This window comes from Chenopodium album, chromosome 16, assembly GCF_948465745.1.
Source record: "Chenopodium album chromosome 16, dcCheAlbu1.1, whole genome shotgun sequence".
NCBI classification, from domain to species: Eukaryota; Viridiplantae; Streptophyta; class Magnoliopsida; order Caryophyllales; family Amaranthaceae; genus Chenopodium; species Chenopodium album.
In genome coordinates, this window is record NC_137849.1 from 7,990,765 (window position 1) to 8,062,853 (window position 72,089).

The following is a 72,089-nucleotide window of genomic DNA, read 5'->3' on the forward strand; positions in this document are numbered from 1 at the left end:
TTTAGCCATCTAAATATTCCTTGATACTTATATTGGTTTCTAGATTCCATCCATTAGAAAAGACTACTACTTCATAATTTCATTGTCTATTTAGAATTAATGCAAACATTACGTAGCATGGAAAACAAGTAGCAATAAACATCATTCAACATCAAATATAACCAAATCATACATTAGGAATCAAAGTCCATGTCAATTAAACTCCCAAATTTTATTATTTTTATTTTAACTACAATAAAGCTTCCAAAATTTGGTACATAAAACTTCAATGATTGCACCCCAAAATAAAATTAGCTAATCTAATTTACTTCCGAACAAAGATTAAGACTTCTTATTACAAATGAGTGGAAGGTGTTAGTGAGATACACGTGGACAAAAAAATTATGAACAAAAACAAAGATTTGGACGGAATTAGGGGGAACAGGTGGCTTGTATTTTGTTTGAAATTTCCTTTTTTCAAAAGTTACGTTTCATATTTTTGATCTTATAAATATGTGTGGTCAAATAAATAACCTTTTATAAATAAAAATAAGATCCACCAAACATGAAAAATAAAATAGTCCATCTAATTTGACAACGGTCTTTGATCTGAAAATTGGCGGCACTTTATTGGTCTTATAATTTATTTTATGATAAACTTGTTAAGATCTAGGAAATCCTAGGAAATTAGATCAATTGCGATCCACACATTTAAACACTAGGGAATTTTAATTATTTGTTAAGATCCTTAGATTTTGATGATGATTAAAAAAATTTGTAGTATTCTTGTAATATCCATTGATGATGTTGTATGTAGTCTTGCTAGGGTATCCATGTCACCATGTGGATTCTAAAACTAGAGATGAGATTTAGGTGTTAAGATAAAAGTTCTAGAAAGAAGTCGTCTATTGTATATTTGAATAGGTGTATGCCCTTTATGGGTGGTTGGTTCTATCAGTGCGTGAGAGGTTGAATTTATATATATATATATATATATATATATATATATATATATATATATATATATATATATATATATATATATAGATGTTAATAAGAGATCATAATTTTACATTCAATAAAAACAAATTTATTTTATGTTCACTCATATTAATTTATCTCATTAATTTCTATTGATCAAAATTTAATAAAGTAAAATATAATTGGGTGAGCCAAGCCGGGTTTAAGGAGAAAAGTTAAGCCCACTATGTCGGGCCTGTTCAGGTCAAAACTATTTTCTCAAATATCCTATAATTGAACAATTGGTATTCTATGCACCATGGTGCACCTAGAAATAGGTGCACCAGGCCCAATATGCGCCCAGCCCAGAAGAATCCGCCCAACATAAAGAAGCCCACCCCCAATAGTAAGAAGCCCAGTCAGTTTTTTTTTTGTTTTTACCATTGAATTTGATATTATCTTTTTTCATTGAAAATCTAAATTTTCATCTTTCCTCTTTTTTTTTTTCTTATTTTATTTTATATTTGGAAATTTGTTTCCCTCATTGACAATTTTGATTCTCCCTTTTTTTTTTACCTCTAAATGACTAGAAGCTCAAAAATTTTCAACAATTGAACTCTACTTTCTCTATCCACTTTAATATAAAGTTTCTTGTATTTTGTAAAATAAAAAATGGATATTTGCTTTTTTTTTTTGAGCTTTTTGACCAATTTTGGTGGATTGTGTAATAAAATTAGCAAATCTGATGTTAATCGTTCCATATCCATTACCTTCATATTTTTGTTAACATAACTCATTTTTTATGTTCATATACGTTGTCTTTATGTCTATATATATATGAAGTAATAATTTCTGAATAAATTTTATCAAGTTTTTTGGTGTGAAATAATAATTATTTTTGGATGTTGTGTATTTCCTTCTTTTGTTGTTTAACATTTAATTATAGACAAACTAATGAACACCTTTAAGAAACTTCTGAACATCCCTTAGAAACTTCTGATAAGACACCAGAAGCAATACAAAAGCCCCCATAAACTTCTGATAAGCCCCTAGAATTTCATGATAAGCCACTAGAAAACACTGAACCAACCTTACAAAACTTTGAACCCCAATTACAAACCACTGAACACCCTTTAAAAACATTTTAACCACCTTCAAAAGCCTCAAAACGCCAACCACAAACCACTGCACACCCTACCAAAATCTTTGAACCCTCTACCAAAAAATTCTGAACTCCAACCATAAACCACTGAACACCCTACAAAAAATTCTGAACCCCAACCACGAACCACTAAACACCCTACAAATACCTCTAAACCCCTTACAAAAACTTCTGAACCCCATTTACAAACCACTCAATACCCTTTAAAAATATTTTAAACACCTTCAAAAACCTTTGAACGCCAACCACAAACCACTGAACACCCTACCAAAATCTTTGAACCCTCTTAAAAAACTTCTGAACCCCAACCATAAACCACTGAACAATCTACAAAAAATTTCTGAACCCCAACCACGAACCATTAAAACACCCTACAAAAACCACTAAACCCCCTACAAAAACTTTTGAACCTCATTTACAAACCACTGAACACTCTACAAAAAATTCTGAACCCCAACCACGAACCATTAAACACCCTACAAAAACCACTAACCCCCCTACAAAAACTTCTGAACACCATTTACAAACCACTGAACACCCTTTAAAAACATTTTAACCACCTTCATAAACCTTTGAACGCCAACCACAAAGCATTGAACACCCTACCAAAATCTTTGAACCCTTTTAAAAAATTTCTGAACCCCAACCACAAACCACTGAACGCCCTATAAAAAATTCTAAACCCTAACCACGAACTACTGAACACCCTACAAAAACCTCTAAACCCCCTACAAAAACTTTTGAACCCCAACCACATACCACTGAACACCCCACAAAAACCTCTGAACCCCTTACAAAAACTTTTGAACCTCAATCATAAACCACTGAACACCCTACAAAAACTTTTGAACCCCAACCACAAATCACTAAACACACTTCAAAAACTTCTACACCTGATGACACTGTCAAAATGCTGTTCAGCCTTCAAACTTTCCTTATAAACAACTCCATGCGTTTTAACTGCAATAAACAAACACAATTCATAATAACCATTACTGGTGTTCAAAAATCAAACAGCAAAGTTCAAATACAGGAAAAAAATGTTCATAATTAATTACGTTTACAATTATAATCTAAAAAGCATATATACAAACTCAAAGAATTATGTAAAACGAAAAGGCTCATTAAAGTATCCTAAATGTTCATAAAATAGAAACATTGTTCATAAAATGATTCTGCTAATAACAATTTTGATAATAAATACAATGGAAAGTCCGTTACTCGAATTATATGAACAAAATGTTCAAATACATGATATAAACAAATTATATTCATAAATTCATAATTAAAGGATCAATTTAACAATTAAATTATAAATGAAACTTGAAATCATAAAAAAAAAAAAAGCAATTAAAATCAAAAATCAAGTTCAACACACTTTCAACAACTTAATTAACATCAAATCTCAAATTAATCAATAATTAACAAATAACAACTAAAATATATGAATATCTTCCAAATTGATAACATAAATTCTGCAGTAAGTAATCATATGAACTGAATGTTCAGAATCATATTAAACGAATTCTAACAAAGTGTTCAATAGTTTAATCAACAATTGATCAAATTCATCACAATTAATAAAAAAATAAAAAAAAATAAACAATGAGAAATTAAAATCTAATTGCAAATTTCAGCAACCGCTTCATTAAAATTTAATCAATCGTTTGATCAATTAATCAATTGAATTACATGAAATTAAAACTAATTAAACCTAAAAATTATCCGCTCAGAATAGTATTAGAATCAATAGCAAAATGAAAAATCAATAACTAGAATCAACAACAAAAAAAACCTAATCAGCAATAATTATCAAATAAATAACGAAATCAACCTGCAGTGTCGAGAACCAAATGTACATAAATTAAATCCATCGCGATGATACCAATGATGAACAAATTAAATAAAAAAAATAGAGGAATCAATAATATAATGGAGATAAGTGCACGCATTCAATGAAAAAGAAGAGAGAAAAATGGAGGAGAGAGAAATGGAGGAGAGAGAAAAGTGGAGGAGAGAGAAAATAGAGGAGAGAGAAATTAGAACACGTGAAATAGGAGAAAAGGGAAGAACATTGAGAATTTGAAAGAAGAAACCTACAGCTGGTAACTACTAACTACGTGGCATCAATTCATTGGTGGTGCACGTAGTTCTGTGTGCACAAGGGTGCATATTATAATTTGCGATAATTGAATCTGGCCTGGCGAAGTAGCGAGCTTTATTTGACCGGGCCTAAAAATTACCTAAAAATCGGCCCACCCAAAACGATAATCATTTTGGACTTGACTTGACTTTGGGATGAACTTCTATATAGTAAACCCGCCCAAAAATCGAGTCGAGCTGGACCAAGCTGATCTTTATCACCACTACTTGAGAGTCAACAATGAGGACAAAGGAAATGTTCAATACTCTAAAATCAACAAAGTGAACAATCTATTAACATTGTTAAAATAATTAAGTATTTCATATAATATATTTTCTTAAATATGAGCACAATAATCAATAATGAGGTAATATACACAATATAGTCTCACTTGATTTTTTTACTCAATCTATCTCTATTTTCTTAAGTCAGAACTCAAAGTAATACGATGTTCGTTACGTCACTACATGACTTCCAAGGCTATACTGTATTTACACAATCTATCTGATATAATATTCTTACATCAGTACATTTATTAATAATACTACTATAAATTATAATTTTATGGTTAAACTTGTTTATAGTCAGACTTGTGTATTAATAAGTATATCAGAAAAATTGGTACTCGTACAACTTAATTTTTAAGAGAGGGAGTATTAATATTTGAAAAATATAACATCAAGAATTCAAGACAAATCCAACTGTAGGTACGAAAAATTTATACATGTGCCACATGCCCACATTGTATACTACCTTCGTTTTTTTTAGTTGACACTTTTCAACTTTAGCACTATTCACACATCTCTCTTTGACCGTGTTTTGTGATTTATACCTAATGAAAAATATAATCATGTGGGATCTTGTTAGATTCGTCGTGGGATATATTTTCTAATATCAACTTTTTATAATTTTTGCTTTTCAATAATTAAAGATATTAACAAATGAACTTGTGCATTGGCAAACGTGACTAAAAAAACATGTCAACTAAAAAGAAGCGGAGGAAGTATTAAATAAGTCAGAAATAAAAAATTTATACATGTGCGTGGATTTTAAAACTAGAGATGATATTTAGTTGTTAAGGTAAAAGTTATAGAAATAAGTCATCCATTGTATAGGTGTCTGGTGGCTCTATGAGTACATGAGAAGTTAGAGTTTATGTATGGTCTGTTCGTCTATTTAACTTTCCCCGTCACATAAATGTATATACGGGATCATAATTTTATTCTCCAAAGAATTATTTTAGACTCTATTTGTATTAATTTCTAATACATTAATCTCATACATAAAAGTTTAACAAAGTGATATATGACTTGAGAGTTGAGAGTCAACAATTGAGGACAAAGGAAATACTTTATACTTCGGAATCAACAAAGTTAACATTTTTATTAACACAAACTATTGGGTGCGGCAGTCAGCAACCAATAGTTCGTGCGGCAACGTTAACCCTAATTGAATGATCTTCAAAGCATTGCCGGAAAAGTACGCCAGGGAACTCCGTATCCATTGCAACGAAGGAGTAATCGTCGATCAAAGATCGAATCAAGAAAACTCATATTCAAGATTATCAGACCATACCTCAAGGATCTCAATGGATTAAACAAAGGCCATGAAGAATCCAGAACTTATCGAATTGTTAGGGTTCTTCAACGTTCACTTCTTCAATAAACAGAGAGTACTTCGTTCTTCAACGGCCGCGAACCGCTGGTGAAGTGCAATTACAGTCGCGACTGTTGTGGACGGTGGTGAGGTGCAATTCATTAGTGAGGTGCAGGTCGCAGGGGAGGTGCAATTACAGTCGTGGCTGTTGTGGACGGTGGTTGTTTTTGGTGGCGGTTCTCTACTGGTAGAGTACGCTGGTTGATGGTGGCTGGCTAGGCGGCAGTTAGGGAGCAGCTAGCGGCGGGGTGGCTGGTTGGGCGGCAGTTGGGGAGCAGCCGGTGGTTTGTTGGTGTTGATGAATTAGGGGAACATGGGAGTTGTGCTTGCGTGAGCGGTGAGGAGAAAATGGAAAAAAAAAATGAGTTGTGAAAAGAAAACTAATTACGCATATCAGCCATTAAATGAACATATTAGCCAGTTGATGCTGATACTCCTACCAGTCAACATTAGGGATATATCAGACATTAATAAAAAATATATAAGCCAATAAAAGGAATATATCGGTTAACAAAAGATAAATATCAGCCAATAAGAAGAATATATTAACCAACAAAAGGTACTTATCAGCCAACAAATGAAGCATATCAGCCAACAAAATGATGAAATCAGCAAACAAAAGCAACAGGTAAGCCAATAAAATAAACAAATTAGTGAACAAAATGAAACATATAAGCTAACAATTAAATATACATATCAGCCAACTAAATAAAAATTTCAGCCAATTAAAGAAACATATCAGCCAACTTATATCTAATAGCAACCAACAAAAAGAACATATCAAAAAAAAAAAAAAAAAAAACACCATATTAGCCAACACAAAAACCATATCAGCCAACAAATGAAATATATCAGCCAACACATAAAACATATCAGCCAACAAGTGAAATATATTAGCCAATCTTACTGCACGCAAATTTTCATGCGACAGTTCGCTATAATACCCCGTATTTTTAATGTATTTTTTTATATTATTTATTTAGTTATAAAATAAATTTTGGGTCAAACTATTTTAATTATGAGATTTAAATAATACAAGGTTTAATTTTTAGATTAATAAGTATTCAATCCAAAAATAGTTTATCTTCATATAAACCCAATCATTGTATTTTTACATTCGGGCTACTTATTCTATTATTTAAGTCCACAATTTTTATAAAGCTCAAACCTATCCTAAATAACCCTACATTATAAATGCTCATTCAATCTCCAAAATTCTGCCACTCATGAATCAAAGGGTAAGTTTTATTTTATTTTTTCTATTATTTTCTTCTTTTCCTTTTCTTTTTCTTTTCCCCCTTTATTTCTCCTTTACTCTTGTTTCACGTAGGAACCCCCAGCTACGAAGGTTCGCTGCCACTGCCTGCTGTCCGGCAGCCGTCCAGCCAAAGCTCCGGCGCCGCTTCCCGGCCGCCGCTGCACTACCAGCCGACACCCACCGTGACACTCTTCTTCTTCTCTCTCCTCCTCTTTGTGTTACATAGTGTATATATATATGTATTTTAGTATGAGTTTGGTTTTATTGGTTTTAAAATGATTCATTTAGTATTAAATCATGTTTTAATTGATTTAAAGAAATAATTTCAGATTTTATACTTGGTGTTAATTTTCAGATTATATAGATTATAAGTTAGAGTTTTCAATTTCATAAAGTTATGATTTTTAGGGTTCTTACACAAATTAATTTGGGGTTTTGAATACCCATTAATTTTGATTATTAACCAAATATAAAGATATGATTTTGATAAGTTTTTAAAAAGAGTTTTTAACAAAGTATTATTGCTGGAATTAAATTTAAAGTAGTAGAATTGTGATTTTAAATAAAAGGGTTTAATTACCCATAGAAAAGAAAGATTAATTAAGGGTTTTACTATAATTTTCAGATTATTATAAGTTGTTTAAAATGAGTTTAAGTTGCTGGAAATTATGTATACAAGGGTAATTAACATAGTATTATTGTCCGTTTATGTAGGAGACTTGATTCGAGAAGTGTTATAATGTAATCGGCTACTTTAAGAGCTTATTTGAGATACATACGCGTACTCGAAAATTTATTAAGCTTGTAAAAACATGCTACGATTTATTTAATTGATTTCAAGTTAGTGCCATGCTAGGAATTGGTTGGAATGATTGATTTGAAATGAGATTGGTGATTTGATTTGGAATTGATTGAATTGAGAATGGTTTTGGCAAAATATTTGTAAAGCAAGATTGGTTGAAATAAATTATTTATTGTAATTGGTGATATTGGTATATTGTCATTGAACCATATTTTTATTATTGGCATGTTGGAAGGTTGTTTAATTAAACTAAATGTTTACTTTGGCTTGGAATATTAAAAGGCAATTTTATTATGGTTCATATAATTTTTATTGATGCTATGAGCATGAGAAAGGAGCTATGTAAGTGTCTATGTACACGAGGAATAAATTATATTTTGGTACCTTAGTGCACTTAAGGTGTTTCTAACACTGAGGGATAGGATTTGCGGCGCATTATGTGTTTAGGTGTCTTTGACACCGAGGTAAATTTAAAAAGGGTTCAACATTAAATGTTATGTGGTCACTAATTATTCAAGAATTAAATTGGAATGTTTAATTGTTTGAATAATTATTATTGATTGAATTATTATGTTTTGAGAGTCATCACCAAGTTTAATAATATGTAAACAACGTAAAGTGAAAGAGATTACTTATCAAAACTCTGCTGTATTTTCCATTTTATTATGCACAGGAATTCCGACACTAACGAGTGGTTCTTTTATACTGGCACGGTTAGCTCCCGTGTTAATACCCCTTTATTGAAGCAGGTTAGGAGGAAACCTGTTCAATGCATAATCAAGCTAAATAAATTGTTTAGTTATTTATTTATAGAGTTTGTTGTATGTTGTATGCTTGTAAACAGGTGCAACAGGGTAAGTTGTGTGATGATAGGATGAAAGCATGTTGGTGTGTTTTGTTTACGCTTATGAACTCAGCATTGCGGATTGGGTGTTTGTGTGTTTTGTTGGCTTTGTCTTTACTTTGGTGCTACGACGACCCATTTCTAATGGCGAGTAGTCTAATGTAACTTTTTTCCTAAATTAAACAATATTTTTCCTAACAATAATTATGCCAAAAATTTATGCATGTATAATAATTAAAGATTCCGTACAATTTTAAAATATTTTTTTATTAACATAGATTTCTAATGAAATTTTATATGAAGATCGAATATTCTCATTTCTATAACCATAAATTTTCATATTTTCGTATTAATGTAATGCTAACATTCAAAATTTAAATAATTACAGTATAAGAATATATGTCTGTAAAAAAAATATATTACATACATGATTGAGTAGTTGATGAGATTTGTCTTTTATTCTTAAAAATCATAATAAATATCTTTTATTCGTATAAAAATTAACCAATATCCATATCTATATATTTGTCTTGTATATTCTATCAGTTGTTGCTTGGTTGTATGGATATTATGTAATTGTTTTGACACAATGTTTTGCTTTAAAAAATGTATATAGTTGTGAGTCATATACTTCGTATAAGGTTATTATTGTGTCTAAAGATTTGGTGAATATGATGGGTAAAGCAATTATTAGATTGTACAGCTGATGAAGTGAATGGTATGGTAATAAAATTTTTGTTTTTATCTACGGGAGATAGGAAATGATTTAGTCTATTTCTCTTATATAATTATGTGGTGTATAATTCATTTATTTTTCAATTAAAATTTTGAAATTATAAAAAAATAAAAGGGAATAAAATAAATCAAATACCAAAGACATAATTAATTTGTTAGTGAAACAGAGCCCTTTATTACTAAATTGAAAATTATGTTAGTTTTTTTCCCTACGTGATTAATAATGTTTTTTCAAAAAATTAATAAGTTGATTTACAAACCGTGCATCACACGGGCACTAAGCTAGTGTACTTACTACTTGTTGATTTTTACTCCACATAAGCTAAATGTTTTAACAAAGATTACTCAAATCTTAGGACTTGTTCTTTTCAACTTGTTTCAGATACTTATTATTTATTCCTTAATAAACTCATATCAGATCAGATTAGACCAGGTTAGAAAGATTCAGATCAATCAGAACTTTTGATTATCATTTAATTATCGTTAAATATCGTTAATGGCGTTAATAGCGTATTAAAAAAATTTACAAAACTTACATATTTAAAAAGTTTATGATTAGATGAATCCAACAAGATCCATTTTGATAATGTTTTTCTTTAAAAATTAGTATTAAAATGCAGTCAAAATTAAGTCAAATTATTAAATCAGATCAAACCAAACCAAAAAGTTGAGGGGTTTAATTTAAGGTTTGATCCCCTAATCTTGTGTAAAAATTATTGTACTTGATCGTTATGCCACAAATTTCATTCTATACTCAACTACTAGGCATCATACTACTTGTAACCTATTAGTTAGGAAAGGTTTGGGGGTCTAGACATCTATTCGCCTCGATTAAGATCCGCATCTACCTTTGTGTAAGATGAATATTGTACTTTCTTTAGACTCCAATTACGTAATGTTGCGCATTGGCATTGAGCCATTGAATATGTTAAATTATAATTAGTGTATAGGTTGAACTTTTTCAATCTATCTATACTATATACTAAAGTAATCACCAGAGTTATCCCTTAATTACACATGTCTCATTCACAACAAAACTTTTCCTGACTAAATATTTTTTAGCTTTTTTATTTATTTATTTTTCCTTAAAAAATAACATGATAAAAAATTTAATGAATAAAAACTTAGGGCATGTTCACATTTACTGAACTAAACTGAACTGATTGGAGCTGAACTGAACTAAACTGAGCTGAAATGAATATTTTATGAGAGAAGGAATTAGGAGCTGAACTGAACTGATTGGAGCATAATTGAACTGAATTGAAATTAAGCTGGAGTGAACAACCCCTTACAATAATTTATAAAATATTTTAAATAATGTATCTAACAAGAGAATTTTAAGGATAGATATGATATGAATTCAAATTCAAAAATAAAAAAATGTTATATATAAGCCATTTTATTTAAACTAACTCCATTTTAATTGACTTTTATTATTTTTAAGTGTTATTATTATAAATCCGTACATTTGCACAGGGATAAAACTACTTTAAATTAAATTAAAAAAGAGATTTAAGGCCCAGCAATACAAAAACTACCATACTAGCATACACAAAAGCGGTAAGCTTCAAGACCTTTGGGTCATAAGAAATTAACAAACAACTATACAGTTGTGTTAGCCCCGGTCCAAGCTCCAACCTTCAAAGAAATTATCACTATTATTAAGCATAGCGCAGCAAATACATTAGCACCGCATCATTTTCATTGTTATGTCAGAGTGCATGAGAAATACTTAGCTGACATAAAGCTCCATCTACTCATAAGCAAGGATGTTTAAAATAGTAAGTGTAATACAATACAAAAATGTATCACAAGTATCTGGTGGGAGAGAAACTTTGTTTTAAGGAACTTTGCCAGAAGAAATTTCACAATGATGCAAGAATTAATTTTCAACTCAAGCAAAAGCACATATAATTAACTTAGCTGCAATAGTGCCATGTAGTAAATTAATACTAACATATACGGAGTATATTCTCACTTCAATGCTGCAACGAGGCGAGACATGGCTCTCCGTGAAGCTCCCTCTAACACCAAATTTATCTGGAATAATACAGAGACAAGTTATACTCTCAAAACCCCGAGATATAATAGTCATGTTGCCAATGTTAAAGTACTGAAACTTCTACTCTCAAAACACAGACAAGTTCTACTCTCAAAACCCCGGAGACAAGTTGAAAGCATGGTAGCAGCAACTCAGCTTATACAATTAATCATATACTACTTGGAAAAGGAACAAAAAAATGCAAGAAAATTTGAAAAGTAATGTCATGCAAATATAAAACATTACAATTTTCTGATAGGAGTTAGCAGCAACTCAGTCAGTCTTGAAGAAACATTTAGGCCAAAAACGCGAGTTAGGCTCCTTGATTGAGTCATATATTAGCCCAAGATTCCTAGACAGACGATGCTCTAAACCTTCAAAAATGCTCTAGCTTAGTCTGGGACATTTGGTAATGAGTGCCTAGGGAACACTTCCTTAAATTTGGCAGAAGTACAAAACTCCCCAGATCGATCCATCTCCCTCCATTGCAGACTGCATTAGCAAGAAGTAAAACAAATTAAATTTGACAAATATTTTTTTCTATGAAAGTCATCAGTGCACAAGCAAGTCTTTAAGCTATGCATTTTACTGCAAACTGCATTACATCTGGAAAGATCATAAGCTCATCCAAGATATAATCGTCATGTTGCCAATGTTGCAGTAATGAAACTTCTACTCTCAAAACGCAGAGACAAGTTCTACTCTCAAAACGCAGAGACAAGTTCTACTCTCAAAACCCCTGAAACCAGTTGGAAGCATGGTAGCATAATCAAGAGTAAGTTGTAAGAGGCTGAATTAATTTGCTTCTTTAATAATACAAAATGTTTTTGAGAGTATATTTGATCCTTACATCTTGCAACATGGATAATGAAAACTAAGAGCCACTTGAGATACAACCAGCAGCAGTCAGCAGGTAGATCATGATGGAAAAAGCAAGCAGTCTACACTATATTTCAGATAACCATAAAATCAAAAATCAGATCCAAGCAACACTAAAATTAAATTCAAATACGGATATATGAAAGGGAACTCAGCAACTAAGCTACATTTGATACAAATGATGGAGCAATGCAATTCTGAAGAATAGACTTTGATTTTTATAAAATAAAGATGACAAAATTATATTACCTTATCACAATGTACATATTTTAGAGTGAAACAAAGTAAGGGATGTGTTTAATATGGGGCCAATCCTCTCCAGTTGAACGTTGGCATCTTTCTTTGAGGCTTGATGAACACCATGTGAGCTGAAGTGCTCTAAGCGAGGTGAGTTTAGACATCCAACTTGGCATACATTTCAGACTTTTACAATCGAAAATTTTAAGGGTTTGGAGGACCTTCAAGTACTGTATCCAATCGGGCAATTCTACCAGAGGGAGATCAAACAATATCAAGGAGCAGAGGGATTGACAAAAGGAATGCACTCTCATTATTTCTTCTGATTGACTCAGATCAGGGCAACGTCTAATTTCTAAATCCTCCAAGGCACAGAGTTGCTCTAATCCTCCACATACAATACTTTTTAAATTGTAGCAATATCCAATACTCAAGGATTGTAGAGAAGACGAGCAACTGTAGAAAACCTCCCTAACTTCACCTAAACTCTCCACCTTCCTGTCCCACCCTATGTTCAGCTTTGCAACACCCCGACAAGAGTCCATGGGCAGTGAATTAAGCCACGCCACATTGTCTGTTCTAATTTCCCTTAGTTTGGGACCAAGGTCATCAGTTGAAGAAGTCGAGGCCCCTGATATTGGTATTATTTCCAATCTCTCATTGAAGTTGACTAAATCTAGGTACTCTAATGCAGGACACTCTAGAATAGCTGTTAGGTTTGGGGAATTGTGCACATACACTATTTTCAACCAAGGAAGCTGTAATTGTCCCAAATGCTGCAATTTCCGACAACGAATAAATCTTATTTCAACAAGATTAAGGAGAAAAGTTGCCAAATTATCTTCCCCTGGCCAGTGTGGCATTCTCACACCATGATATGATTTCACTGTTATCCTCTTGAGACTAGAATTAAGTGGCTGCAACACTTCCATCACTGCTTCATCATACTCCTCCCTTTCCTTTTCCTCACCATAACTGAAATCAAAGAACACATGGTTCAGATGTTCCTTGTTTCCCAAGCACCCTCCCTCCTTTTCACCCTTTATCTTACAAGCTGTTGCAGCAGTCTTCATGAAATGGATGCCGATTTCAAGATAACCTTTTAGATTCTTAAGCGCTTTTAGATCTTCCAGAACATCAAACAATTTGTTCTTCCGTGAATTTCGTTTTCCCCAACACAAACCAATTAAGAGTGTGAAGGCAAGTCAAATCACCCATACCCTTTGGCATATAACTCAGCTCATAACAATTTTGTAAATCTAAGACCCTCAGCTTAACCAGCTTGCTAAAATCTTTCGGCAACTCTTTTAATTTTGTACACCATTTTAAGATTAAAGTCTGAAGATTACATAGTTTTGTGATGGACCCATGGAGAACTTCTAGATCAACATTGTATGAGAGGTCTAAATATCTCAAATGTATCAGATCACCAATTGAGGCCGGCAAACTCTTAATCTCTGAACTACTCAAGCATAATGCCCTTAAAAACTTCCAATTAGCAAGTAATGATTCCACACAAAGCTGATCCATTTTCTTGACATCTCTACACGACTCTCCGAATTGAAGATAAGAACGTACATGGCTCTTACTAGAAACATAATTTGTAGATTTGCTTTGTATAAGAGAGAGATGGCGAACTTTTTTGTCCACATCCCCATTCATGGTTTCCACTCTACAAATCTCCTTTCCCACAACTTCTTGAGCAACATCATGCATCAAATCATGTATTTTACACGACATAACATTATAATTTTCATCTTTCTTAATGTCTTGAAAGAAACATCTTCGCAATAAAACCGAGAAATACTCCTCCGCAAGATCTTCCGGGCTTTGAGGTTCATTTAACGGGATGTAGCCTTGTGCCATCCAAAGCCTAATCAATGTATCCTTCTCCATCTCGAAATTTTTAGGGAACATTGCACAATAGCTGAAACAACTCTTTAATGGGGGTTCAAGTTGATAGTAACTCAACTTCAATGTAGGCATGATGCTGTTTTCTTTTCCATTAACTTTTGCTAATCCCAGCTTCTGAATTGAATGCCACTTATTTTGTTCTTGGCCAAACAGAAGACTTCCCAACACTCTAATTGCAAGGGGAACGTTAGCACATTCCTCAACAATATCTTGGCCAATTTTGACCAAGTCTCTAGGAAGGTTTGAATGATTTGGGCTAAATGCTGCCTTTTTGAACAAACACCATGAATCTTCCTTTGACAGGCCTAGCAGCTCATGTGTTAGACTGCCTCCAATAATTCTCGCGGTCTCCCGTGAACGTGTAGTTACCACAATCCAGCTTCCTTTCTCACCAGCTTCCATAAAAGATTGTGTCAAATGTATGCCATCGCTCATAATTTTCAGTCCATACATCATCCAAAACAAGCAAGAATTTTTTTCCAGCAAGTTTTGCTCGAAGTTGGCTTTGCAACCCATCCATGGTACAACCCTCATATTTCTTATGATTCTTATCATCTGTAGTTGAAGCTAGAATTTTACTAAGAACCCCTTGTACGTCTAGCAACTCCTGATTTTCATCCGCGACACAAGTCCACAACCTCAGAGAAAATGTGGCTATGACCCTTGCATCATTATACACGAGTTGGGCAAGAGCAGTTTTCCCCAACCCAGCAATCCCCACAATAGAAAGGAAAGAAATGTTTATTTGAACATTAGAATTGAGCAATAAATTAACAATTTTCTCCAAATCAAGCTCTCGGCCAATGATATCAGCTTCATCCACATAAGAACTTGTCTCGAGCCTTCGATTCTTAATAGGATTAGGATCGATTTTCAAGTTGAATTGATTACTAAAAACAATAGCATTCAACTTTTCCTCAATCTTTTTAACCCCTTGAGTCATATTGTAAGCAGTACCAAGCTTGGTAAAAAGAGAAAGGACACGAAACTTCTTAGTGCGCTTATTCTGCTCAGCAAGTGTGACAAACTCAACAAAGAGATCATCGGCGTCGTAAACTGCATCTTTGAGATCTTGAATATATAGTTGTTCCTGCTTAGACAGCCCTTGCTTGGCCTCAGCATCTTCGAGCACAGACTCGATTTTAGCGACGGTACCACCAAGCCTCTCAAGTTTGGATTTGTAGCCAATGATGGAGCAGATGTCATTGAGCTGATGAGTATACTGCAGCGGTGTAACCAAAGTTTGAGCAACAGCCATAATTGTTCCAACATCCATTTTTGGTTGCAGAGATTTTTAGCGAGAAAATGAAGAAATGTGTGCGATCAATGGCTACAATAAATATGTAACCATTGTAATTGTTTTCAATCTCAACCATTAAAAATTTAAGAATAAATCTTGTTTATTTATTTGTTTGACTAAAAATTTTGAAAAAAAAAAAAAAAGAGTTAACCGTTTATTTTTAAAATAACTGCTTATTTACTGTTTTGTCGCCACTCGCCAAATACAATCGGATTTACGCTTTCTCTACCAAGCGAAACACTCAAATCTCCATTATTTGTACTATAGAAATTAACATTGTTAACTTTGTATTATCATCAAGAATAGGAATATTAGATATTTTATCCTCCACCATTAAGTATGTATTGCCTTTCTCGCAAAAAAATATGCACCCCTTGACACCAATATTATATGGAATACATCCTATGAAACTCAAAATTCGGAATTCGGAATCAAAGGAATTAAGGTTTGGGAATCAAACTTTAAGATTGTTTAAATCGATCAATTATTCACACTAATTAATTTTTATTTATTGTATACAAATATATCATTTTACTGTATTAATTATTAAGTCAACTCTATAAACGGTTAAAATTTAATATTACATTTAAAGGTCTAGATTTAAAGATTACGATGGCTACAATAATATTGTAGTAGCCATTGCAAAATTGTCCTAAAAGTAATGGTGATCGAAGATTCAAAGATGGATGGTGTTCAATAACATCAATGCTTCATGCAATAATTGATTCAATAATTTGACATTTCAACGCGTCATTGACCAGGCTAGGAAGCTATATTGCTTCGAATTTTCCATGTTTATTTTGGTAGTGATAGCATGATAGGGATAGTGATAAGTACGTGTTCAAATGTTCGACTCGATTAAATTGAGAAAATTTTCCATGATTTTAGTTCAAATGTTGTCTATACCCTTGTTAGATTGTCAAGGATCTAACACAAAGGACTTGAGATAAAATGAAGAGTCCAAATAACATAGGTGATATTAATAAGTGACGACAATTTTACATTTTTACAAGTTGTAATTGCATCAACTTTTGAATTTTTATTGGATTGGAAACAAAATTTAGGCCAAATCCAAATTGGAAAATGAATTGGTTTGAATTATATCTGTCAATCTGGTCGGGTAGTTCCAGGTCAAGGGTCATTTTGAGTCGATTTACTTCGGGTCATGGGTCGAGAAATGTTCAATCCTAACCCAAAGTTCGGGTTCGGGTCAACTTAACGGGTTTAAAACAATTTTTATTTAAATTTTTTTATTTTGCGTTATTTTTAATTTTTAATTTTTTTATTTTTCAAGATTACTTTGCTATTTTTTTTCCAAATTTTTAATCTAAAATTTTCAGTTTTCACCATATTATTTTTAGCAACTACATACTACATCAATTCCTAACTAATAAAAAATGATAATAAATTTAAAAAATAAAACTTTTAATTACATCCTAGAATTTAAGAATAGACCAACATAATTATATGTGTGGAGTATAATATCTCTTGACATAATATTAGTAGGCCCGTCGATCAGTGGTGTGAAGGTAATGTGGGTTATACGGAATTACGGATGCAATTAGCTAGTGTGGGTCGATAATTGGTGTAGGAGGTGATTGGTGTGGATTTGAATAAGAGTTATGAGATAGATAAATGAGAAAGAGATAAAATAAATGTCCGATGGTAAGACAAATAATCAAACTTAATCAATAAACTAATATTGTCTCCGCTTATGAAAGTTCAGTTCACTTACTATTCATGTGGTCAAAATAAAATAAATTTGACTACAGTTATGATTTATAAAATAGATTTAAATTAGCATGAGGGATTTTATTAGATTTCGGCCCCTTATTAAAAAATTTTCAAATATCAACTTTTTATAATTTTCACTTATACATAGCCGAAGATATTCATGCTCATAAATATTCATTGGAAACCGCGCAAATGCAAAGTGAGTCGAACTTTCAGGAACGGAGGGAGTATTAAGTTTCAAATAAATGTATTTATTAAAAATAAACCCATAAAATTCGGTCGGGTTTGACCCACAAATTTACGGATTCAGGTTATCAGATCACGGGTCAAAAATCTTTGTTCAAGATCTAGAAAAACGGGTCGGGTTTGCGAGTCGAGTCGAAAATTGACAGGTCTAGTTTGAATAGATTCATAATCTCACAAGAAAATCCTCAAACTCTTATGGCAGACAAAGAAGTTTTAGATCATCTCACGAGCATCTCACTGTCTCACAGTGCTTGAGCAAGGATACTTGTTGACACATTCAAATCTTCAAATGTCATTCTCAAAGCTTCGAGAGGATATTCATGTCTTGAGGATCGCCGACAACAATCTACTTGAAGAGTTGAATAAGCTCAAGCGTATCATCATGATATTTCTATTTTGATTTTTGAATTTTGATTTTTTATTTTTTGTTATTGTTGTTGTTGATTTCTCGTAATTTACAGCCTGAGAATGAAGATCTACCTAATTTGGTCGCTGTAAAAAATGCTGATAATTTAGCAGTACGATGATATTTATTTGTGAGAAATTCTTATGAACGGTGAATTATAGGTTGGTGTTGGAGCGGAGGCCGGTGAGGGTTCAATGATGCCTTCGACTAATGTATGGTTTAATGGTGAATTAAGTTAAAACTAATTTTACTAAATTTACATAGTATTGGGCTGGCAATTCCTGACCCGACCCGATCCCTACCCAAATTACCGCAAATTCTTAGCTACACACTTATGTAGCTAAGCTAGCTGTACCACTGCATTTATATCTATCTATCTATCTATAATAAACTAAAGAAACAACCTTGACATCATAATGTTCACGTGGCAGCTTTATAGGAAAAATTTTCCCGCCTAATTAAAAATCTAACGTCATTATATTTTCTTTGGTTTCAAATTTCAAATTTAATTTCTCCTCCTCTCAATTTATCTATACTCTTTAATTTATTTATTTTTCTTCTATCACCAACTATTGATATCTAATACATCTTCCCCTTATGTTTCATCGAACAAAATAGTTTGATGTATATATTTTTTCTATTTTCCTTTATATATTACAAGTTTAAAATAATTTTTTATTTGCTTAATTAAAATCGTATATTAAAAATCTAACTTTTATGTATATACTTAAATTTTCATATTCAGTTTGTTCTTCTTCAAAATTAATTTTATAAAATTAGCATTTACAACTAATGGTTATGTCTCAATAATTTTTCTGATACGTAAAAATAAATAAAATATATACTCTATATTTCAAAGAAATCCGTGCATTGCACGGGACTAATCTAGTATGAATATATAGTAATCCAAAAATAAACATACGTTTTATTCCCCTCTGTATATCTTAACTCTCTCTCTTTTTCTTTCTTACCTCTATTAATTTTCTCTCTCCTCTGTTTTCTACTCAATTTGAATTTCTCTCTCTCCCCTTTTTAGTTAATTTTCTTTTTTACCACACTTTCTCTCAATCTTTATACTTCTTTTTCATTTTAATTTGGATATTCTCCAATTCATCGTCACCATTGTAGCATTTTCCATCATCATCATCATCATCATCATCATCTTTGTTTCGGTCGTGAAATTTGACGTAATTTTGAGTTTTTTTTTATTATAAATATATGAATGTTGTAAAATTGTTGATTTTTATCAATTTTGCATTTGTGATTCCTAATCTATTATGTTATACATCAATAATTATTGTCTCTATGATTACCTAAGATTAGATTAAAGGTGGATATTCAAAATTTTAGAGTTAAAATAATTACAATCGAATTTGTGGTTTGTAAATAAAAAAATATGAACATACAGTACTTTAATTAAACATTTTGTACAAAATGAACATTTAGTGCACTAAAAATGAACATTAGTATATAAAAAATGAACATAATTTAACGATATATTTTATCTTTATATTTTTGTTAATTATTATATACAACGATTTTAAACCCATATGAATGTATGAAAATCATGTTCATTTTTAATATACTAAATATTCATAATTTTTTTAAACTAGTTCATTTGTTTACATGTTTATTTTTTTGTTTAAATGTTCATTTTATATAATGTATGCATATATTTTTATGAAATGATCATTTTATTAGGTATGATTCAGCTATTCTATGATTGTATGATAAATGTTCATTTTTACTATATAAATGTTTATATTTTTTTTGACATGTTCATTTTTTATTACTAAATATTCGTTTTTAACGTGTTCATTTTTTTTTATTACTAAATGATCATATATTTTAAGTGTTCAATTTTATTTTTTTTTCACTAAATGTTCATTTTTAAGGCCATGGCCCATCAATTTTATGATTATATAATAATCATGTTTACTTTTAATATACTAAATAATCATTTTTTTTAATATGTTCACTTTTTAATACTAAATGTTCGTTTTATTTTACGTGTTCATTTTTTTTATTACTGAATATTCATTTTTTTACGTGTTCATATTTTTTAACTAAATGTTCATATTATATGGCGTGTTGCAGCTATCCTAGCTGCACTAGAGTGCAGCTAAGACTCATTGCAAAATTACAGAGAGAAACCTGAACCCGACCTAAACACGAACAACCCGAATTCGACCCGATATGACCCAAATTTCATATTTCATAATAATATTAAGTTTTACACTATTTTTGATAGTTTTTAAGCATAATCGGAAATTGACCCGAAATCTGACCCGAACCCGACCCGCTGACTCGAAACCTTTTTTAATATTTGATAATAATAATCATCAAGCAATAAATATATGATTAGTATTTAATTTTTTTTTATGTACCCTATAGTGTAAAACTTTAATCCTTAATATATGTAATTATATTTTTTTTTTATATATTTTAATAATACTTATTAAGACGAATTAAATAAGATCTCGCAAATTACCAAGTAATCATTTTGCTGTTCTATTTTCTTTTCGTTGCGTGCTGGGTTTTTCTCTTTTCTAATTTGTAGCCTGTTTCTTCTGTTTAGGGCTTTGCCCCTCTGTTTCACCAAAATAAATAAAAAAAAAAATTAATACTTATTAAGACGAATTAAATAAGATCTCACAAATTACCAAGTAATCATTGTAAAATAAAATATATTTATATAATATATATACTAAAATAAGTTTGTGTAACCCATCATTATTATAGTTAAAATGTAAATATTATATTACACATAGCTAAATCATATAATTATGTGTAATTGATATATTTTATTACTTAAACTTTGCATATTATTGTTGTCACATTAAATAATTCAATACTAAATGAATTATTATTTTTTCATTTTATAAATATTTTTAAAAATAACTTTTAATTAAAACAAATATAGTCAATTGATCGTGTAGTTTCGAACTTAGATCCACACCTGCTACTAGGCTTGCAATTGGAGCACCTTCAACTAAGGTATAATTTTTACTGCACGAATAAGAATTGATAAGTTAATGATAAGGTTTGAATATCTCGTTTGGTTTATACGTAGTATATGTCAATTGCATGTGGATGTGACTTTATAAAACAAATAAATCATATATGTCGAAATAACCTTTACGTAGCGTGATACTTGGCGAAAAGTTGGAACGTCAAATGTCGTTAACTCGTGGCCTGACTAAAAGTTTAGCTTTATATATTAGTTACTAGTTTTGTGCCCCGTGCGATGCCCGGGTTGTTTATTAAATTTTAAATTAAATTTTTAATCTATATGTCAAATTTTAAAATATATTATTAATACAAAATTAGATAGGAATTGATGTGCTTTTGTTACGATTTGTTATCTAGTAGGCATGTAATGACTGATAATAATATTGGTAGAAATGTTCGATTTAATTTAATACATTAAAAAAATAAATTAATAAAATAAATATTCAAAGCCCGTTGGGTTGACCCGAACCCAAAACTTTGGACATGGGTTGAACATTTCTTGACTCGTAACTTGAAGTGACCCAATTCGAGATGACTCATGACCTGACTCTAATTGACAAGTCTGCATAATAATAAAATTCTATTAGATTGTCCTGTAAAAAAAAAAAAAACTATTAGATTGTGAAGTATATTATTTTAACCAAGTAGTATATATTATAAATGGATGTTTTACGCTTCAAACTACCTCTTTCGCTCAAAAAAATATTATGATATAAAAAATAAATTTATATGATAATTTTTAGAATTATAATCTAATAATTTTTTTGAATAAAATTATAATTCAATTTGTACATCTAAAATATTGATATTTTACCAAAAATAAACTCTAAACTAACGATTTTATCCTAAAAATTCTATCCAAATATAATTCTAAACTAATTTTTTTTTATCTTATGAACTCTATTTAAATCTATCCAATGTGGCGCGACACTTGGCGAAAAGTTGAAACGCCAAGTGTCGCTGTCTCGTGACTTGGCTAAAAGTTTAGCTTTATATATGTTATGATATGATATAACTATATAAGAATGATTTATTCAAATTATGTTCGGGTCAGTCTACTTAATAAAGAGTATTTTTCAAGTTAAAGTGTTTATTTCTAAGTTCCTAACTTTGATTGCTTTCAAGATCTTTACTTCGCTTATACTTCGTATTTGATTTGCCGCGTGTTAGAATTTAAGGACTATCGTTTTATCATCACATGCTTGAAATTTTCACTTTTATGGTAAAAAAAAGGAAAATGCTATACATAATCTTTAGGGCTACATATAAAATTGTATAAAATTAGGAAATCATGACAAAACACACTAACATTAATTCCTAATTTACACATGCTTTTGTCGTGAATTTCTAATTTTACATGATTTTCAAGAGTGTATTATTTAAGATTAATTAGAAAATTTTGACTTTTTTTTTTTAATTTTTATTTTTATTTTGAGGGAATAGAAACTTTTGACTTTTAATACCACTAAAAAAACACCAATTTGGTTTTTAATACCTATTTAAAATTTTATTATATTTTACTACCAAAAAAAAAAAAAAAAAGATTTTGCTACCACTTATACTGGCTAGCCATTAAATTTTTATTCAATTTGCTTGTCAAAAATTGTTGTTTTAGGGATCATGTTTATTTTTAAGGGTCTTAATTATGCTTTGAAATTGGCAAAAAAATACCCGTAACTTAAGTGTCTCGTTTTGAGTGTCAAAAAATATATTGATAAGCGTGTATATTACATCAATGTTCTAATACGTCCTCAAATAAATAAATAAAAAATAAAAAAAGTGATGTTCAAATAAAAATGGCCAAATGGACTATATCCGGATCCGACTCGAGTAGCACACCTGGCTTATGATGGGTGAGTCTCCACACAAGAGCTTCTGCATACGGTGAGGCTCGAACCCGATACCTCTCTTAAACGACATCAAGTTGCTTAAAGAGCCAACTCCCGTTGGTTAGGCCTAGGGGTGCTAAACCTTCGAGCCGAGCCCGAACTGTGGTAGGCTCGGCTCGAGCTCGATTCTCACGATGGGGGCTCGAGCTTGAGCTCGAAGCTCGACGAGCTTCAGAAACTTAGGCTCGGCTCGAGCTCGAGACTCCAAACCCAAGCTCAAAGCTCGGCTCGAGCTCGAAGATTTTGAGTTTATTTATGCTCAAGCTTGATTTCTGATCTGGATTTTAAAAAAAAATTCAACTTTTGGATTGATTTCAACCCTTTACTCCTGCCATAGTTGAGTAGACAACGATGACCAACAATCGAGGATGAACAAGAGACGGTGAGCACTAATCGATGACGGGGAAACGATGATAAGCACTAATCGACGGCGAGTAGATGACGATAAGCACTAATCGACGGTGAGAAAACGATGGTGAGAAACTTATCACTAATAATCGATGGTGAGTAGACGGTGAGCACTAATCATCAGCCATGGAACGATAGAGAAGGTTAAGTCGTGCTTGCTTTAGTGTTGGGCAGGAATGGGATGACTGCTGTGCGTGAGTTAGATGTGGAGTAATGGAGCTTTAGTTAGGGTTAAAAAAGTTATTGAGCTGTACCCCACTAACAATCTTTTTTTTGACAGTAGCACACTAATAATCTAAAAGATATACATATATGTATAAAATAAATTGAATATTAAAACTTAAATGAATGTGACAGTTAAAGCAATTCTTAATTTCGTATAAAATTTATTAATAAAAAATAAATAGTATTTTTAAAATTGTATTTTTTGTAATATATATATTTTAGTCGAGCATGTTCACGAGCTTTTCGAGCCGAGCTTTGACTTGCTCGGCTCGGCTCGTTAAGGTTTCGAGCCGAGCTCGAACTCGAGTCGAGCCTCGTCGAACCGAGCTTTGACCGAACCGAGCTCGAACAGTTCACGAATAGCTTAGTCTCATTATCACCCCTAGTTAGGCCTAATGGAGTTAGAGTATAGGAATATGTAGTTCCCTCCTAGTTGGGTTTAAAGTTAGGGTTTTGGCCGGTATCCTTTCCCTCTCCCCGGCACACACACCATCTGAGAAGGAAAGGCAGCGTTTGAGCTACACAAAGCTGCGAACTTTCAACAGCTAAGTCATTCTCTTTCTTTCTCTTTATTCGATTTAGTTTCAGTGTTAAACACCCATCAAAATACCCAGTTTTTCATTTCAAAAATGTCAGCAAAATGGCGAGCTTTACAGCATCGCCATCGTTTTACCTACAGTGCTGTGAATTTCCCACAATCTTACATGAATTCAATTACCCAATTGCAATCTAATGCTTTGTGTCAAAAATTTTGCACTGAATTAACCCATCTTGGTTCCCTTAATTCCATTTATTCTCAAGTTAATCATGTTAAGAATGTTGCTGTTTCATTCAATGATTTGTTGTTAAGAGCTGCTGATGAGAACTTAGTTTCGATTGCGGCGAAATTGTACTTGGAACTTTTATTTCTTGAGAATTCATTGTCTTTGCATAGGACTATGTTGTCTGTTCTTTCCAAGAATAAGAAGTTCTGGGGTTTGATTGGTGGGTGTTTTAGAGAGCTTTGTGAGGAGTATGGTGTGTTGTGTGGGAAAGGGAAGCGGTTTTGTGTGTCGAGGGTGGCGTTGTCGATGATGAGTACCCCGAAGTTGGGGTATTTAGTGAATGTTGTGGAGGAGTGTTGTGTGCTAGTGGCTTTAGATAGTGTTACTGGATTGAATTATGTGGTTGCTGAGACAAATGGGTTGGCACGACCTTCGCCTCTTGTGATGGAGCAATGCCAGGAGGCTTTGTCTTGTATGTATTATTTGCTTCAGCGGTTTCCTTTGGGAATCGTTAATGCTGGTAGCTCTCAATATGGTATGGTCCCTAATGGTTCTAGTCTTTCAGAAATGATTGTTGCAGTCATTGTAGAAATACTCAAATCGTCTGCTTTCTCAAGGGACTGTTATGTGGCAGCTGGTGTGAGTTTATGTGCTGCATTTCAGATGTTGCTTAATCCTCAGGAGCTTGGATATCTCATTATGGAAGGTGTTTTTGAAAGGAAAATATGTAGTTTGATAGATCATTCAGATACGGAGTTTAAGAATGCTTCAAGTAAAATTCCGTATAATGGAGATTTGTGTTTTGAACTCCGAAAATTTTCCCCATTAAGTAGACTTTGCTTCATACGAGGGGTCCTTACTGCAGTTTCAAGAATAGTGCTCAATTTTCGTTTTGTTGTAAAAACAGAGGGAATTGAAATTGACGGTGCTGATGAAAATGGGGATAGATGTTTACAGAGTATATTGTATGATTGTATATTGCCTGAGCTTTGCAAGTACTGTGAGAACCCTAATGATAGCCATTTTAACTTTCATGCTTTGACGGTGATGCAGATCTGTTTGCAACAGATCAAAACATCTATTATGTCTGATCTTGTTGATCTTGAAACTGAGTTTGAACCGATCCCTAAGGATTTAGGAGCTCGTGTACTCAGAATTATATGGAATAATTTAGAAGACCCCTTAAGCCAAACTGTGAAACAAGTTCATCTTATTTTTGATCTCTTCTTAGACATCAAAGCCACTAGCTACAAGGGTGATAGTCATGCAAATTTTAATACATTCCTAGGGAAGATTGCAGCTGATCTTCTTTGTCTTGGTGCTCGGTGTAAAGGTAGGTATGCTCCTCTAGCTTCTCTCACTAAGAGATTGGGAGCCACAACTCTCCTTGGCATGAGCTCTAATTTGCTATTTGAAGTGGTACAGGCATACATAGACGACGATGTGTGCTCTGCAGCCACATCTTTCTTGAAGTGTTTCCTTGAGTGTTTGCGTGATGAGTGTTGGGGTAGCAATGGTGTTGGAAAAGGGTATGAGATATATCGAGGTCATTGTTTGCCTCCATTTCTCTATGGACTTGCTTCTGGAGTCTCTAAGTTGCGCTCAAATTTGAACACCTATGCTTTGCCAAGTTTACTAGAAGTGGATGTTGATAGTATATTTTTTATGCTCTCCTTCCTCTCAATTGGTGTTGGAGTTGATACTGGCTTGGTATTTGCAGAACTGAGCTGTTTGGGCATTTCATTTGGTATCGAGGAGAAAGTGGCTGTTTTGGTCTCTTTGCTTAAAGTATCTCGTTCACTTGCACTGTTTGATGGGGATATTGAGTTTAGTCATAATCTTGTGTCTGCTGCTGAAGAGTGCAAGCTTGAAGAAGAACATGCTTTAATCTATTTGAAGGGAATTCCTGTTAACATTCCAGCTGAGTGGCTTGCATTGGCATTGACTCATGTGGATGAGTCACTTCGTGTAGATGCGGCTGAGACACTTTTCTTGAGCCCTAAGACGGCCAGTCTACCTTCATCCTTAGAACTCAATCTGATGAGAGTAGCAGTGCCTTTGAACATGAGATGTTGCTCAACAGCTTTCCAGATGAAGTGGGCCAGTATATTTAAGAAGTTCTTTTCTCGGGTTCGTACAACTTTAGAGCGACAAATCAAACAGGGGATGTGGCAACCATCTGACTGGGAGAAGAATGATGTATCCTCCCCGTATAAGAGTGGTGATGCAATCATTGTTAGCCGAGCAGATAACCTATACAACTTTATGAAATGGTTGAGTTGCTTTCTGTATTTCTCATGTTATCCTTCTGCTCCTTATGAGAGAAAAATCATGGCAATGGAGCTAATTATGATAATGGTAAATGTTTGGTCCATAGTACCTCCGCTGGAAGGAAACTCTGATGTTCTATCTACTGAAAATCTATATATTTTTAGTGAAGGACTTACCAGACCAGATTCAACAATGTTATTAGTTGGCTCAATAATTGATAGTTGGGATAGACTGAGAGAGAGTTCTTTCCGCATACTTTTAAGTTTCCCCACACCTCTCCCTGGAATCTCAAGTGAAAACAAGGTGCAAGAAGTTATATTATGGGCAAAAAAGTTGGTTTGCAGTCCACGAGTCAGAGAGAGTGATGCTGGGGCTTTGGCTTTAAGGCTTATATTCCGTAAGTATGTTCTGGATCTTGGTTGGATTATTGGAGCTTCAGGAAATGTTACTTGCCATAAATCAGAGGCTGAATCCCGAAATGAGGAACATCAAAGTTCGGAATCTAAATTCCCACTTATTCTATATATTAATTCACTTATAGATTGGCTGCAAGCTGCTGCAGAGGAAGGAGAGAAAGATCTATTTGAAGCCTGCAAGAATAGCTTTGCTCATGGTGTCTTGCTTGCTTTGAGATATGCCTTTGAGGAATTAGATTGGAACTCTGATGTAGCCATGTCAGGCATTCCTGAGATGAGAGGTGCATTGGGGAAACTCCTGGAGTTGGTGATGCGAATAACAACACTGGCACTTGGGGTGGTTTCTGCTGATGCTTGGCATCTGCCTCAAGACATGGATGACATTGAGGAAGATCTTTTGGAATGTCTAGATGAGATAGTTACACCATCATCTGTACTGGAATGTGAAGCAAAAGATTTGAAGGAAAAAGAAGATGTTAGACCAGCAGAGCAGATTGTTATGGTTGGTTGTTGGCTGGCTATGAAAGAGGTATGTTCTCTTATCATTATGAAGTTTTATAGTTTTAGTGTGATGGGATTATTTCTCTAAGTTGCCTCTTATCAAACATTTATCTTCATTACTCATCGGGATTTAAATAGGGTGTTTGGTTCATGAACTCTTAGTGTGAGATATGGATTTAGAATGGTCAAAGGTTGATAATTTTAAGAATCTTAAATCCATGCCTCAAACCCTCAAGGTATGGTGTTTAGAGACCTATGGGGGGAGGTGGGTTTGGCACTTTGGCTTATAACAACACTTGAGGTATCAAATAAAAGGAAAAAAAATCATTCGAAACTTTGGTACAAAAATCAAGTTACAAACCAAAGCCATCCTATTTTCATTCTAGATATCAACCCTATAATACTCTGCAAACCAAATGTCCCCTAAGGGATTTATATGATTATGATTTGAAAATTTTCAAGATTTTCTGTAAAGTAGGAGATATTATTTTCCTGTTTCCCCCCACTTAGTAAACTTGCACTATCAACTCTTTTACATAACACACACTCACGCACGCGTGCACACACACATACACACAATCACACACATGTATGGGGAGGGCGGAGGGAGAGGTGAGAGGAAAGAGTAAAGCTGGATTTTTCAAGGATATAACGGGAAAAAGGAAAAGGAAAAACATATGCAATATCCTTTGAACAATGGACATCATAATGTGTTACAATTATTTTAGAAAAGGACCTTAAATCTTTTATTTTCAGGTCAGTCTTCTTCTTGGAACCATTATTAGAAAGATCCCGTTGCCAGTTGCTACATCCATTGGTGAAGGATCTGCTGATGCTGCAATGGATCATTTGTTGCCCACTTCTGATGCAGTTCTTGATGTGAGCCAACTAGAGGTTATCGGGAACCACTTTTTGGAAGTGCTCCTTAAAATGAAACATAACGGTGCTATCGATAAAACAAGAGCCGGATTTACTGCACTCTGCAATCGTTTGCTCTGTTCTAATGATCCAAGGTCTGTTGGTTTGCTAACTTCTATAGAGTATATTTGAATGCATAATGTTTACACATTGTTGTTTGAATTTTGATCTGATCATGATTAGATCCAGAATTTTGTAGAAAAGTTATGGTGCCATACTGGTGCCCTGTGTTAGTGTGCTCTGTCTGGTTGTCTCCAAGTCATCGTCTAAATACTTCTTAGGCCCTGTTCTCTTGAATATATATGTATATTCAGTAAAAATCAGTTTTGATTTTATAAAATGAAGATTTAATAAGTCAAAGTTAGTTTCAACCAGTAAAAATCAGTTGTGTTCAGTAAAAAAACAAATTTATCTGTGTGAATCAGTAATTTTATTAGACAACTACGGTATTATATCAGTGAAAATTATTTTACTCTGTATTTCATAAAAATAAGTTTCAAACAGCAAAGATATGTTCTAATCAATCCATAAAATTCAATTTTAATCTGTAAAATAGAATAATTCCTGTACCTTAAAAAATCAGGTGAAGAGAACAAGGCCTTAGTGCCCCTTGGGGAATCAAGAACCACTATGTAGAAAAGATCATTTCTTATTGTGTGTGTGCATACTCTTGGTGTAGACAAAGTTGGGACTGCATAAATTAGGATATATAACTAGTGTGTTGACCCAGGCGTTCTGGGATGTTGATAGTTTTTCTTTTTTTTTTATTATTATTAAGTGTTTTAATTTTTTAGTATTAATAATTTAGAACATAATGTTAAAATATTAAAAGGAATTGAAAGATTATTATGAGTTTCATTTGTTTTTAGTTTGGGTGTTTTTTTTTTTATTCTACATTTATATACATTTATGTGGATTCAATAAATCATAAATTATTGCTAGTTAAGATGGCAAGGCATGTGGTATACATTTCATGAGGTTAGGGGTTCAAACCTCTTTCTATGCATTTTTAGTTAACATGGCCTTGAAATATTAAATCTTGACGTGGCACGATGCCATTGATTATTGAGTGGTGGTGTGACACACGTGGCGTATAAACGTTTTTAGGAATGCTTTTTAATATATAAGTATAGATAATTGCATCTGTTTGGGGCACATGTTTTACCCTTGAACTGGTGTTGCATTTGTTTTATTTATTATAAAAGATATAAGCGAGTCCATTCTAAAGATAGGAACATCATGACACTGCATCTTTTGTCAACTTGGTAATCCTTGTTCCACTTTTGCTAAATCTCAATCTTTTCTCATCTATCTCTGGCTTTGTCTGCTCAAGTTTGATAGTACAAACCCTCTTACTCTTTTCCATGTAGACATTTGATTGTTCGGGAGGTAGAACTATTGATGTTTCACATTGTCTGAAGCTACCTATTTTATTAGAAGATAACGTCTGTCGTATGAAAATTATTGGACATATGTTCATCCAATTCTTGTAAAAATTGGTTTCACGCTATGTATTGCTTAAATGTTGAAATAGTTATCTTAGACGTGTTTGATAACTAATTGTAATATTGTATAATGAATATACTTCTGAACATAATCTTCTTCTGCAGGCTTTGTCAGCTGACAGAATCTTGGATGGAACAGCTTATGGAAAGAACTGTGGCTAAGGGACAAACAGTAGATGACTTGCTCAGAAGAAGTGCAGGTATACCTGCTGCATTCAGTGCGTTCTTTCTCTCAGAGCCACAAGGTTCACCTAAAAAGCTGCTCCCATGGGCACTCCGCTGGTTGATAGAACTGGCTGGTGGGTCATTGCTTGATCAAGCTGAACCAAACATAGTTGATAAATTGCAAAACAAATCAATTGGTGTATCAGATGGAGAAAATGGCTTTATGCAGAGAAATGATATCAATGAAAACTTAACATCTGCAAAGATTCGTGTTAAAGGTGTTATTCCAACTGTGCATGCTTTTAATGTTCTCAAAGCAGCTTTCAATGATGCCAATTTAGCAACTGATACATCAGGCTTCGCTGCGGAAGCTATGATAATCTCCATACGATCTTTCTCTTCTCCACATTGGGAAATTCGTAATAGTGCATGCCTTGCATACACAGCCTTGGTCCGCCGAATGGTTGGGTTTCTTAATGTACATAAACGAGATTCAGCAAGGCGTGCTCTTACTAGTCTGGAATTTTTTCACAGGTAAAAGAATCAAATTCCTTACCAGCTTTACTATTCAATTTTGCATAATAATATATGCTTTCTTTTTAGATCTTGTGGTTGATTTGCTCATGTGTATTTTTCTGATTGCTGCCTTCTTTCCTCCCCTCCGTATCCAACCTTTGTTTTTTTGTTGTCTACTTGTGTGACTGCAATGATACTTTCTGCCCCTCTGGTCCCTCTCGTTTGCTTTGTGTTGCTCTAGTATTAAAGTTTCATCATCTTACTTGTACAATTGTGTTGTGTTGTCATTTGAGATTTCTTAGGCCATTTGCTCCTTTGGTTTCTTCCCTGCTGCTTCTTATTTCTGCCAACCCCATTTTTCTTTGCTCATTGTGTACGTGTGTGATTCCATTTAATGCAGGTGCTGCATCTGCATTCCCTTTTTCTCTGTGTTGCATTAGCGCTTTACTTTCATTATGGAGTATCTTACTTCTACAATTGCTACTCTTCTGTTCCTCTCATCATCCTCAAAGCAACTTTCAATGATGCCGAAGTACCTTTTTTTTGTTAATTAAAATTGTTTATTATATGAAAGTCATATGACATCTAGAGTAGAAATCAAAACCTAGTACATATAAATTGGATAAAATAAACTATAATTGTTGTAGATGAAATCTGAATGAATAGTCTACTTCATATTGCTATTTTATAAAATTATCCTCCAGGGGGTCCATCAAAGTGTATATGTAGACAAAAAATTGACATTTGCTTGAATCTTAGATTTCTGCCAGCGAACCAATTTGTAGCCGAATATAAAAAATAATAACCCAGTACCATCACAAGCAGTCCTCCACTTTTGCCATCATTGTTTTTACAAGTAGATGCACTTTGTCTGTGTACATTCATTGTTGTTTTCTAGCTAGCAACTAATTAAATCTTTCTTTTATTCAGGTATCCATTATTGCATTCATTTGTATCTAACGAACTGAAAGTCGCCACTGAGTTTTTACTAGGTGGACAATCAAATTCTAACCTGGCTAGCATTGTTCACCCTAGTTTATGCCCTGTGTTGATCTTGTTATCAAGGCTTAAGCCTTCACCCATTGCAAGTGAAGCAGGAGATTGCTTGGATCCTTTCCTATTCATGCCATATATACAAAGGTGTTCAACTCAAAAAAATATGCGTATTCGTGTGCTTGCATCGAGAGCACTAGCAGGTCTGGTTTCTAATGAGAAATTGCATTTGGTCTTGCTTGATATCGCCTCTGGGTTGCCAAATTCTGTTAATCAAACAGAAGCAACACATAATCACTGTGCACGCTCTTCTGTTCAGTTTAACGCCATCCATGGGATACTCTTACAGTTAAGTGCTCTTTTAGATGCCAATTGTAGAAACCTTGCTGACTTTTCGATGAAAGATATGATTCTCTATGACTTAATCAAGACACTTAACAAGTGTTCATGGATTGGAAATCCCACATTATGTTCATGTCCTATTCTCAATGTGTCTTTCCTGAAGGTACTTGATCATATGCTCAGTATTGCTGGAACACGCCAGGCAAGCAAAAATTATGATGTCATTTGCAGCTTACTGTCAAAATTATCTTCAGAGTGCTTGGTTGTAGAATCTGAGTCATCATTTCACGATCCAACTGCTGCGGAACTTCGCAAACAAGCTGCGATTTCTTATTTTCACTCTATCTATCTATATGAAGATCATGCTGTGGAAGGAATCTCAATGCCAAAGAAGTCTTCTCCTGCTATCATGCTGAAAGCAAATTCTTCAGTTGATAATGGTTCTGGTGGTGTTGAGGGAAGACTAACCTGTTACATGTCAGATGCTTCATATGAAGTGCGTCTTGCAACATTAAAGTGGCTTATCCAGTTTGTTAAGACTACTGCGATAGAGTTAGGTGATGTTGAAAATGGCAGTGACGTTGCAGCAATTGCACATTGGGCAAAGGGTAATTTACAAACAACTTTGATTAGACTCTTGTCATCAGAAACTAATCATAAGTGTCGCTATTATATTCTTAGGATTATCTTTGCTTGGAACCTGTTGCATTTTCAAAAATCGAGTGGTAAATGTTCAGGAGACAATGTCTATATTGGAGAGATGGATTTTGATTCGGTTGTGCTGTTTTGGAATAAATTGGTTTCTATTCATGATTCTGTGAGACATACAAAAACTCTAGAAGCGCTCATATGCTGCTTTGGATTATGCATAAAGCGCTTTTCAAGTTTTCTTTGCAGCATTCTTCCCAATGTTAGCAATGGGAAACCAGAAGAGGTGAACAGATGCACCCTTATATGTGGATGGATCAAACATTTTGTTTGCCTTATCAAGCAATATAGTGATGCATCTCAGCAAGTAAATTTGCGCAAGGCTGCTGCAGAATCAGTAGTGGCATCTGGGTTGTTGGAACAGGCTGAATATATCAGTTCATTTGTCACCAATGGCAGCATTCCTTCTGAAAACTGTGAACTGCAGTTTGAGCCACCGAATTCTGCTAACATGTTGGGTTATCTGATATTAGATATCTGGTTCACATGCATTAAGTTACTGGAAGATGAGGATGTTTTCATCAGAAAGGAGCTTGCGTTGGAGGTACAAAAATGTTTCCCTCCAAAGTTTAGGGGCCAAACTCTTGCAGTTGTGGTTCCTGCTCAGGTGGAAAGAGTGCTTGAACTTTGCTTTGAGTTCCTTTCGTTGAACTTTGGCCATTGGGACATGTACTTTGATTATCTTCTGAGGTGGATATCAGATTCTGTGAGCTACGTCGTGCCCAAGGGTGATCTTGTCCGACGGGTTTTTGACAAGGAAATTGATAACTATCATGAAGAGAAATTGCTTATTTGTCAAATTTGCTGTTCTAATTTGGAAAATCTCAAGCTTTCAACAACTCAAGGACCCAAGCTACTTACTTATTTGAGGAAATGGAGGGGTCACTTCTTCCGTCAGTTGTCGGTTGCTTGCGAGCATATAAGGAAGCTTGAAGGAGATGATTGGATCGGTGGTGTGGGGAACCACAGGGATGCGTTTCTACCTTTATATGGAAATCTTCTTGGCTTTTATATCCTTTTGAAGTGCATTTTACAAGCAGGAACTGAAGATAGCATGTGTCTTCTTTCGGATGTTGTTGAACTAGACAAGTCCATCAGACCATTCCTCACTAACCCTTTGATCTGCAACTTGTACATCATAGTTGTTAGACTACATGAGGAAATGGTTGGAGCTTCGGCTAACCATTTGATCCCAGACTTGCTGAAAGATATTCAGATTTGGGATAGTTTCAATCCTTATTTTCTACTCAGGTGACAGCTTTATTTGCTGAATAGTATACATACTCTATTATTTTCTCATTGTTTCCCAGATGAAGTAGTTGTAGTCATTTCCTGATCATACAGCGATGTACAATATAGTCCAGTTTTGAAATTTTGAATATAAAGCTACGCCCTCATTGTTTTAATCCGAGGCTGCAAATTTGCTTAATTTTGGTGCAAATACTGCTGTAAATGCGTAGCCCTTTTGCTCGGGTTATTGAGTTTCAGGCTATAGAGGATTTATCCCAATAATTACATGTGACATAGTAGAGCTAATACGAAATTATGTTCAAATTTATGGTTACTTTTTTTTTTTTTTTTTTTGAAACAAAAGTTTATGGTTATTATTGTTGTCTCTTATATGTGCAAAATGTAATGGTGGCCTAAATTGTTTTAGAGGGTAAAATGAAAAGCGCTAGGAAGCTGTCTCTTAATATATTTGGAGGTGAGATCACTGTCTCATCATACCATCATTGCATGACCCATTTTGTATCCTATAGAGCAAGTACTTGTATACTACTATTACAGTATATAACATAGTTTGTTAATTGTTACATCATTAGTTCAAAAAAAAGGAGGGAACACTTATATTATTGTGGTCTACATTTTGCCACATAGGATACCTTAAACCAGCTCACCCATTAAAATGTGTGAAACTACATTACTCTATCCACCAATATATATTTACCAAGCTGTAAGTGGAGTATGTCGTGGATGATCAACTAGTTTAGTTGCTTAAAGTCTTGAAAAGTGATATTCAAGACTTGAGATCAAATTCCGTCTATATCACTTGTCATTGGGGCTCTAAAAACAAGTGGAGTATGTCAACACTAGCTTGCTTGTAGTTATTATCACGTGATGGGCAGAAGATCATTGATTTTTTTTTTTTTTTTTTTTTTTTTTTTTTTTTTTTTTTTTTGATGTAAAAGCCTATGGGCTTGATCTACTACAATAAATTTATGCTACCCGGGTCAATTCAAGCCCGTTTAGGCTTAGTAGTTCATTTAGCTTTGTTAGTAAATTCATAATTTCATACTCATTCACTCATAAAAAACTTAGCCTTCTAATTTTATTTTGGTCATGCGTTGACTTGAAAAGCCAAACAAAAGCATGCGTTTTCAATCTTTCTTAAGAGACTATACAATATTCTACAATCACTCCATCTTTGATTTTCCCCCCTTAAAAAAAAAAAAAACATAAATCTAAAAATATAAAAAGGTTCATATTCCATTGACCTTGAGATCAGTTTTTCTGTTACTCCATTGTTCTACACTTCTACTATTCTCTACTTCCATAACTAAAATCTCGAACCACCTTCCTTACTCTTCTCCCTGCTTTTTTTCTCAGGTATTAATTTCAACATTTCTCAATTTACTATTTTTTTCGACTATAATATTTATTTTAATCTTACGAATCTGTTATATGAAATTTCTATTAAAAAACCTATAAATTGTACCCTTAATTTTAGATTGTTTCATTTTTATATTAATTCATTCAATTGGTAAATTCTGTCGTTTTCATTTGATTTTACGGAGTATTATTTTATAAAATATGCTGAATGATTGTCAATTATTGAATTTATTGATAAATTTAGCTACTATATAAGCATAATGCTAGTTTCTGTGATTTATTTATTTATGTTATCTATATTATTATTATGAGTTGTTTTGTTGCTCTTCGATTTTCTGTTAAAATTTGTGATTGTTGTTTGATTTTTAATTGTGTAGGGTTTTAACTATCAATGGCTTGTATTTCATCAATGAATAATGTATGTTTTAGTAATATAAGTTCACATATTTCGCTATCGAACCGAGTTGAACACCGGCAATTGTGGCTGGGAAGACGTATTAGTAGTAGGAAGAAGAGATTTGGAGCATGTAGGATTGTGGCCGAGAATTCGGATATTGATTTTAATGATCCTGATTGGAAAACTAAGTATCAGAAGGCTTTTGAGTCTAAGTTTAATTTGCCACATTTGAAAGATATATTGGATGTGAAGCCGAGGCCAAGTACTTTTTCCCTTATGAAGAGGTGATTATTCGTTCTGATTTACTTCGATTATGATTGACACATTCTCGAATTTCATGCATAAGAATGCAATAGATTTGAACTTTGGCTAGTGTACTTTGGTTTATTTTAAGTTGTCTTCTTGATGCATTTTTTGGTGGTGATAGGGAAGGTGCACGTTGGGCGGGAAAGGAATACATCACTGATAATGCTGAAAAACCAAAGGATCGGAAAAATGATTACGTTGACAATGATGATAGGACGCTGCTAAAGGTATTTTTTTTCCCCTCTTTTTAGTGAATTTTTATATTTGGAAGCCATTACATTAAAATTCTGCTAATTACCTACATCATGAGTGATAAAATTTCAAAAACTGGCTTTCGAGGGGTCTTAAATGGTTTAGGAACCCCATCCATCTTTGGGGATGTTATTTGCTTGGTTTGTTTTGTTTAATCTATATCATTATTCAAAAGTAGTGTGGTTAGAGTTGAGCAAATGCTCATTGTATAAATCTCGTTATTTTTTTTAATTTGAAATGCAACGATGATTTGCTAATATCTTTAATAACTTCAAAGCTTACTATTATACTGGTAATATGAAATCTTTTTCGCGTTTTTACCATCGCTACTCAGGAAATTTAATTATTACTTGACTTTTTTGTAAGGTTATCAAATATGCCTCACCAACTTCTGCTGGAGCTGAGTGCATTGATCCTAATTGCACATGGGTGGAGCAATGGTAAAAATTATGATTGTGCAATTTATGTTTTGTTTTTATCTTTCCTTCTTTTAATTATCTGTTGCCTGCTTTGAATATATTACTCATGTAATAAAAAGTATGAATTTGATTATGTATACATAATTCCATATTCTTGCAATCTGCTAGGTTACTAGATTTCATGAGCTCCATGGTCCGATCTTGAAATTTTCTTAGTTAAATCTTACCATGCTGCTGAGTGCTAACAAATTATTTACTGGGAAACGTGAAGTGCGAAATATATGCCAAAGCCCCTTTGTGGATGTGATAGAGCTATGTATTTTCTTGTCTAATATTTGTGTTTGTGTGTATCTACATGTAGGTCTCATTCATCATGCTATACTAGGCTTTTGATAAAAGATGTGCATTGTGTGTTTAATATGAAACAAAATTACTAATGATGGTCACGCTCAAAGGAGAATAATACAGGATAGCTATAAATTCTCTAATACTATGTGATTTCTCCTGAACATTAAAAAAAAAAAAAATACTATGTGATTTGGCTTAGGCTACAGAAGTTTCATGTTTGCAAGGTGGAAGCTAAAGAAATGAAGATGTTATGGACTTATGGTGCATTTGTAGTCCATACAATTACAGTTAAAATCAACAAGGGTTGTAAGAGAAAGAATTGGCTTTTAAACTGCATAAATCAGTGAGACATACATTAAATGGTTTAGACTTTTTAAAAGTTTTCTTCTACTGCCCTATGAAGATATGTGAAGGCTGGTGTGGATTTTAGATATTTGAGGCTAAAAAATAAATTGAAGGAAGAATCGAAACATGACCCCATTAACTCATTAAGGCCCCGTTTGGTTTAATGTAAAACATTTTCAATGGAAAATTAGTTTTTATGGAAAACATATTTTCAAGGAAAAGCACAATTGCAAATTAATTTTCCTTTGTTTGGTTGCATATAAGAAAAGTTCAAGAAAAATAAAATATAGGAGTGGAAATGTAAGGATGAATGAGAGGGAAGTAAAAAAGGAGGTAAGGAGGAGAGAGGAAAATGTGGCTTTCCTTGTTTTGTGAAGGAAAATGTTTTCCATCATTAAGGATGAAATTTTCCACCCTTGGAAAAATTGTTTTCCAGCCCTTAACAAACCAAACGAAGGAAAATGGGAAAAAAAAAAATGGAAAAATCACTTTCCATGAAAACATTTTACATCAAACCATACGGGGCCTAAGTGAGGTTTCAGAGGATGATCGTTCTTTCTCCATCCGTCTCATGGGATCTTAAAAACTTACACATCTCATTAGAATCATCTATTGACTAGTCAGCATCATTAGGCAGGGATATGAATATTCTCCTCCAAACAATTGCAATTTTTATGTCTTTCATTTATATTCCCAAATACTAAGATTTTCTATATTCCTTAATTTAACTAAATATATGTGCTATAAATCTCCATTACATCTCCTTTTGTTTAATGAGTTTTAAAAATATACTAGATTTGAGGAATTCTGCATTCAATATTCATTCTGCTCTGAAAATTTTGTAATGGGGTTGCTCTGAAAATATACTTGTACTTGTGGTCACTCCAAAGTGTTTGACTCTAATAGTCAGCCAAGTTTGAGCAATCAAAGACCTATCCTTACCTGATCAAAATCGTTCACATGGCATAAATTTTGAAGGAATCGAACTTTGTTCACCTCAATGCTATCAACTTTGCATTGAGCGCACAAGCTGCTTTGCTTGCTTCATTGGTTAGCCATAGACTCAACCAAGGCATCAAGGCATTACTGACCCTCAAAGGTCATCAAAGGATTTCTCACCTTTGATCTGGACTTTTTGTGCAAGGATAACATATATCTGGCCACAAGAATATCGTTCTCGGCACCCATTTACCTCTATGCGCAGTCCTTAATCAAGGCAATGGCAGCACTTGGCCATGCTCCATGGCTTATTCATGGTTTTGCTACACCAAACCCTTCTCAAGGGTGATCCGCGATGTCCGGCATTAGAGTCATTCCCTCTATGCCCTAGACTTCTAGTCTAGCATGGGTACAACGCCTTGGTTGCTAGGATGCTCGACGCCATCCCCCTCTAAACCAAGAGTTTCCCATAGTTCAACTAAGAACTTTGACATTCGGATCATGGCCCTGGATGACCATGCGCCAAACCGCTTGAGACTTACGTTGCTTTCCTTAGCTTGCTTACCTCTCCAAGTTAAGCTTGCAAAGTTAGAACAACTTCGTTGATGGGTTGCATTGGGAAGGGTCTTGCCTTATTACACGCACTGTTCCTTCGACATCCCACCCATCACTTTAAGAATCGGGGGTAACCCCAGACCAACTGCCAACCTTAGTAGGGTGTCTCTCATTCCGGCCGGAATTCTCAAAGTTCTAGATGTGATTCGCAAGGGACCTTGTTGCTTTTAAGGACTTATTATCCACATCCCGCACTATTCACTTGCATAGTTTCAAGTCAGTTATTATAGAGTGGAGTTGCACCCGGTGGACACATCCGGCTTAATAGATTAAGCTAGTGAGTTATCTCATAATACAACATGACCATGAAAACAAGCAATGTAATAAACCGAAAGCATTCTTTTCATTAATATGATAATTTACATAGTGCATATTTACATATGAAGTAAACATAAACTAAACAGAAATGAAAAGACCACACTATAAGCAACATCTAATGTAAATAGATAGAAACCCTCACAAAGGATATTCTTCGGCCTTAAGGACCAAAGGGACCAAACTCCGGTTTGAGTCGAGCGTACTACAGGGTCGTTGGGTTGTACTCGAGCGACCCACAAGTAGGGTTGTACTCTGGTTATGGTATCACCATGTTCCCCTGATCGTCGCTAAAGCAGTACCCCTTCTAACTAGGTGAGCCCTCGGATTTGGCTGCAGCATCATCCACTCCCTCATTCTCGGAGTCACGGAGTTTGATCGCTTCCGCTTCCTTGTTTGCTACCTTGATGAGGTTGGATTCTTGTGCCTGTTTCTTGGACCTCTCCTTCGGGACAACACTCCCCTTGTCTACCTCCACTGTTGGATCCTCGATCCAACCTCATGCATTGGAAACAATAGCATTACAAGGCACAAAATTAGTAACGGGTGCCACTTTCAGCTTCGGGGGAGGAATGTGTGAGATGAAGTTGCTACTAACATCCCACACCCGGCTGCACCACTTCTCTATGACTTCCGCTTGGCGGTCATCCATGGATAACATCTCCCCGGCCTTCACCTGGTCCTACCACGAGGACCAAGCCTTCACCTGGTCCCACCATGAGGACCAAGGATCCTGAAGGTTGAACCAGAGCCTTTTACGATTCCCATTCACAAGGGACTTCAGTTGGTTAAGGAACAACCACGGGTCACTAGAGTACAACACCTCACCCACTAAGTCTCCCAGGTAAGTCATTACCCTAGCATACAAGGGATCCTCATCAAGGAGGTCTTCTAACTTCCTTGTAGGCTGAGAGGTGCTTGTCCTCGGTGACTTCGAGGATGAGGGAGTGGATGATGCTGCAGCCAAATCCGAGGGCTCACCTAGTTGGAAGGGGTACTGCTTTAGCAACGATGACGGGAATATGGTGATACCATCACCATAGTACAACCTTACTTGTGCGTCGCCCGAGTACAACCTACCGACCCTGGAGTACGCTCAACTCAAGCCGGAGTTTGGTCCCTTTGGTCCTTAAGGCCGAAGAATATCCTTTGTGAGGGTTTCTATCTATTTACATTAGATGTTGCTTATAGTGTTGTCTTTTCATTTCTGTTTGGTTGATGTTTACTTCAAATGTATATATGCGCTATGTAAATTACCATACTAATAAACATAATGCTTTCGGTTTATTACATTGCTTGTTTTCAGGGTCATGGTGTGTTATGAGATAACTCATTAGCTTAATCGATTAAGCCGGATTTGTGCACCGGGTGCCACTCCACTCTATAAAAATTGTCTTGAAACTACGCAAGTGTAATAGTGCGGGATGTGGGTAATAAGTCTTTAAAAGCAACAAAGTCCATTGCGAATCACATCTAGAACTTTGAGAATTCAGACCAAAATGGGGGACACCCTACTAAGGTTGGCCGTTAGTCTAGGGTTACGCCCGATTCTTGAAGTGATGGGTGGGATGTCGAAGGAACGGTGCGGGTGATAAGGCAAGACCCTTCCCAATGCAACCCATCAGCGAAGTTGTTTAACTTTGGAGAGGTAGGCAAGCTAAGGAAAACAACGTAAGTCCTAAGTGGTTGGCGCATGGTCGTTGAGGATCATGAAAATCCGAATGTCATAGGTTTTGGTTGAAGCGTGGGAACCTCTTAGTTTAGAGGGGATTGCGTCAAGCATCTAAGCAACTGGGGTGTTGCACCCATGCTAGACTTGAGGTCTAGGGCAAAGTGAGAATGATTCTCACGCTTAAGGACGACCCTATAGCAAGTCCATGGATAGACCATGGAGCATGGCCAAGGTGTCCTTGCTTTGCTAAGGGCTGTGCATAGAGATGATTGCGTACCAAGAGTGATGTTCTTGTTGTCTGCACGAAAAGAAGGTCCGAATCAAAGGTGGGAAATCCTTTGATGACCTAAGAAGGTCAGGGTTACCTTGGTTGCTAGCCAAGGAAGCAAGCAAAGCAGCTTGTGTGCTCAGTGCAAGGTTGGTAGCTTGTGTGTTCAAATGTATGCCATGTGAATGATCTTTGATAAAGTAAATATGAGTCTTTGATTACTCAAACTTTGCTGATTATTGGAGTCGAACAATTGTGGAGTGTCACAAACGTTGCTGCGAGCAACACCATCGTTGATACTATGCAAATCACCTTGGAATTATACTCCATGTGTGTGTGATTTGGGATGTCAAGAGAGTGGTCTTGACTACGATCACCTAATACTTGGATGCTAATCAAGGAACGTTGCTATGAACAGATGGAAATATAGTTTATGAAAGTTTGAAAAATTAAAAGAATTCTTATGTCCATGGGCATTACTATGACTAAAGGGGTCAAGCGTGAAGGATAACCTAGAACATGTTCACGAAATGAGTGGTGTAAGGTGGGACTTTATTGCCATCGCTTCTTAGAGAAAGATGAGAGTTGTTGAGTGAATTCAACAAAGAAGAGATACCATGGTAAAGGAATTGCTCAGATAATGAGCAGGTCTATGGACCAACAATCAATGTGATTGATGTGATTGATTGTGAGGCGGTTGACGATTGCTGCCAACGAAGCCGAGGTTAGCCAAAAGCTAATGAAAGTCTTGGTGATAGGGCTTGCATGTGAATCCCCGGGCACATGAGCACTTCCAAGCAAGTGAATGACAAGGTTGTGCCATCACTTTCAACCCAAAGTTATGTTAACCCGAGCGATGGGTGACCTTTGGAAGAGATGTGAACCATCTCATAAGAAGCTCCATGTGGGAGCAACCCTATAAGATTGTCTTTGTAGAAGACGAAAGCAAGTCCAAGGAGTCCCGTGCCGACTTTGAAAGGGAATATTGGACAAAAGGGTTTATCAAAAGGGACTTATGATGTCGCTTAGTACACGGTGCTACGAGGTAGTCCAACTTGGTGTACTGTTAATGAGGCAAGTCGTGAGAGGCACGATAAATCTAAGCAAGGGAAAATCATAGTCCAAAGATGATACTAGGGAGTATCATTGAGGTTAATTTGGTGGCTAGCAACCTCCTATCAATGAGAATGGGGTAAAGCCCGGATTAAGTGAAAGGGTTGTGCTTGGAGAGCATAGATCGAGTGGCGATTTTCCTTCTTAATCTTTGACAAGGACGTCAAACTCATTTTGGTGGGGGAGGTTTGTCACAGTCACTTTTGGTCGAGCTAGGCTAGGCCGTCGACCACCCCGCATAGGTACGTAAGGCCTTCGGGATCTAACTTGTCTAGGCGAGCAAGTGCACGCTAGGTTCGAAAAGGACGAGTCATGTGAGGCTAGAATAGCTCACTACTATGTCTAAGGCTTGTGAGGTTATCGGGGATAACCCCCAAGTGCTTAGGCCACGGTGCTAGTAGAGACTTGATTAGCTAGGCCTTGGGCCTTGGCCTAGGGCTAGCACGCGCGCGCGCGCACCAAAAGAACCTCGGAGTGTTTGGATGAGCAAAACTCCATACCAACCTTTGATATTTATTGAGGGGACTTATTAGGATCCTAATAAATCATACATGGCTATAGGGCCAAGGTTGGGTTCAAGGATCGGGATTGAAAGCCCATTATTGTGTTACTGTCAGTTGGGTGTTCACTAGTATTTCCAGGCCAAAACAAAATAAAGCTCTATAGGGGGCGAGTGCTCATTTAAGGGGTCTGACCTAAGGGTGGCCCTATGGCTAAGAGCCTTTGGCATAGTCTTGGACATAGGATGGCCTATGGGGACTCTAGCACACTTGAATAGCTATGGTGGACACTCGATAGGACAAACCGACTCGGTAGTCCAAACTAGGGTGGATGTGGGGTGACTAACAAGGGCCTATGGCTTATTACTATGCATGCTAGCTAAGTGGTACTGTAGATGGAAATGGGAGTCAAGGAATGACAAATATAAGAGATGAATGGTAATATGCTTTAGAATTTCTGAGTTCTATGATTGCAATTTGCTTCAAACAGATAAGAATGACATAGGAGTTGTGAATTGCTCCCTACTTGAGAATATGTAATTACTTGAAAATAAAAATGAATGGAAGTATTGACCAGAAAAGAGAGCTTGTCCCACATTTTCAGGTGGTACCATGGTAGCATGATGCTTCATAAAGATTATGATCTATGACATAAAAGGTGAATAAGCATTAAACAGTAACTTTTTATTTATTGGACATAAAATGGGAAGCAACTATGTTGGTTTCTGAAGGCTAGATTCCCTTCTGGCAACATATGCTAAGGACTTAATTAATCCGGAGATGTATGCATTTCATCAGCTACACTCTTATCAAACTTGTTTATGTATACAAAAAAAAGTGCCCTTTTCAGCTTACTTGAACAGCACCTGTTTGTTTAATTCATGCTGATCATGTTTCAAAATTGTAGACTTCATCTTGTTATCAAATCTTATGGAATTTGTGGTATGGATGCTATCTCAATGCCTTGTACCATTCGACTGCTTAACATTATTTTCTCTTTCTCATTATTGGATTAGTTTCAATTTTTTCAAATCAATCTTGCTGGCTGAAGGTGACCCATCATATGGACTTGTTAGGGTAAATCATGCTCAGTCATAGTTTTAACGAGTAGTAGTTTTAACAGAATCTTGATTCTTTTCAAAGAGTTAAGGTTTTTTCTTTTGTTTTACCTACTACTTGAATTTTGGCAAACACCTTTTACCATCTTATCCCCTTTACCCTTATTTTTACACCATTCAACTTTCTCTAACTTTCCATTTTCTTTAACTCACCCACTTTAACTTACCCTTATTTTTTTTTTTTTTTTTAATTGTTACTTATTTATTTATTTATTTTTTACTTTCTTACTCATCCGCTCTCTTTTTTAAACTTACTTAGTAACAAGAGTCGATAGTTTTTATTACTCCCTTCGATCCTATTGATCTTCTCGTTTCCCTATTTGGAAGGTTCAAAATGTTCATCTCATTTAGAATCTTTCCACATATGGTAAAGAATTCCCATCAAATTTCCTCTATAAATTTGGTGAATATGCCAAAATTTATACCTTTATCTCTTTTCTGTACAATTTTCTAAGCAACTTTCACTAATTGAATTTTTTCATACATGATTCCAATTATTAATCATCGTTTTCGGTTCTCTCTTATGAATCATCACATTAATTACCTTGTCCCTTTTTTCCTTTCATTTTTTTTTTGTTTTGAAAAGTTGGACGATATAATGTGAAATTTGGAATCTCTATTATTTTAAATTGATACTCTATTATCTTAGTCCCCGATTCCAAATGGGAAGAACAAAAAAGATCAAAGGGAGTAAATGAATAGTTCTTATAATGTAAATAACACGATTAAGAAAAACAATTGCCAACGTCAACATTACTCCAATGCCTCAAATGCCTTTCGTTTTCTGGGAAAGGGAGATTAAAATCATCAAATCTACACAACACCTCCCTCCATGAAAAAGGCTATTTCCAATTGATCATTGACTTAATGTGCAACTAAGATTTTTTGCTTCTTAATTTAATAAACCATTTGTTTAGGGGGCTGCCCAGGTTTATCAATTTGATAAACAATTGAAGTTTATCAAGGGGTAAAAGCGTCATTTTCAGTTGATAATGAAGGGTGTTTATGTAATTTGATAATCACAGTTAACTAGCTGCTGTTATTGTTCCCATCTTCATCTTCTTCGTATACTTCCAGCCATTGCACAACAATGGAGACTTTATCTCTTCCCCACCCACTTCATCTTCTTTGCCTCTTTCTTCAAGTTGTTGATATGGAGATTTCGCCAACCTCAACTACCACCATTTTCGGCGGCTTCGCCACCGAATTAAACGAAAACCCTAAGATAAAAGGGAGAAATTAAGGGTATGGTTAACCCTAAAGGGTATTTATTTATCAATTGCTTGTGAGCTTTTCTTCCCCCATTGAAATCTCCATTGAAGTTGGTCTAACCTTCTTCCTGAACAAGTGGATGTTTGTGAGTTTCACTTCCGTCAAATAATGCCGTGAAGAGTAGTATTTTGACAGTTGTACATAAGTACTACACTGAGTTTTTTATTATATAAGCTCAAATTTCAAGACCAAATATTTACATAATTGCCATTTGATAAACATGTCTTGTTTATCAAATTGATAAACTTGTATTTCCTCTTTGTTTAGTCCATTATTATCAAAAAGCCAATTAATATTAAATCATTGGTTGATTCCAGTGAAAGTGGACCTGGAAAGAAACAAAACATAATTTTAATTATAATCTACTACACTAACTTGGGAAACCCAAGAAAGTAACATTAATGAATAAAGTTGCAGATGGAAAAGGTCTGCAATAGTGCTGCTTACAACAGAAATGGTTATTAGGAAAATGTAGTTTAGAAAGATAACATGGCTCACTAGATTATGATTTTAGGCTTGGGTTTCCATGGCACATGAGACATGAATGTGAATATCTTTCATCTATTTACCCTCTTTAGCACTGAGTTTCATATTTAAACAAGAAGAATTAGCCAATTATGAGACTCAAGTCCACCCAAACTTACATACTAGATTGCAGAATAAGTTTTGTAATTCTTAGAAACAAGGACTTCGTTCCAGTGTTAGTTTTGTAATTTGGAAGTTACTTATTCCTTCAAGTTCTTTGATGCTAAATTCTTTTTGTTATTTTCTTTTTTGGGGTTCCTTAAGACTAGAAAATTAAAGTTTCTATTGAGTTTGATAGTTCACTCCAATTAGTGAATTGTCGATCATTCATTTTGGTGTCTTTAGCATATCTTTTTTCTCTATCATATATCCAACACTCACTCTACAATGTATTTCTAAGTTTTTGGTGTTTTTGCTTGCATGAGTTGAACTTGTTGTCTGGAATTGTATGTTATTTTAATTATGTATTTGTTTTTGGCTTAATTAGTTGTTGCTTCCCGATAATTGGGGTAATTTCTGCATAGATAGTCAATTGTTGTTGCTTGGGTACTAAATTTTATCATTTCTCTAGGGTACACCGTGCAGGTCCACGTAAGGATATATACTTTGAGCCTACGAAGGTGAAAGCAGCAATTGTAACCTGTGGAGGCCTTTGTCCCGGTCTTAATGATGTCATAAGACAGGTTATTGACTCTGTTACTTTCACTGATATATAGTCACATGCTAGTGTTTGTAAGTTTACAAAATGTGTCCGGACATGTTAAATACTTTAATCTACCCTGTTATTAAGTTTTTCTTACATGACGTCTTAATTTACTTATTATGTGGTCCTCTCATCAACTAGTCAAATTTTCTCTTGGTAACATTCGGTGCCCAAAAAAATAAAAATAATCAATCGAATGGACTCCTATCTACTTCGTCTTTCTTTGCAGCACTTGTGACAAAAAAAATTCAGTGTATGTTTCATCAAGTATGATGCAAGTAAGAAAGAGAAGCTTTCTCTAATCCAGATCTAAAGGCATATGCAACTGCATGAATTTAATTCCTCCATCCCTATTTTATTTTTAGATTGGATAGTATATTTTTTTCAAACAAGGCCCTCCTTGCTTGTTTAACCTTGAATTCATTGATGCCATGAAACAATTCTATGACCCTGCATATTGAGGCTTTGTTCAAAGTTTTGATTTTTTTTTCCCCCCTTTATCCTTGTAATTAGTTGCAGACCTTCTGAGTCCAATTGATTAAAATTGGCATGATCTTTGCCTATGTTGACTTATGGATTTATATTATTTTAGGTTAGTTTTGATGTTTAAGCCATCGTTAAGTTCTGCCCTTCAATCAGCGTGTCAACAAGTTTTGGTCTTTTTTTTCCTTTTTCTTTGTCAATTAATTGCATACCTTCTGAGTTCAATTGATTAAATTGGCCTGATCTTTGCCATGTTGGCTTATGGAATTATCTTAAATTAGGCTGGTTTTGATATTTAAGCCATTATTAAGATCTGTCCTTTTAGCTGCTTGCCAAATTCAAGGTTTCTTTTTTTTTTTTTTTATCCGCTGCTTTTGCTTTGGGCTCTGTCTTCCTTGGTGGTGCCATTCTTGATGGTTGCCAATCGACTGATATTTTTTTTATTTTTTTCTTTTTTAATCTTTTTGCCAAGCTTCCTTATGAAGCTTTGTTGTTTAGTTATTTTGTTTGTTTTTCCTTGTTACTGCTTCTTTTTTCTTTTGTTGTATTTTATTTTCTAAGGTTTTAGTTGTTTGGTCATCCCCTGAAATAGGGAACCATCAAGTTTAATACTTAAAAAAAAAAAATCATAAACCTTATTCTATTTATCTTTAAACATCATTAAAATCCTAATAACATGTTCAATCTTGTTGTATCAATCTCAGACTGCACTGCATTATGCAGATTGAGAGATGAATAGTAAGAGGCTTGCATGCATGAGTTTTTCCCTTCTTAAACCCAAAATTCAAATCTGCAAACAGCTGGCAACCTAATTGTTACCAACAAAATAGAAAAAATTGAATATAAGACATGGTTGGTGCAAAGCAACATTGATCACGGAAACTGAAGTTTAACCTGACCAAAATGCCTAGTTTTTTAATAACCAAAAATTGTACTATTTTCAACATTGTCATCCTTAGCTTGTAGTTTTGGTCCTCATTTAAGTTCACTTTATACGCTGTCATGTTCTTGAATAATCAATTAATCAAGTGTAAACATACACCCATGCCTACAACGCGTGGAAGATGGAAGGGCAGTATGTAGTGTAAAACTATTACCTTGTCTGGGAAAATGTGAAGCAGGAACTTAGTGTTCTCAATTGGGAGTTCTTGTCTATTAGTCTTCTCCAGGCTTTGCTTTTGAAGTTAATGTTGACTGTAAGATCTCAGATATGATGAATCTTTCACTGTGCTTTGAATATGTGTAGCAGTGATGCAAAAGTAATGATGAATGGGATCACATATCATTCATTACTGGGCTCTTTCTACAATTAGTAGCTGTAGGACCTTTATAGTCTACTTTTACTGAAAATCTTTATTCTGTGACTGAACGTGTATGTCTTACCTTCATGTATGATGCAATAAAAATTTCATAGGTAATGTCAAGTTAGCGTAAAGGAGCTTATTATTATAGGAGATGAAGGATGCAGATGAAAATGAATAATACTTTCGGGTAAAAGCTTTCAGTTGGTTGATGATGTGGAAAATGAGCTTTCCTCTGCCATTTTCTATCTAAGGAAAATGGCCCATAATCAACAAGTAACAAAACTTAACCTGGGAACTATTTATGATGGACCATGCTCTTTTGCTGTTTTTGTTTTACTTTGAGAAAACTTTGCCTCAGCATTGTATAATGCCTTTCCTAATCGTATTCATTCTTCCGACATTTATGATTGCTGCACTTTTGTATTACAATATGCAATAGGGCGCTCATTTGTTTTGTACTTATGCAGATATTTTTAACTCTGGAAAGATATGGTGTTCAAAAGATATTTGGCGTTAGATATGGCTTCCGTGGATTTTTTGATCCTGAACTACCTATGAAGAAGGTTAGACTAATTTTCTGGGTCGGTTCTTCTTATTCCATCAATAGTCTTATAGTAATATTTCAGAAAATCCTCAGCTTTCTCGTGAGCACGTCCAAGACATCAATCTTGAAGGTGGAAGCCTTTTAGGAGTATCTCGTGGAGGTGCCAGTATGAGCGATATTGTAGATAGTATAGAGGTATTCTAATTTTTAACCCAATTATGCTCTCCTTTTTAAATCTCCAGGCTTTTTTATATTAAGTGTTGGATTTGTAGTGTAGCTCAAAGATAAAATAGTAAATATAGTAATTTTTATCATTTTCAGGCAAAGGAGATTGACATGGTTTTCATTCTTGGTGGCAATGGTACACATGCAGGAGCAAATGCTATACATAATGAGGTATATTTGATAAGGATACTTTTTTTAAATATTCAAATTAAGATAGCCATTAAATTTAGATAAGTAACGTATGGGTGTGATTTTCATAGTGCTTCCTCTCTATGTACAATTACAGAAAGAACTTCTTAGCTTCAGCAGTACAAGTAATTTTGTATATTGCAGTGACTCGTGTCTTTTTAAAACTAAGTATAGATCTTATGTTTTTTAGTTGACATCATTTGACTTTTACACTATTCACACAACACTCTTTGACTCGCTTTTTTGGTTTATAGATATGATAAAACATATTCATGTGGGATCTTGTTTGAATCATTGTATATTTATTAATATCCACTTTTTATAATTTTACAATGTTGATAATTAGAGATATTAATCGTTAAAAACATGTGTTGATAAGCGTGATAATAAAATGGTGTCAACTAACAAAAAAAAAAAAACAGAGGAAGTATATGAGTACTAAACAGTGCCTGTGTAAAAGCCTTTGGAGCACATTATTAGATACCTTTGCTATGAGCACAGGTTTAATTTAAATGGAACAAGCAGAGCAGTGTCTCAGTAAAATATGCTGTAGTTTCCATACAACAAAAACAACAATATCTCAATCTTAATTCTAACACAAGATCAATTACATGAACCAAGATGTCATCTTTATAAGTCACACCTGCGAATTCTTCTCTTCTCTCACTTTTGCTCAATGCAATATGATCCTGAAGATCCAACCTTATGATTTCTTATTTAACCACTTCCATCGGTCATCTTGTGTACCCAGACTTCTTTTAGTGTCTCCATCCTTCCAACTCCCCATTCCGAAATTGATGGTTCCTAATTTTGGCATTGGATATTTCCAAATTAATGAAATGAATTCTTGTTCATCTGATCCTCATATCTGTCACTCCTGCCCAATTGTGAATCTCTTTGCTGCAGATTACATCTCTTCTCGAATTTTCACTCACCCTTCTTATTTGCATATATCCACTACATTTATCTTCCAAATTAATTTTTGGAAATTTTGCAAAAAACCACCTTTTATAAGCAGTTTTTTGCAATAAACCACCTTATAAATTTTTTTTTTTTACTAAAACACACCTTAATCAAATTTTTTTTGCAAAACCATACCTTTATGCCGGAAAATGGAGTCAAAACCCTATTTTCTGGCGTTGACTACCCCAACCCCACCCACGAAACCTCCCCCTCCCCAGCCCAATTCACGAAATAACCCCCTTTATCGCTCCACCCACGAAACCGCCTCCCCCCTTCATCCCCACCAACGAAATCAAACTCCCTTCTTTCCACCACATCGCGAAATCTGGAATTAGGGTGGTTCGAGTGTTAATTTAGGGTTGGGGGAGTGCGGCTAGGGGTGTCGGCACTGACAGTGGAGGGGAGAAGGGTGGCTAGGGCTATAGAGGAGGGTTTAGGGTGGTCAACGTTGTTAAAGGGGTGTGTTTAGGGTGGTCAACGCCGTTAAAGGGGTGTGTTTAGGGTGGTCAATGTCGTGAAAGGGTGGTTTTGTGGGTGAAGTTGGGGAGAGAGGTGGTTTCGTGGGTGGGGCTGGGGAGAGAGGTGGTTTCGAGGGTGGATTGGGGTAGTCAACGCCGGAAAATGGGGTCAAACCTCATTTTCCGGCATAAAGGTATTGATTTGCAAAAAAAATTTTGATTAAGGTGTGTCATTGCAAAAAAAAATTTATAAAGTGGTTTCTAGCAAAAAATTGCTTATAAAAGGTGATTTTTTGCAAAATTTCCTTAATTTTTCTTGAAAGCTCATTATCTCAATCCATTAGAACAACAATTTTATGTAACTCTCCCTTCTTCCGTAAAGGCATTTTGTTATCATATGCTCCTATTATTAACAGCTATCTAGCCTAGATCTTTTAGAAAATCATTGCAGTTTGGTGCCTCTATGTCTCTACTACATTAGGCTTCATTGTCCTTTGAAGTTGTATAAATAATGGACACTCTCCTGGTGATTCAAGAAGTACTATAAGTTATGATGGTGTACCCTAGAAATATCACTAGTTAAATATAGTATATTGTTGGTAGTGGCAATCTATGGCAGCATCACGTATGCCATTGTAGATGCAACTGCTGGATACTAGTGGGGGGTTTTTTTTTTATTATTAATTAATTAATTAATTAATTAATTTTTTATTATTATTATTATTATTATTATTATTTGTTTAATTTCATGCAGTGCCGCAAGAGAAAGCTGAAGGTCTCAGTTATATGCGTGCCAAAAACTATTGATAATGACATACTTTTGATGGACAAAACCTTTGGATTTGATACTGCAGTGGAAGAAGCGCAGAGAGCAATCAATTCTGCATATATTGAGGTCAGTTGGCATGATTACCAAACTGTCCTCTATAAATAACCTAGTATCTTTTTTGTGATATGCTGCTTGGTGTTTTCTTTCATGTTATGTGTTTGAAATTTAAGTACCATTTTGATTATGTAGGCACATAGTGCATATCACGGTATTGGCCTCGTGAAACTGATGGGAAGAAGTAGTGGTTTCATAGCCATGCATGCATCACTTGCTAGTGGCCAAGTTGACGTGTGTCTAATTCCTGAGGTGAGTTTCATGGATTTATTTTTTGTCTGACCTTTGCTGTCTCTCCCTGCAGGCTTGTTAATTACAAGCATTATTTCTTTTTCTCACACTTGTGGGGTCTGGCTGAATGGTATTTTTATGTTTTTGCAGGTCCCTTTTACTTTAGATGGACCGAATGGTGTCCTCCTGCACTTGGAACATCTTATACGAACAAAAGGGGCAGCCGTAGTTTGTGTGGCTGAAGGTGCAGGACAAGTATGTTTTTCAAATTGGTCATGTCATTTGTCAGTGAATCTGTCATTATATCAGTCTTCATTGAATTTCAGGTCATAGTAGAGAATCAATTTTTTCTTATTTTTTTATTAAATGTGTTATGATGCTTGTTTTGGATCTTTTGGACGGATGGAGTTCCAAAATGGATAAACATCAATCTAGTGATTGAGTTGTTAAGACAAGTGCATGTTTCATAAAATGTTTTTCACCCCTCACCACTTTTAAATCCCAACATGCAATCCTGATTTCTGTTTATTCACTAATTTTCTAGGAAGTATCGTGTGCAACCCTTTTTTGCCAAATTTTAGTCATTTTACCATATTAGTACAAATTAGCTGGTAACTAAACCTAGTTATTGGGCGGGTCAGGGTTGGTGCAGGTTGGGTCAGAGGGTCACATTTTTTAGGGCCAAGTCAATGTGGGTTGCGGGTCAATAGCAGGTCAATAATGGGCGGGCCAACAAAGTATCAATTAAAATAAATATTGAACAAAGCCATTATTAAGTATATAAGAATACGAAAATCTCTATTTAATTTTTTTTTACATTTATCTGTTTTTATATCTATTAAATTGGACAAATATTTTGGTACTATATTGACCCTACCCAATAACGACCCTGTTCATTAAAGGCCCTATTTATTAAGAGTCCTTTAGGCTTGGTCCTGCCCCTATTATCATTGGGCTACCCTGCCCAATAACCAAGTCTACTGGTATTGTGGTAACACCTTTGCTTTACAAGCAAGAGGTTGTGGGCTCAACCGCTCAAGTTCAAGTCCTCAAAGAATCATTTTCCCAATGAGAAATTCTTCATGCTTTCTATTTACCTTACCTTTAATATAAAAAATAAAAAAATAAAAAAAAAAAAGAAAATGAAAAAGAAAAGAATAAAGTGGTTTCTATTGTTTGTATATTGAAAAATTTTACGGTAACCTTTCCTGGTGCAAAACAAAGGGCAAAACAGGTGTATCAATAGCTAATAGCTAATCTTAAATCTTAATGGGACTATTTACATGTGAAATGTCACTGTCCACTGCTACCAGTCTTATCAATGGAAAAAAAGATTTATTTGATCAGTAATTTAATTTATCACAGTAGAAAACCAGCTAGTTGAGTTTCTCCAGCCAGAATTTCCTTCAGTTTGTAGAGTAAACAAAAATAATTAGTGTCACTGTAACTTAATCTATATTAATGGCTCTATTCATTTACAGGAACTGTTGGCTGCACCAGATCTTAAAGACGCATCTGGAAATGCTGTTCTTGGAGATATTGGAGTACATTTTAAAAACCAGGTAATCTAAGTATATAATTTCTCTGCGCTTGTTTTTTTTTTTTTTCTTTAATGTTCTTCATATCCCTTTTTTGGGTAAAACCTTCCTACTCTCTTTTTGCTCTTGCCCATGAGACCATGACAATGTAACTACGAATACCCTGACATGAGAAATTGTGAACATTTCCACAGATAAAGAATTATTTCAACGAGAAGGGTCTTCATTCTGATGTCAAATACATTGATCCTACGTACATGGTCCGATCAGTACGTGCAAATGCTTCTGATGCCATATTGTGCACTGTTCTTGGCCAAAATGCTGTAAGTTTTCTATATTTGGTTCTATATATTTATATACATGTCCGGTTTTAGTTATATGAAGAAAGTAGGCTTTAAGGAAAAGATTTGTTTTATGACTTGCACCACAAACAAAAAAGGCTTAAAAGCTTCTTACATACATACTCCCAGGCGTTCACACACACACTTGCGCATAAAACTTCAAAAAGGGCGTTCACCTTCAGTTAGTATTATATGCTGTGCAGCTCATGTTCTCTGAAACTTAGATAGTCGCTAATCAGCTGTTGGATTACAAGCTCCCGTAAACTGATTCTCCAATAAATCCTGGTTTATTCAATTTTGGATGTATTCTTTGAAAGAAGAAAAACAAAAGGAAGAGTATGGCCAGTCAAGTTAGATTTTTCTAATGAGCCCTAACAATTTATAAATAGTTCAAGTGGTATAGTATGTATCTGCTTCGGTATTTCTGAAGGTAGTTATTTTCCCATAATAATTCCGGTTTTACTTTTTACTTCCGTATAGATCTTTTTTTTAAAAAAGCATGTCTAGCACAGGACAAGTTTATGTTAAGACTTGGATTTTTTATTATGAGTTATAGGGTGACTTTTGTTCTAACTGATTTGAGATAAATTAATGTGAGATATTGGGTTACTCAGTATCTGTCATATAAAAGAATTTGCATTTCAAGGGATCTTTGACTGCATGGATATGTGGTTTGTATCTAAACTATCTGCACCCTTATAATAGAAGAAAATCGTTAAACTCAACCTTGAAAACAACCTCTATTGTACCATTACTCCATATAAGATAACATTATAATGAAGTTAAAATCCTGTTTGCAGGTTCATGGTGCCTTTGCAGGGTTTAGCGGAATTACGATGGGAATTTGTAACACTCATTATGTGTACCTTCCAATCACAGAAGTGATTCATGCTCCTAGAACTGTTAATCCTAATAGTAGAATGTGGCATAGATGTCTCACTTCCACTGGTCAACCAGACTTCTCGCCCAGGAGTTGCTGATCGTTCATTCATTTGTCGATACAAATCATACTATAGTTGATTTTGATGAATTATAATTCATTCACGCCTACAGGAATATCAATCTGTGCGGAAATATCAGTTGAGTGATGCAATGAGTAGGTGTATTGATTTTTTTGTGGTTATTCTTCAAGGTTTGAAGAATAATCTCACTTGATTAGAACTGCAGTTACTGCAATGCGATGTAGTCAATCTTTGAACAATGGTAACAAATTATACGATTAATAAATGCCATGAAATTATGTTTTCAAATAAAACAAATACTAGTTTCTCTTCAAAAAACCCTAAAATTTACTCTTCTCTCTCTTCAAACCTAGTCACCATATTAAAAACTAGAGGCTGTCATCGATTTTTATCCATGGTAAGCTCCAAATTCTTCTTTAATTTAATGTTTTTATCCAATAAACATCACTATCAATATGGTAATAATAGTTAGTCCCTCTATGTAGAATTTTGTCAGTCTTTTCATGTAGGGTTTAGTATTGTTTGTTTGTTTATTTTTAGTGAGTGTAGAGATACAAAATTGAAAGATCCGTTTTGCAAATTTGTGGAATTACAAGTCTGTTGGTATAGCGGTTCAGATCTAGAAGATTCGTCTTGCAAATTCGCAAATCTTACCACCAATCGAGTTTTATCACTTCTACGACTATACATCAATGGAGCTCTGTCAATAACGATGCAAAGACATCTAAAATTATCCAAGAGCAGTTCAGAAGCGATATCATTAGTTTAGGGATGTTTAATTTTTTTATTGAGAATTTAGATCTGTTAAGGGATGATGGTAAGTGCCGAATGACTATTATTATTTAATGAAATCACCCCTCCCTATTCCATTCAAGAAAAAAAAAATAATAAATAATAAATTATGTTTTCAAATGACTTTCTCCATCCGTGTTCATTTGGATGGCCATGTGTAAAATCAGCAACGCACAAATCGTTATAAAAATAGTTTGTCAAAAAAAAATATGTAGTACGAGCAACAAAAATGGTTATACCACAAATAATTGTTCAACTTTTGTTGTGAAAAAAAGTCACTAAATAGAATTATATCAACCTCTAGTGTTACTAAAAATTATGGTTTTCTTGTCCACCAAATAAAATTTGTGAATCTTGGAGGCTCTTAGTAAAATTTTCCCTATAAGATATCAACCTAAATAGGTAAATTTTAAAAAATTAAGGACAAATTAAGGGGTCGTTTAGTTCGTACGGGGTAAACGGAATGGAATGAAGAAAGGGAATGGAAAAGAATTGAATGAAAATACATTATATTCTCTATGTTGTTTGTTTTAAAAACAAAGGGAAACATTCCCACCACTCTCACCACCACACCACCACCACACAACCACCTAATTCATTCACTTTCCACATTTTCCAGCCACCGTCCATCAACCAAACCACTCGCTGCCCTTTGCCGGCCCTTCCTCGCCCGTCGCTGGCCCCCCGCAGCTCTCCCCTCCCCCCGAAAAACATCCCTCAGCCCCGAAAAACCCTAGAAACTAGTCTCACTCCCCATTAAACCCATCGCCCGACCCTCCCCCACCTGCGAAACCCTAGCGCCTAGGGCTTCGACAGCGGGGGAGCGTTTACAGTAAGGGAAAAGGGTTTTAATAGGTTTTTACGAGGATGGGGATAGGGTTTCGGGAGTGCGTGGATGGCTGGTGAGGGGAAGGTAGGTGCGGTGAGGGGTGGGGGAGAGGCGGCGAGTGGTGACATGGCTGGCTCTGGTGCGGGTTCCCGGTGGTTTCGGTAGGTAGGAGGGTGGTGGTATATATGGTGGTGTAGTAGTGGTGGTTGGGGAATGAGAATGGAATCTAGGGGGTGGGGAATCAACTTAAAAGGATTTGGGGGAGTGAAGAAGGTAAAGTGAATGGGAAAAAAAGACCTAACAAACAAAAACAAAGGAAATCAAGACAGTTAATTCTCATTTCCTATAATGAATACCCCCAATCAAATGGCCTCTAAATGTATTAATATAACTTAATAGCCTTACCCTATTACTTTAGCTATATTCATTACTCAATTACGATAAGTATGAAGACAGACAAGACCAATCAAGTGTGAAAATTGACGGTACTTATAAATTCAACATTTTAATATTTTATCATAGATTAGGGCGACTAACGCGCGTGATACGTGTGCTTAGCTATGTTTAGAGAGCCCTATCCATTTTGGAAACATTAATGAGTGAAAATATATAAACAAATATGTTTAGGGTTATGAATGTCTACGCATTGTTCATAATAGTTAAAAAAAAAAAAAAAAAAAAAAAAAAAAAAAAAAAAATTAACAATGACAAATAAGTAGATAAATATTTTAAAGTATATAATTGTGCAAAAACTATTCATTAGAGTGAAATCATAAAATTACAAAAGGTTAAAAACAATTAACATCATATCAATAGGGACATATAGGGAAACTAACATTTTTAGGGATATAATGTCCTTACACGCACTATTCATAAGTGTTTTATTATACTTTTTAAAGGTGGGGAAACACGTTTTGGTTTCATCGAGTTTTGTTGATTAAATAAATTTAAAAAATTATCCATTTGATACCATTGTACTTTAGACTTTTCTATTTAGTATCCAATTTTTAATTTGAATCCACCTGGTACATACCATTGTAATTTTGAATGATTCTCTACCATCTTGTTAAATAAAACATTAGTTAAGGGTATTTGTGGTAATTTTCCAAAACTTTAACCGGAGATTTTTTTTGTGTGAAATAATTTTAAATACGCAAATTGAGACATTTTTCTAGCACATTAACCGAGGCATTTTCATTTTTTTTTTCTTTTTATAATTTCAACCTCAAATTTGAACCTTAAGGGCTTAAACATCCCCTTAAAACAATAAACAAGCAATTTTATGGCATCAAAATCAAAGAATACAAAACAAATTTGAGAGAATGTTATGACAAATAATAAATTAAAGGCAAAATTGGCCTCAACACTATGAACTATGGCTTGGGTCGTGCATCCATCACCCTGTACTTTGCTTAGTGGGAAAACACCACAAACTAATGACTTGGGTGCAAACGCACCTTTAGTGATTTTCCGTCCACCATTCTCGTCGGAGCCAGTGAATTAAATTTTTATTTTTCGATTTGCGTGCTGAAAAAGTCACGTAAAGGTTTCGTGGGACATTTTGAACTTTAAAGGGCCTAAATTGAGCTCGAAACAAGCAAAAAAATAACGTATATGATACGTTTAGCATGTTATAAAATATCTCGACTTGTGTGTCATTATTTTTTAAGTCGAATTGAGTCATTTATGCTATTTTTTTTCTTGTTTCGAGCTCAATTTGGATCTTTAAGGATCAAAATGACCCCCGAAACCTTTACGGAACATTTTTTGGAACACAAATAGAAAAAATTCACCAAATTCGGCTAGAATGGTGGCCAGAAAAATTACTAAAGGTGCGCTTTGCACCCAAGTCATTAGTATGTGGTGTTTTGACTACTAAGCGAAGTACAGGATGTTGGGTGCACCCAAGCCATAATTCAGATGAGTATTGAGGCCAATTTTGCCTAAATTAAAAACATAGTGGTATCATAATGTGGAATCCAAAAAAACATTTGTGTACCAAATGAAAAAGTCCAAAGTACAACGATACTATACCAAATGGAAAATTCATTTTTAAAATGTGAATGTATATTTTACTTACTTTCTATCATACATAAGAGTATTTAATTGAATATTTTAAATTTTTAAATGGATTATTTATATATCTTATGGAAGTGTACATACTTTTGTGATGGGAAACGTTTTGCATAAGATCGGACTCACCTTGAGTCCAATATATCTGACATTAATAATCTAATATATGACATTTATAATCTAATATTTGACATTAATAGAGTTTAGGGGGCTGGCAGATTAGGTTAAAATAGAGTTTAGGGTTTCTCTATTTTTTTCTGTCGGAAATTTAAATTTACGAGGGAATAAATCCATCGGAAATTTCTGACGAAATGTTTGAGTTTTTCTAATGTAATCTAATGTTTGCGTCGGAAATTTCGGTTTTTCTGACGAAATTACATGTTTGTCGGAACCTGTCCGTCAAAAATTAGTTGTTTTCTTGTAGTGGGAGTAGCTTTTGTGAAAAGTTAACATTATTAGCTTTTATGAAAAGCTAGGTAGCTATTGGAAATGTTCTTCTACTCCCTCTTTTTCATAATAATCGCAACACTTTCCTTTTTCATCCGTGTCATAATAAATGCAACATTTTCTTAATTGGTAAGGACTCACTGATAATTTACTAATTCTCTCTCTTACCAATTCACCCCACTTAAGCTACTTTTTTTTTTAATTATTTTCCTTTTCTATTTACAATTAAACATATCCCACTAACTATACTTTATATAATAAAATTCCCTTTTTGGATCCTACCTTATGATTTTCCTAATCCATCCTATTATTGCGATTATTATGAAACGAACAAAGTATATTTTTAGAAATTTACAACTAATAGCTAGTCAACAACTACTTTACCAAACTCTTATACTTAATTAATTATTTTCACAGCTAAAAAAGGCGAATTAAATATCTTTGACAACTCCCTTGAGAAAGAGGGCGAACTTCCTTGCGAGAGAGGGTGCGCTACCACTGAATTCGTGGTTGATCTCCGGCAATATGGCTGAAGAATTGATTAAAAAATAGTGAGGTGGAAAGGGGGGTTGGAGGTATCACAAATAGCAACGTTTTTCCCACTTTTAATATTGGAATGGGGCATACTACTTATCACCCCTCAAAGAAGTTTAAAAAGAAAGCAAAATCCTCTATTTCTAATGTGGTTGTGGGGAACACTATGATTATTGATGACAAAGGGGGGCAGAAAAGGAAAGGGTGGGGGATATGATGGATAAGGAGCTAGAGTGTGAGGTTGGGGAGGTTAAGAAACTGAAATTTATGAGGGACTCGGGGGATGTTAGTTTTGAAAAAGAAGTAGCGGAGGTTGGCAATGACCAACTCCGCGAACAACAATAAAAATCTTAGCTTGGAACTGTTATGCGCTTGGCAACCCATCAACAGTCAAGGCTCTCCAGGATTGGTGTTGGAGAGATAGGCCAAATGTGGTGTTTGTTTCGGAAACTAAAATTGATTCTCAAATACTAGAGTTGATTAGAAATAGATGCGACTTTACTAATGGCTTATGTATTAGTAGTTCTGGAAGATCGGGAGGAATTGGTTTATGGTGGAATAATTTAGCAGTGAATATTAGTAGTTTTTTCGGCTCATCATATCTATGGAGAGGTTTGCAATAATGAAAATGAGTCGATGTGGAGATTGGTTGGTATCTACGGATGGCTGGAAGCGGTTAATAAGCATTTGACATGGGATTTGATGAGGTCCATTTATGCCTCTTCCTTTCTCCCGATTTTGATGTTTGGAGATTTTAATAAAATTATGGGAATGCATGAAAAAGATGGTGGTGCTACTCGCGGGGAAAGACAGATTGATGCTTTTAGGGAGGCCTTGGACGATTGTGATGTAGGATTTTAGATACTATAAGCGGAATTGCATGAATCATATTCATATGCATCTAAACACCAAGATCAATGCATAACACATAAAGAACAATTAATAATACCTTTGAAGCATGAATCCACTAGCAATCGAGCAAGAACAAACGAGAGACAAAGAACCCCAAACGTGATTCCTCTACTTGGTCCACGGGCACATATTAAACCTCCACTAATGCTAGTTAGTCGCAATTGAATCCTTTCAATCGACCTTCTATAGAGAGGAGAGGAACAAACCAACAAGATCCACCACCCACAAAACACCACGCGCCGCCTTAGGGTGGCCGGCTGTACGGAGGGGTGAGAGAGGGGAGAGGGCCGTGTGAGAGTGAGAGAGAGAGAGCTTAGGGTTTTTGGGATTAGGTTGCTTGATTCACATTTACTAACTTGTAAATTATGACTTAATCAACTTGTTGTCATGGACTTTATTTATAGATCATATCTAAAATAAGAGTCCTTGTCAAGCCCAAAATCCTAACTCTAATCTAACTACTCTAGCCCAACTTCAATCATGATCTATTATATCCTCATAAGGCCCATTAATGGGCCTCTAACTTATTTGACCCAATACCCTTGTTGTGTAACCTTATAGGATCTATTCAATTGGGCTTTAGACTATTTGGCTAGCCCAAAAATCATTTATCATATCTAGCAACAGACAATGACGACCCAGAAAAATGAACTTATTATCTCCATAATAGTGATCCTTAATATCTAGTAATTGCACTTATCGAAGACATAATTCCTTAATGTTTACTTGGTAGAGAGGTACTTCGATGGAGATCGTGGTTAGGGAACGTCTTGATAGATACATTGTAAGTAGTGGGTGGTGTTTGTTATTCCCTTCCTATGAGGTGATTCATCTTCCTATTTGTCATTCTGATCATGCACCGATTTTGTTGGAGTTTGGTGAAGCCGAGGTGGAGAAAAAAATGAAAAAAATTTCAGATTTGAAGCACTTTGGCTTTCAAAGTAGGAATGTGGGCAGCACATGTCTGATGCATGGATTGCTGGAGTGTGTGGTCCGATTCATGAGAGAATTGCTAGGGTGGCAGAGGGATTGTCGTCGTGGGCTGCTACTACTTTTGATGTGATAAAAAAGAAAATCAAAAAGGCTGAATCTCGGCTAAAAGAAGTGCAAGGACAACAGTTATATTCCCGTCATTTGGAGCAGTGTATCGAGCTTGCTCAAGAACATAAATCAGTGACCTTCGGAGACTCGAAGAATCATATTGGCACGCAAGATCAACAGCAAACGAGTTGCGTGATGGTGATAAAAACACAAAATATTTCCATCATAAAGCAAGTCAGAGAAAAAGAAAAATACAATAGCAGGCTTATATGATGAGCATGGTTTGTGGAAGGTGTCGAAGAAGGATATGGACAGTGTCATAGCAAACTATTTTGGTGATCTCTTCACTTCGAGTAGCCCGAGTAATTTAAATGAGGCCTTTTCCGGGATTGAGAATAATGTGACTGATGATATGAGTGATATTCTTGATACGGAGCTGACGACAAAGGAAGTTAAAGAAGCCCTTTTTCCAGATGCACTCGAATAAAGCTCACGGACCGAATGGAATGCACGCCCTTTTCTTCCAAAAATTCTGGAGTATTATTGGTGATGATGTGGTCAGATTTTTAAAGTCTTGGTGGAAGGGTGGAATTGATCTTTCGGAGGTAAATCGTACTTGTATTTGTAGACACCTAATTGTGTCTCCCCAAAAACCAAACCAAGTGATGAATATCTTTCACATCATTGATTATCGAACGAGGTGAAATGTGAAAGAGTCTCATGATGCACTTGTTTATAATAAAAATACTTCTTTCTGTTTTCCAAAATATTTCTTTTCGTACCCTGTTTATGAAAATGTCCAGTCTAGTTTAGTTTGGTCCATAATATGGGTCTAATAATAGTGTAGTTGGATGGGGCTCGAAAAGAGTTTTCCAAAGATATATTATAAGTACAATTCTGATGAATAATGAGGAATTATGGCTAAAATACTAAACTGGGTCCAAAATCAATTTTATATACGGTCCAATGATCAAGTGGAGGGCCCATTAATTGTTATTCCTAAAGTCATTAGGATTGACTTTAATCTTCTAGAATAATCTAGAAGGTTCTTTTAAGTTCTAAAGAGATTAGGATTAATAATTATATTTTATTTGATTTTGAAAAGATAAAGGATTTTATTTGGAATGAAACAAGTGTTTTAAGGATTAAATTTGATTTAATAAAAGATAAGTACGGACGGACTCTACTTAGCCAAATTCAATTAGAAGAAGGACCATGTACGAATTTTATCGTACAACATCTATCGCGTCGCGATAAGGACCATCGCAATGAATTCTGACGCGTTGCGATGGCGCTGTTGCGTCGCGATGAAGTCTGTCGCGTCGCGACAGAACCAGTTTTACTCCGAGTCGAATTATGACTCTTTTTTATCGTTTACGGTCGATTTTCTCTATAAATAGGGTTGTATTTCCCCATTTTCAATTCACCAACAAGCATCAACAATCATCAATTCTATTCTTTCTCTCCCAAAGCTAGAAGCTTATTCGTTCTCCCTCTTTCTAGCCTTCCCTTTTCAAACACCATTCGTCCATCACGAGATTTAGACACATATAGCCAAGTACGAAGTTGCCTTTGCCCTAAACGTGAAAGGTTGATAATTTCTGAGGGTTTGGTCTCAAATCCCTATTTCAATTATTTAAATTAATTGTTTGATTTAATATTTTTATTGAAGTTACTAACGTGTGTATTGTTTTGATAGAAAGAGATACGAAGCAACAAAGTAAGTAGTTTTATTGTTGTAGAAATCAAGTTTAAATTATTTTAATTCCTAGTGTCATGTTAGGATGTTATTTATTGCTTTCTAGTATCATGTTTAGGTTGCTTCCTATTTCTTCTATCATGCTAGTATCATGTTAGCGCTAAAGCTTTGATTTTTATTGTTTAGTGAAATACTAGGATTTGTTATTAATCTTGTTAGTATCATGCCTAGGGTCTTGCTAATATTATTATGCTTTGAGAATATGATTATTATGATGATGATTTATTATGTTGCTTGATATTATTGTTATTGCTTGATCACGCCCTCTCTTGCAGGTTTAAAGGGAATTTGTACTTGAAATCACGCTTAATAAGATAATTAATAATTTTATTTAGGCTAATATGATTTTAATTTAAGTGATTGCCAATAATAGATTTGTTTGTGCATTAATATTCAACCAACACAGATTAAACAGGTTTAGGATTAATATAATGATTGTATGTTAGTCAGAAAGCGCACATGAATATGAGAAGAATAAAGTAGAGGCCTATTTAGGGCAGGTTCAATCTCTTTTAGGTTGATTTGTACCTTCATCCCCGAATATCCACTCATGGTTCAGGACTACTATGGAGTAAGCGATCTCATGGATCGTGAAGATCGTGAAGGGGTGTAACCTTCACCCTATGAACGGTTTACAAGTTCCTAAAACTTGTTGGCGACTCTTTTTCTCTAGCTTCCTTCCCTTTGGATGCCACCATGCTTAAGTGTATGATCACAGTGGGGCTCAAGTGTGGGATGCTTGAAATATTCCCTATAGTATTGTGTTAATTCTGAAATGTGAGGAACCTAAACAAATGTCTGAATTAAGGCCTATTAGTTTATGCAATGTGTTATACAAAATCATCTCGAAAACACTTGCTAACAAAATAAAGCCTATGCTTGGTTCTCTTATTTCGGAAAATCAGAGTGCTTTTGTCCCGAAGCGGTTAATTACTAATAATGCTCTTATTGCCTTTGAAATTTTTCATTCCATAAAAAGAAGGGGGAAGGTAGGGACGACAATGTTGCCCTGAAGCTTGATATAAGCAAGGCCTATGACAGGGTGGAATGGGTCTTCATTGAGAAAGTAATGCTACAGATGGGGTTTCAAATAGCATGGATTAACCGGATAATGCAGTGCCTTTTGAGTGTTTAATTTCGTTTTCTTTCAAATACAATGGCTCTATCTCGGGGGAACTAACTCCATCTCGAGGTCTCCGACGGGGGGACCCAATGTCGCCGTACTTGTTTCTGATATGTGTGGAGGCTTTTATTCGATGATATCAAAGGCGGCGTCGGAGAATGTGATACATGGGGTGAAGGTTTGGAGGGATACACCAAGGGTCTCCCATCTGTTCTTTGCGGATGATAGTAATTTATTTGCGAAGACTAATTTGCAAGAATGCTCTAAAATTGCTGATATAATCAGTAGCTACGAAAGAGCTTCCAGTCAGAAAGTCAATCTAAGCAAAACTGAAGTAGCCTTTAGCAAATGTGTGGATGCGGAGAGAAGGAAGTTGATTGTTGAGACTCTCGGTGTTAGGGAAGTGGATAGACATGAGAAGTATTTGGGATTGCCGACTATTATTGGAAAATCGAAGAAAGCAGGTTTTACTTAATTGTCTCAAGGAACGTATTTGGAAGAAAATCCAAGGATGGAAGGAGAAGTTGTTATCTCACCCAGGGAAAGAGATTTTAATCAAGGTGGTGGCACAAGCAATTCCAACTTACATGATGAGTATTTTCAGAATTCCAGATTGTCTCATTGATGAAATTAATTCAATTCTAACTCGGTTTTGGTGGGGTTCGGATGGTACGACTAAGAAGATCCATTGGCATAGATGGGAGGATCTTTGTCTTCCAAAATCTTTAGGTGGTATGGGTTTTAGGGATCTTAAATGTTTTAACCTCGTTCTTCTCGCGAAACAAGGGTGGCGGTTGTGTGTCGATAACAATACATTGGTGCAAAAAATCCTCAAGGCCAAGTACTTTAAGTATACTGATTTTTGTGGTGCTTCAAGAGGATTTAATCCTAGTTACTCGTGGAGGAGTATTAGGGGGGCAAAATCTTTGCTCCTTGAGGGGCTAAAGTAGAGAGTGGGAAATGGCTCTTCTATTAAGGTTTGGGAGGATGCTTGGCTTGGTGGTGATAGTACTCATTCTACCCCTACCCCTCAATTGAATTGTGACATTGATATGCGGGTTTGCGAGCTTATTGATTTTGAAAACAGTTGCTGGAATTCTGAGATGGTGGCTACTACATTCGAGGAAACGAATGGACTTGCTGTGCTTGATGTCCCTCTGTTGAATGTGTGGGTTGAAGATAGAAGATTCTGGTGGCCTACCAAATCGGGTTTATTCTCTGTAAAATCTGCTTATTGGCTAGGACGACTGGGCAAGGTACGATCGTGGGAATTGCTTCATGGAGATAGTGAGCATGAGCTATGGAAAGAGGTCTTAGATATAAAAGGTCCTCCAAAACTATGCCATTTCGTTTGGAGGGCTTGTAAAGGGTCTCTTGGTGTGATGGAAATGTTGTACTTCCGTCACATTAGGCCCTCAGCCATATGTTCGATTTGCGGTGCTGCAAGTGAGTCCATAATTCATGCCCTCTTCTACTATAAACACGCTACAAGTATTTGGAAGCATAGCCATTTTCTTGATTTGCTAAATGATGCTCCGATGTCCTCCTTTCAAGATTTATTTTGCTAGGTTTGAGTAACTTGACAAAGCAAAACTACGACATTTTTTACGTCTGGGGTGGGCTAGTTGGTGATGTAGAAATAAGGAGATATTTGGCAAAGCAAATGAGATCAATGGCATAATGGTGGTTGCGAGTTTTGTCAGATTATGTGATGATTATTGTATCTACAATGCTAGAGTTGGTGGGGGTAGTCCTGCTCCTATTACATTTTCTAAAGCTAGCTAGGTACTACCTCCTCGTCACTTTGTCAAGGTAAATGGCGATGCCTATGTGCCTAGAACTGGAGGGGTTTGTTTGGGAGTGGTTGTTTGTGATGAATGGGGCAAGCTACTGCTTGTGGCAGCAAAGAGAACTTCCTGAAGGTGGGCAGCCGAGATTGTAGAAGCTGCTGCTGCACACTTTGGAGTCCAAATTGCATGCAGGTTTGGCTATGGAAATGTGGTGCTTGAAGGTGACACTATGAATGTAGTTCGTGCTATTAGAGACAAGCAAGAGGGTGCGGCTCCAATCTTCCATTTCCTTGAAGATATTGGTAGAATGTGTAATGATTTCGTCAATTTTAGTTGTGTGCATGTTCGACAGGCGGGGAATACAGTTGCTCACTTAGCGGCTAGGTGGGATACGGGTGCTAGCAATGAATATATTTGTACGGATTCAATCCCCCAAAGTTTTCAATCTTTGGCGAATCTTTGACTTAATAAATTAATTCCCCATGTTTGTCTTAAAAAAAAATTATTTTCACATCTAACATCTAGTTGACAGCTAACAATTACACATAAATCTAACAGCTACTATAACAGTTAATAGCTACCTCTACAACTATATTTTGCTAAACACTCCCTTACTATAGTATATATTTGATTTCCTTTTAGAGTCTTTATAATAATGTAGATTCTAAGAGGTAATAAAAGTTTAGAAGGTAATGTGAATTAGGCTTGTATTTTTTTTTTTATTCTATTAAGGCTTTGTAGGGATGTGGGGAGTTTAAAAGTCGGACACCAACTTTTCACTCCCCTCCCGATCTCCCCCTTGGCTTATACTTCGTATAATACAGTAATGATTAATATATTTAATTATATTTCAGACTTCTAAGTACAAAATTATTGAAAGTTTGTCAATCTCAAAGATCAACTCAAAGGTCAATCTCAAATATATAACTGAACATATCTGAACTTATTTTTCCTGAACTGAACTTATCAGAACTTATTTTAACTTAATTGTTCTGATAAGACCTGAATTAAGTGAAAATAAGGTGAATAGACTAGATTCTTAGAGACCCTATTCTCTTCCCCTTATTTTTACTGAAATAAAATTATTTACTAATTAAAAATTAATTTTATTTTAATTAAAACTATTTTTATTGAGCTAAACTTAATTTTGTAAAATTGAAATACTGTAATTTTTACTAAACTTAGCTATTCAAGAGCAATGATTATAGATCTATCCTATATATTGCCATTTGAGCATCACCTTAATAAACTGCATGCTGAAACAAAGAGAACGATTGCTATCTTTTGGCCAAAAATCATGCAGCATATATGCAAGAAATTTATTACTCCTTCCGTTTCATAATGTTAGTCCTATATATAATCAATCACATAAAATAAAAAAATAAATATATTTGGAATCTAACATTAAAGTACAACTAATTCATAATTAGTTTACCTTATTTAAATTTTTTGATTTTTTATTAGGAAAACACAAGTCATAATTGCATAATTTAAGGTAAATATTTCTTTACTTAGAGTCATGTCATTAAGAATTAATAAATTGACTCCCGTTTTCTTCAAATAAAAAAAAAAAAAAAAAAAAAGTCATACCATCAATCCACAACCAATTAATTTTAAAAAAATCAAGTTATAAATGAAATATATTCAATATGGGTAGATCTTTTTAAAACGCCCAAAATAATATATGGGACTAACATTATGAAACGAAGGGAGTAACAGAAACTAACAATCAGTTACTCAAGATGAATGTAAATAAAAGTTAAGAAAAGAAAATCGCAAATTTATCGTCTACAATTGATACTGATTAACTGATGATTGGGTAGATTCGCCCCTGAATTTTGTCAATCAACTTTTAATGAGGTTTTTACTAGATTTAAGTCTGATCATTCTTACTCTTGTAGTGTACACTGTTTGTATTTAAATAAGTACTCTCTTCGTGTTTTAATAAGTGTTACACTTATCAAATTCAGTCGTATTTTAATAAATGTTACACTTCCTTTTTTGGCAAAAAAATTATCTTTAAATATTATATCTCTCTCATTTCATGGTCCCCACCCAAACCCACTACTACTTTTTTATTATATACTTCCTCTCACATTCATTATTTTTCAATAAACTATTAACCCCACTATCTTTTATTTACAATTTTTTAATACTTCAATTACCCCACTTACCTCTTATTTTTATTTAAGTCAATTAAATTGCCTAAAACTATATACCGGTCAAACTGTAACACTTATCAAAACATGGAGGGAGTAAAACATTTACAAAAATCTTCTCTCCTTCATCCCCTACAATCAAATACTTCATCCTTATGTAAATTCATTTGCTTCATATCCTTCATAACTCTTTCCAATCACATCACTTTCGGTCTCCTTCTATTTCGTTTAAGCACTCCATGATTATCATTAAATAAAAAACATTATAACAATTAAATATAAGAGAAGGTATTGGGTGCAGACTGCCGCATACGAATGGCTGATATGTATCATTTGTTGCCTTATTTGTTTTTTGTGTTGGTTGACATCAGTTGACTAATATGTTTATGTTTCTTTAGTTGGCTGATATCTTTATTTTGTTTGCTGAAATGTACTTCCTCCGTTTTTTAATAGATGCAACACACACTTTTTCACGGTATTTAAGAAATGTGGGGTTCACATGATATAATACACTTTAAAATGGGATGAGTGGTTGTTAGAAGTGTAATTTAGTGGGCCATGTGCTTTAAATAAAGGAAATAATATAGTTTTTCCTTAAAATAACTTTCCATTTATAGTGTGTTGTAAGTATTGTGAGTTTGTGACATATCCATTTTAGGAAAGTGTTGCAAGTATTAAAAAACGGAGGAAGTATATTTTAATTGTTGGCTTATATGTTCCATTTTATTTGTTGGTTGATGTGTTTACTTTGTTGGCCTACTTGTTGCTTTTGTTTGCTGATTTTATCTTTTTTTGTTGATAAGCTTCATTTGTTGGTTGATATGTTCCTTCTGTTGGCTAATATGTATCTTTTATGGGACGATATGTTCATTTTGTTAGCTGATATGTTTTATTTGTAGGCTGATATGTTCCTTGTGGATACGTTTTTATTAATGTCTCATATGTCCTTAATGTTGATTGATATCATACATCAATTGGCTAATATGTTCATTTTAATGGCTAATATGATTAACAATATATAAATATATTTTCATTTCCTCTTCTTTCCTCTTTTCCCCTCTTCCTCTCTTTCGTTCTCTCTGTTTCAAATGAGTGTGGGGTTTCCCAATTATCTCCATATTCCCAAATGAAGTATGTGGAATTCCCCAAACTGCTGCCCAATAGCGCACCATCACACCACCACCGCTGCTCCCCAATAGCCGTCCAACCCACCACCATCAGCGTTCATAAAATCGTAGCCCAAAATCGTACCACCTCCAACCAAAATCGCAGCTCAAACACCGCCTCCAACCAAAATCGCACCACCTACAACCAAAATCGCAGCTCAAACACCACCTCCAACCAAAAATCGCACCACCTCCAGCCACCGTCCAGCGCAAATCGCACTTCGTCATCTTCGTTTTGAGGGGTTTTTGATTCAATAAGAAAATGCATCATTTTCTTCGATTTGGTTGGCTGATTCAAGCATAATTATCTTTGTTTTGTAAATGGTGAGCCCTAAAATCCCAATTTTCTTTGAGAATTGAAATGAATGGGTAATGTGTTTGAAGGGAAAAGGGTTGCCGCACGAATTAGTGGGTGTGGACTGCCGCACTCAATAGTTTGTGTAAATATAATTAACTATTCATTAAAACAATTTCAATAAGTATTCACAAAACTATATTTATTTTTATATATAAATCACAAACATTAATCAAAGTGAATTAGATAAATAGTGCAAAAAGTTAAAATGTTTCAATTATTTAAATACGAAAGGAATAATATTTTTATCCCATAGATAGAACAATGTATTGCTTGAGATGATAGTTTAGCCTCAACACAACCATTTTAGATGAAGAAACTAAACAAGTCTTCTTTGTAGTACAAAGCTCCGCGTACAGGCGACTTTGGCCCCATATTTATTTCAGCATCATTGATTCATTGTATTACTAGAATAGAAATTTGTAAAGTGATTAGAGGTTTTTTTGTTTATTCTTCGTAAAATTGGTATAAAAACTACAACTTAATTGTACAATTCACATTGATACAAAAAGGTTGATAATTCAAATAGGGAATATTAGTTTCGTTGTTCGTCCTATTAGTGTTTGCACTACTCTCTCTGTGTTCAAATATAAATATCTCAATTTGTTTAAAACATTTGTCAATGCTAAATTTTGACCAATAATATCTTTCATTATCAATAAATACAAATTATAAGAAGTTAAAATTTGAAAATTTATGCATTGAGACGATTCTAATAATCATCCATTTATATGGATATATTTAATCTTATGTATAAATCACAAATAGAGTTACGTGAATAGTACAAAAGTAAAAATGGGACATTTTTTTGGAATCAGAAGAGTACAATATACAAGGCAATTGCTAAACATGTGTTAAATACTCGTAGAATTAATTTAAGCCTCTCATAAAAAATATTTATGTCTGTATTGTTATGAAATATATAGAAATTAGAGGATTAAGAGAAGAAGGTAATAAGAGAAGTATTACTACTTTTATGTATTACTCTTGGTAATATTTTTGTGTATCATACAAGTGAAATTACATGGCTATTTATAGTAGTAAGAACCACTATTACATTGTGGGCTATAACCTTAGAGGGTGGCAATTAGAGTTGGCTACTACATTAAATGCAATGAAGAAATTGGAGTGTGGACATTCACACCTTGACTAAATTAATTAACTCTTAACACTCCCCCTTGAATGTCCATACAGAATAGGGTATATGTTGCCTCGTTAAAACCTTGCTAGGTAAAACCCTTTAGGATAAAAGCCATAGTTAAGGGAAAAGAGTACAACAATATATTACTATATGCTTTAGTGTACTGCCTCATTAAAAACCTTGTCAGGAAAAACCCATTGGGATAAAAACCTGATCGAAGGGAAAAAGAGTGCAGTGCATATAATGCTCCCCCTGATTTTAACATAGTTTATGAAGACGACGCATCCCAATCTTGTGGACCAACCGCTCAACACTCTTCGAAGGTAGGGACTTAGTAAACAAGTCTGCAAGATTATCAGATGATTGGATCTGTTGGACATTTATCTTCTCTTCCTTCTGCAAATCGTGTGTAAAGAACAGTTTTGGGGATATATGTTTAGTCCTATCACCTTTAATATATCCTTCAGTTACTTGTGCGATACATGCAGTATTGTCTTCGTAAATGATGGTTGGACTTTTAGTTACTTCTTTCATCCCACATTCTTCTTGGATATTGCCGATCATTGACCTTAGCCATACACACTCACGTCCTGCTTCATAAAGGGCAATCAACTCAGCATGATTTGATGATGTCGCAGTTAAGGTTTGCTTTGTTGATTTCCAAGAAATTGCAGTTCCACCATAGGTGAACAGATATCCAGTTTGTGACTTGGCGTTTTGTGGGTCTGATAGATATCCAGCATCTGCATATCCGATGAGGGTGGCATCTTGCCTTGATTGATAAAACAAACCAAGATCTTTTGTTCCTCGTAGATATCGTAGTAAGTGTCTTACTCCTTTCCAGTGTCTCTTCGTTGGTGCGTTGCTAAACCTGGCTAACAAATTCACAGAAAAAGCTATGTCTGGTCTAGTATTGTTAGCTAGATACATTAGAGCCCCAATTGCACTTAGATATGGTACTTCAGGACCAAGGACATCCTCGTTTTCCTCTCGAGGTCTAAATGGATCATATTTCATAGTCAAAGACCGAACAATCATCGGGGTGTTTGTTGGGGTCGCTTTGTCCATGAAAAAACGTTTTAACACTCTTTCGGTGTAGTTAGACTGATGGACGAAAATACCATTATTTAAGTGCTCAATTTGCAATCCAAGGCAAAATTTAGTTTGTCCAAGGTCTTTCATCTCAAATTCTTTCATCAAG

General features: G+C 34.8%; 4 protein-coding genes across 4 annotated transcripts; 2 read left to right on the plus strand and 2 right to left on the minus strand.

Annotated features, from left to right (window-relative positions):
- Positions 1–11,975: 11,975 nt before the first annotated feature.
- Positions 11,976–13,912, minus strand: LOC145584829 (uncharacterized). Its single transcript, XM_081641619.1, has 2 exons — positions 12,709–13,912; positions 11,976–12,072 (listed from the first exon to the last, which is right to left on the minus strand). Exon 1 carries the CDS (start codon positions 13,767–13,769, stop codon positions 12,729–12,731), a length of 1,041 nt encoding a protein of 346 aa, XP_081497745.1. The 5' UTR covers positions 13,770–13,912; the 3' UTR covers positions 11,976–12,072; positions 12,709–12,728.
- LOC145583852 (putative disease resistance protein RGA1) lies at positions 13,834–15,886 on the minus strand. Its single transcript, XM_081640814.1, has 2 exons — positions 15,139–15,886; positions 13,834–15,005 (listed from the first exon to the last, which is right to left on the minus strand). The coding sequence occupies exons 1-2, from the start codon at positions 15,884–15,886 to the stop codon at positions 13,834–13,836; spliced, it is 1,920 nt and encodes a 639-aa protein (XP_081496940.1).
- An 8,408-nt stretch (positions 15,887–24,294) lies between these two features.
- On the plus strand, positions 24,295–34,483 carry LOC145586206 (uncharacterized). Its single transcript, XM_081642979.1, has 4 exons — positions 24,295–27,810; positions 28,539–28,795; positions 30,311–30,904; positions 31,817–34,483. Exons 1-4 carry the CDS (start codon positions 24,460–24,462, stop codon positions 34,182–34,184), a joined length of 6,570 nt encoding a protein of 2,189 aa, XP_081499105.1. The 5' UTR covers positions 24,295–24,459; the 3' UTR covers positions 34,185–34,483.
- Positions 34,484–35,370: 887 nt separating this feature from the next.
- LOC145584830 (ATP-dependent 6-phosphofructokinase 5, chloroplastic-like) lies at positions 35,371–55,049 on the plus strand. Its single transcript, XM_081641621.1, has 14 exons — positions 35,371–35,536; positions 35,917–36,220; positions 36,364–36,469; positions 36,861–36,934; positions 46,515–46,626; positions 48,901–48,996; positions 49,071–49,172; positions 49,299–49,373; positions 51,567–51,707; positions 51,831–51,947; positions 52,077–52,181; positions 53,408–53,488; positions 53,659–53,787; positions 54,606–55,049. Exons 2-14 carry the CDS (start codon positions 35,931–35,933, stop codon positions 54,783–54,785), a joined length of 1,608 nt encoding a protein of 535 aa, XP_081497747.1. The 5' UTR covers positions 35,371–35,536; positions 35,917–35,930; the 3' UTR covers positions 54,786–55,049.
- Positions 55,050–72,089: the final 17,040 nt, after the last annotated feature.

What these genes read in the sequence shown, in the direction of transcription:
- LOC145584829 (XM_081641619.1), bottom strand. Translation starts at nt 13,769, where the DNA reads ATGAAGACTGCTGCAACAGCTTGTAAGATAAAGGGTGAAAAGGAGGGA.
- LOC145583852 (XM_081640814.1), bottom strand. Translation starts at nt 15,886, where the DNA reads ATGGATGTTGGAACAATTATGGCTGTTGCTCAAACTTTGGTTACACCG. An exon ending in GAATCATAAGAAATATGAGG is followed by an intron (nt 15,006 to 15,138) that starts GTTGTACCATGG and finishes CTTTTATGGAAG; the next exon opens with CTGGTGAGAAAGGAAGCTGG.
- LOC145586206 (XM_081642979.1), top strand. Translation starts at nt 24,460, where the DNA reads ATGTCAGCAAAATGGCGAGCTTTACAGCATCGCCATCGTTTTACCTAC. An exon ending in CTCTGTTCTAATGATCCAAG is followed by an intron (nt 28,796 to 30,310) that starts GTCTGTTGGTTT and finishes CTTCTTCTGCAG; the next exon opens with GCTTTGTCAGCTGACAGAAT. An exon ending in AGTCTGGAATTTTTTCACAG is followed by an intron (nt 30,905 to 31,816) that starts GTAAAAGAATCA and finishes TCTTTTATTCAG; the next exon opens with GTATCCATTATTGCATTCAT.
- LOC145584830 (XM_081641621.1), top strand. Translation starts at nt 35,931, where the DNA reads ATGGCTTGTATTTCATCAATGAATAATGTATGTTTTAGTAATATAAGT. An exon ending in TGGCTGAAGGTGCAGGACAA is followed by an intron (nt 52,182 to 53,407) that starts GTATGTTTTTCA and finishes ATTCATTTACAG; the next exon opens with GAACTGTTGGCTGCACCAGA. An exon ending in GAGTACATTTTAAAAACCAG is followed by an intron (nt 53,489 to 53,658) that starts GTAATCTAAGTA and finishes ACATTTCCACAG; the next exon opens with ATAAAGAATTATTTCAACGA.